Source organism: Accipiter gentilis, unplaced genomic scaffold (assembly GCF_929443795.1).
Source record: "Accipiter gentilis unplaced genomic scaffold, bAccGen1.1, whole genome shotgun sequence".
Lineage (NCBI taxonomy): Eukaryota > Metazoa > Chordata > Aves > Accipitriformes > Accipitridae > Astur > Astur gentilis.
In genome coordinates, this window is record NW_026060852.1 from 58,107 (window position 1) to 121,801 (window position 63,695).

The 63,695-nt window shown below is 47.7% G+C and overlaps 2 protein-coding genes and 1 long non-coding RNA gene across 3 annotated transcripts; all 3 read right to left on the bottom strand.

Annotated features, from left to right (window-relative positions):
- Positions 1-35,536: 35,536 nt before the first annotated feature.
- On the bottom strand, positions 35,537-36,041 carry LOC126036989 (uncharacterized). Its single transcript, XR_007505414.1, has 3 exons — positions 35,929-36,041; positions 35,714-35,786; positions 35,537-35,628 (listed from the first exon to the last, which is right to left on the bottom strand). It is a non-coding gene; the product is annotated as an uncharacterized LOC126036989 (long non-coding RNA).
- A 15,755-nt stretch (positions 36,042-51,796) lies between these two features.
- LOC126036987 (fibrous sheath-interacting protein 2-like) lies at positions 51,797-56,559 on the bottom strand. Its single transcript, XM_049797196.1, has 5 exons — positions 56,439-56,559; positions 55,932-56,071; positions 55,490-55,652; positions 53,297-54,254; positions 51,797-51,804 (listed from the first exon to the last, which is right to left on the bottom strand). Exons 1-5 carry the CDS (start codon positions 56,448-56,450, stop codon positions 51,797-51,799), a joined length of 1,281 nt encoding a protein of 426 aa, XP_049653153.1. The 5' UTR covers positions 56,451-56,559.
- A 268-nt stretch (positions 56,560-56,827) lies between these two features.
- On the bottom strand, positions 56,828-58,393 carry LOC126036988 (fibrous sheath-interacting protein 2-like). The gene is made up of 3 exons (XM_049797197.1): positions 58,033-58,393; positions 57,549-57,674; positions 56,828-57,118 (listed from the first exon to the last, which is right to left on the bottom strand). The coding sequence occupies exons 1-3, from the start codon at positions 58,102-58,104 to the stop codon at positions 56,828-56,830; spliced, it is 489 nt and encodes a 162-aa protein (XP_049653154.1). The 5' UTR covers positions 58,105-58,393.
- Positions 58,394-63,695: the final 5,302 nt, after the last annotated feature.

The following is a 63,695-nucleotide window of genomic DNA, read 5'->3' on the forward strand; positions in this document are numbered from 1 at the left end:
CAAGGATTTAAGAATAGGCCTACCGTTTTTGGCAATCGGTTTGCGAAAGACTTGGAATCCTGGGAAACCCCGTCTGAGGAGGGGAAGCTGTTGCAGTATGTGGATGATATCCCGATCGCCACCAAAACAGAGAAAGATTGTACGACGTGGGCGGCGAGTCTGTTGAATTTCCTGGGACTTCAGGGGTACCGGGTATCCAAGAAAAAGGCACAGGTAATGCAAGGCAAAGTGAATTATTTGGGCTATGAAATTAGTGCGGGACAAAGACCTTTGGGACAGGCCTGTAAAGAGGCAATATGTCAAACTGGGAGACCTCAGACAGTAGAAGAGTTATGGACTTTTCTGGGAATGACAGGGTGGTGCCGATTGTGGATCTATAATTACGGATTGCTTGTTAAACCACTGTATGCGTTGACAGCCACTAAGCAGAAACACCTTGAGTGGAATAAGGAGACCGAACGAGCCTTTGAGCTACCGAAAAAGGCTTTGATGTCGGCCCTGGCCTTAGGACTCCCAGATGCGAGTAAGCTGTTTCTTCTTTACTCCCATGAGAAGCAGGGCATTGCTCTGGGAATATTAGCACAAAACCTGGGCCCGTATCGATGGGCAGTTGCCTACCTCTCTAAGCAGTTAGACACGACTGCAAAAGGTTGGCCTGGATGCCTGTGGGCGGTTGCAGCTGTGATACTAAATACACAGGAAGCCCGAAAGTTTACTCTGGGCCAGAAGATGACTGTTCTGGTGTCTCACGCAGTATCAGCAAAAGGCGGACACTGGCTCTCTCCACAAAGATTCCTGAGATATCAAGCTATATTGGTAGCGCGGGATGACGTGGAGATTGTAGTCGCTAACATTGTCAACCCAGCTTCTTTTCTCAGCAGGAACACAGGAGAACCGGTACATCGTGACCGTTTGGAAACCATCGAAGCAACGTACGCCAGTTGCCCAGACGTGAAAGACGGCCCCATGGAAAACGGGGAAACTCGCTTCACGGACGGAAGCAGTTACGTCCTAAACAGTAATCAACACGCGGGATACGCCGTCACTGCCAGCCAAGAGGTAATAGAATCGGGGGCTTTGCCCAGGAACACCTCCGCGCAGAAGGCAGAAATAATTGCTCTAACCCGCGCCCTGGAATTGGCCCAGGGCAAAGTTGTGAACATTTATACAGACTCAAAATATGCCTTTGGAGTTGTACACGCACGTGGAGCAATTTGGAAGGAGAGAGGACTAGTGAGTTCTCAAGGGAAAAATATCAAACACGCAGAAGAAATTCTGAAGTTACTGGAAGCTGTCCAGCTCCCTAAGAAAGTAGCAATTATGCATATTAAGGCACACCAGAAAGCGAGCTCAGATTTGGAAAAAGGGAACGAGCTGGCGGACAGAGAGGCAAAACAAGTGGCCAAAACACAGGTAAAAACAGAAGGGGCCTTAATTCCTGATAGGTGGATTTCCCTAGAAGGTAAGCCAGAATACACTAAGGAAGATCAAAAGCTCATTACAGGTTTAGAAGGGTCATATAATGAAGAGGGGTGGGCTCATACCCCACAGGAAAAGCTAATCGTTCCCTCTTGCTTATTATGGCATTTGATAGGGGAGGAACATAGGAAAAGACATTGGGGAACAGAAGCCCTGTATAATCATCTGATAGGAGAAATTGTGGCTAGGAATTTATACGCCACGGTGAGGCAGTGTGATCGCACAACAGTGTGATCTTTGCCTCCAGACTAATCCTAAGAGCACCCCCAAGCTGGAAATGGGCCAGACTGGAAAAGGCAATGGGCCTGGACAACAATGGCAAATTGCTAATGTTTATTCATTACTAAAACACACCCACTTGTGATTTGCAGCTATGCATGTTCCGTAGCTTTCTCATGGGAACTTCTTCAAAAGTTACTTATGAAGTTATGCCAAGGTCACACTGTCCCTGTTTTTCTCCTGATATCAGCAAAGCCAGCTATTTTCGGCCAAGGCCTAGTCTTGCTGCTCAAACTGACATTCTTTCACACAGAACTCTGCTCGCACAGCTTTTCTATAGACCCATGTCCTTTTTCATGAAGCCAATTCCCAACAATTCCCCCTTTTTCTTTTTGTGCGAGTAGAGCTTGGTGTGTCAGCTTTGAGACTCCTTTTATCATGCACCCATACGGAATTCTAACTATTACACAGATTAATATCAATATACCCAACCATCATAAGGCTTCCTTAATCAATGACATTACCCATAGTGTTATCCCGCCGAATATTGATTGTAACACTCCATCAAACCAACTAGTTTCTTGCTGGATCTTTGTGTATGTTTCTTCAGCCAATCTATTTGTTTGTATATAGATTGAGGTAAAATTTTAACACCTGCTGTATTGCCCTTTGCAAAGATCTGTGAACACAATTAATTAAACACAGTAAAAACAACATTATACCTAATAAAATACATAAGCACACAAAAAGAGGTTTGATTAATAGCTTTAGCTAGTGACACCCAAACATTCTTACTGTCCCATGGTGTTAACCGATGTGGATCAATCACCGGTGTCACTGTCATGCTGCTTACTACAGTCAGTGTGTTCCATATCAATCTCAGCATAAGGTTTCAAATTTATGGGTAAATCAGGAACGTATCTGCCAGACATGGATGATGTGATGGGGTTTTTTTTGTTGTGTTTTTTTGTTTTTTGTTTTTGGTTTTTTTTTTTTGTCCAATTGCTGCCAAGGCTTGCCATCCCGGTGCACTTAGTTGTCTTGTAGAAGTTAAGGTACCGCTGCCCCACAATAAATCCAGCAGCGGCTGTAAGTCTGTATTTGTAATACCACAACAAGGTTGAATCCACTGTAGGTCTCCGTTTAAATCTTTCTCCCTCTTTTTGTTTTTGAGCAATCCAGGCTTGCTTAATAACTTGGGATGCCATTTTCCTTAACAAGGTAAAACTATTACAGTAGCTAAAATCACAGTAACTACAATAATGCCCATAATTCTTTGAGCCAACCCGTTACCCCTAATGACCCAGACCATGAGGAAAATGAACCATCTATACATTCTTGTGCCATCTTGCTCCACGAACTCAGCCCAGCAATCGGTAGGTGCCAGCTTTCCGTGGGCGTCCCCACAGAGGCAATGATGGCCTCACTGTACACCAGCCCGATGCTCTTCGGAAAATCCCAGTATTTATACATTTGCAGAGGAACGGGTTTTAGCACACGTGGCCAGCGGGTGCCAAAAGTCCGCCTCGGTTGCAATCTATGACGCATGCGCTCGCTGGCCAGGCGCGCTGCACGAGTCATAGCCATCTTGTCTATTGGTTCATGGGCTTTACGATACAGTTGCGATGCACAGAGAATCTTGACCTGTTATGTTAGCCAAGGTGACCTATACATTAGTTTTTGGCTGAGGTAGTATTCATATTGCCACATCATCTATGATGCTCCAGATGATGATGGTCATGCAAATCGAACAGGAGTCCATCGTGGGCCTGTATCTGTGGAAACACAATCAACCTCGTTCCCAGGTTATTAATGGAAATAGACCTTACCCCTAATTTTGGCTTTAACTAACTTTTACCCCACACTGTCTTCCCGTAATCACACTATGTTTAATCAAATTATGCTTTACACACTTTTTACCTAAAGCAGGTTCTATATACAATAAGGCACGCTGTTCTGAAAACCTCTCTGAAGGACTCCGTGTCCACTAGTAATACTCTATTAGTTAGAATCTGTCAGATCAGTGGCTCCAGCACCCGCCGGTGCCGTGCCAGTCGCCATTGGAACAATTCCGGGTCCAGCATCAGTGCGAAGCCATGGCTTGTCCCACTTAGCCAGGATCTCCCAGTAAGTTTTACTTCTGCTGATCTGCACCATTTCCTGGATTCTGGGTCCTTATACATTACCATGATTCCTGTACTTTGTTGCGTCCTTTCTGCCTGTAAAAGAACATGATGCACTACCATTGGTGGGTCTTTGTGATCACCTGTCAATCTAAGATAATTTAGCACAAATAAGGCTTTGGCCAATCGTTCCTCTGGGAGTAAGCCCTGGGTTCCCCCCTTTTGTTTTTGCAGCATGTTCTTTTAGGGTTTGGTTGGCCCATTCGACAATAGCCTGTCCTGTGGGAAGATGTGGAATACCGGTACCGTGGTGAATTCCCCACAAATTACAAAATCGAGCAAATCGTGTAGAACCATAGGCTGGGCCGTTGTCCATCTTAATTTCTTGAGGCACACCCAGTACTGCAAAAGAAGCGTGAAGATGTCATTCAATATGTAAGGCCTTTTCTCCAGTTCGTGCCGTGGCCCACATGGCAGCAGGATAGGTATCAATACACACATGCACAGAACGCTTTGCACCAAACCACATGACATGGGTGAAATCCATTTGCCACAACTGCAATGGCAAAAGACCTCGTCGGTTAACCCCACAGCCCAAGCCGAGCCCTTCCTTTTGACAATCAGGGCATGCTTTAACGATACCTTGGGCATCAGCAAGTGGTAAGTCAAATTGCTTTGCTAACATCCTAGCGGGTTGGTGCAAGAACGCATGCGATTGCCGTGCTTTGTTGAAAACGATTCCCTGGAGGAGGCTCCCATGGCGCTGCAACCAATTGGTCAACTCTGTCATTTCCCGTTTCTCATCTGCACAGTGTTCTCATACCCAAGAGTTCTGCCAGAGGGGTCATATTGCCATTAGTGATACCGCAAAGATTCCGCACCCACTGGATATCTCCCACAAGCTTCTGGACATCATGTAACATTGAAATTTCTCATGTTATTTGAACCTTCTGAGGTTTAACATTGCTAGCATTTATGTGCCACCCCAAATACTTCCAAGGTGCTGCCTTTTGCACCTTTTCAGGAGTGATTATTACTCCGCGATGGCTTAAGATGTCCTGCAATTGAGTTAAAATCTCATCCTGTGGCAAGTTACTGAGGTAACTGCTTTCTTACAGGCTCTGATGCCCAGGCCACATACACCTGACGCATCGTGGCGGAATTGCGCATTCATTGCGGTAACACGACCCAATGGTATCTCTTATAGGGTTCTGCCTTGTTAATCGATGGTACCGAAAAGGTGAACCGTTCAGCGCCATCTGGGTGCAATCTTTTAGATTTATAATTAACAAATCCCATTCTTCTGGAAGCATAACTGGAGATGGCAAACCTGGCTGCAGGGCTCCCATACTGTGCATCACCACATTCACAGCTCTGAGATCATGTAACAGTCTCCGCTTCCCACTTTTCTTGGGAATGGTAAATATTGATGTATTCCATGGACTAGTAGAAGGAACAACTTGTCCCGCTCTCAACTGGTCCTCAACTAACCCTTGTATTTTTAGTAGCCTTTCAGAATTTAGCAGCTACTGATCAATCCAAACAGGTTCATCTGTTTTCCAGTTAATTTTCAGAATCGGCTACCCATCAGTGACCGCTCCTAAAAAGGATGCGTCACTAACATTGCCTTCATTTGGCTCAATAAATCATGGCCTACGAGGCCAAACAATTCAGTTGGGGTAGTCATGACATACGGACACGTCGTAATGTGTTCACCATCGGGGAACACAAATGTAATTGGTAGCTGACTTACTAAGGTGGCTTGTGTGCCCCCTATCCCTGCAATACCAAAGTTTGGATTGATCGATGGCCATGATGGAGGCCAAATGCATTGTGAAATAATCATAACATCAGCACCTGTATTGATTGTCATCGGTTTCTTGACAACAACTCCATCGGGCCCTTCCAATTGCACTACCTTTTCTGGTTTACCTCTTGTTGCGTCCATGGCAAAGTATACCTGCGGTTTCCCTGGGGAGCCGAATCCACCATCTCCACGTTGTACTTCACCTGGGTTCGGAACACACGACCTGAATGGAACTAATTGTGCTATTCTGGTACCTTTAGGAATAGAAACAGGAGGGATTAAAACATGAATCATAATTTTCACAGTCCCACAATAATCTGCATCAATAAGCCCTGGGAGCACCAGAATTCCTTCTAGAGCTGTTGAAGATTGCCCCATTAAAAATGCACTAAGTCCAAACCCCAATGGTCCCTTTATGTTGACTGCGGTTTCCACATCCACTCTGGAGCTTCCTGCGGTGGCGGATCTGGTGGTTGCGAGGCTGCCAGAGGGCTGGCAGCTCAAGCCCCTTGCATTCGTGTCGTCGCGCGAGGGGCCTTCGCAGTCGGTGTAAAGTTTCCCTTCTTCCTGTATTCTTGGTGGTATGGTTATCTTTCTTACACTTGTTGCAGCACTTACTGTTAACAGTACCTGTACATTTGCTCCTAATGTGTCCACGTTTGCCACAGTTAGAACACTTGACCAAGGGTGTCTCACTGGCCTTGTGTTTCTTTGTAGCTCCTTGGAGAGCTGTGGCAGCATAGGCTACTTTCTGTGAGTCCACTGATCGATCCGTGTATTCTATCATATCAACGATGTCTGCATTTTTCGGCAAATTACACAATGCTTTGCGTGTCTTTTCAGTAGCATTTTCAAAAGCGAGTATTTTGAACATGTTTTCTTTCATGCCCTCGTTCATGTCAGGGTGGTCATAAATTGTATTCTCCTGTTTCACCTGGGTAAAAGCATGGCTGTACATATTGTCTGGTACGGTAAGAAAAGCTTGATACGCCAAGATCTGTGATAGATGATGAACCTCAGTGACACATTGTAACTGAGCGTTCCCTGATGCGAAGGGTCCAGCACCCATCGGCATCTGCATGGTTACTCCCCATAGGGGATCTGTTTGTTGTCGTGATGTTGCTTGTTCCCTATCACAGAGCTTCTCCCACTGCCAGAAAAACACTAACATTCGGGCGGGTGTCAAAATCAACTGTGCTAGCTGTTTAATATCTTGAGGTATCAGCGTATCAGCAGAAAAAATGAATTGCAGTATTTGGTGAGTTAACGCAGATTTGATTCCGTACTGACTCACAGCATTCCTTAATTTCTCAATGACCTTCCAGTCAAACACCTCCCATTTTTTCTGTCCATTTGATGCAATAACTGGGAATGCTTAGAGCATAGTCCCTTCTATAATGGCATCTGTTATTACACCCCTCCAATGTCTCTGCCTTTCTTCTGCAGCGGCTATTACAGGCGGCTCCGCGTCTGTCATGGGTGCGGTTGGTTTCCCCGTCTCTTTTCCCCATTTCCTTTAACAATTCTAACATTGTCTCTTTTTGTTCTATTATTAGAGTAGCCAAGTCCTTGTTTGCATTATTTGAATCAGGGTGTATGCTAGGTATAATTTGTTCATGTTGAACGGTGGTATCTGAGGGCTGGTTTTTCGTAGGCAGATTTTTACTCACTCCCTGATTCTGTAGGGTTTCCTTTAATCGTACGGTTAGGGAGGCTTGGGAACTGTCGGATGGCTGATTAATATCGGCAGTCCCAGGGAGTGGAGCAGAAGTCAAGGGCACGAGAGTAGGCGAACAAGCTCCAAAAAGTCTCTCTCGCTGCATTATGTTTTTCTCCCCGCTTTTCCCTTTCGCTTGCGGTTGGAGAGAGAGAGCAGCAAAAGCAGACGCAGACGCTTTACGATCTGCTTTCATTTCTTACAGAGTTGTCTTAATCAATTTCCATAAAGTTACAAGATCTTTAACTTCTTTAGACCTGTCACTAATTTCATCCCATAGGGAGGTTCCGATAGCATTCCAGGTACTAAGCTCAAAAGCTGTACCCACACTAATTGAAAGGTTTCTGTCCTTGCTTCATTAGTTTTTTAGCTGATTTATCATCATCAGTTACCATATCCCATAATACGTCTCCTAATCTACGCCATTCACTCTCCTTAAATAATAAATCCGGATTCTTAAAGCATCCCTTAACGCGACCCAGCGCGACTAACCCCGAAATTTGCTTAATGCAGTTTACTCCCCGCTTTTCTAAAAAGCACTGTAATAATTTTAGGGCTACCTCTTGATCCATTGCCGGCCGGCTTCTTGATACTCCTGGGTGCTACCTTGATTAAGGCACCTCGGTTAAAAAGTCTTTGCAGCCTTTTTCCAGTAGCCCTCACTGATGGTGAACCCCTTTTGGACGGTCCAGGCACGAGAGTTAACACACCAAACAAGACGATCAGCGTTCGGTTAATCTTTTGCCCCCCGGTCGCTGCTACCGGTGCTTCTCAGTGTCCGTCGCTCCAATTCCCCTTTCTTCGGTCCCCGTTCGGGCGCCATTTGTTGGAGCGGCGGAGGAATGCACATAAGTCGACCCAATATGAGTGATAGAAGTGATTCAACTTTATTTGCACGGATAGCTCATATTTATACAGTTTGCGATAATTATGCCTACTAGTCCTAATATGATTGGTACATTGCTAATGTTTATTCATTACTAAAACACACCCACTTGTGGTTGGCAGCTACGCGTGTTCAGTAACTTTCTCATGAGAACTTCTTCAAAAGTTACTTGTGAAGTTATGCCAAGGTCACACCGTCCCTGTCTTTCTCCTGATAACAGCGAGACCAGCTGTTGTTTTTCTCCCAATATCAGTGAAGCCAGCTATTTTCAGCCAAGGCCTAGTCTTGTTGCTCAAACTGACATTCTTTCACACAGAACTCTGCTCGCACAACTTTTCCACAGGCCCACGTCCTTTTTCAGCAAGCCACTTCCCAACAAAAGGTATTCCTAGAAAAAGTTTCCCGTTTATAAAGCAGGAGTTTGTTGGGGCTGAATTACAGTTCCTTGGTAATTGAATTGGGTCAATATTCCGAAAAAGGGGAATATGTTTATTTTTGAAACAGGTCAATACTTGCATGTGTTGTGCTGGCAAGGAGGAGGCTTCTTAAATGTAGAACTTGTTAAATTTAAAAGCACACCTCCACTCTCCATAGTATTGCTTCTATGTTAATTCAGGGTTAAGATATTCGTTCACTTCAGTTTCTGTGAATCTGTTAGGGCAGCGTGCTCTAAGGTGATGGGAGGGAGCAGGGGGAAGAAGGGGAGGAGGAAAAGCAAAATATCTGGAACCTGCTCTTCCATGACTCCTGCAAACTGTAATGTTATTTTTTTTTCCCAAGCCTGAAAACTGTACTTGGCAGTGGGATTGTGGCTATCTTGTTAATATTCTTCCTTCCTTTCTTGTTTTGGCCTCTCCAGGAAGCGATTCGAGTAATCCTTGGAAATCTTGATGATTTACATGCATTTTCTACAGACCACTATCTTTCTGTGTACCCTTTCTTTCCTACTTGTAAAAGAAAAGGTCCAATGACTTGTATCTGTTGGGCATTGCTTAATTTGACATTCCTGCCTAGTAGTGCGCAGATCTTTAGCTGGAGTACGACTCCTCTGAGCTTCGCAGTTTTACATTAGCTGAAGATCCTCCTCAGTTGTTGCCTTCACCAGAGAACTGATGTATGTAAAAAGAATGTTTTGCAGTGTTTTCAGATGGCCACCCCTGCGTTCCAAATCTGATTTAGCCAGAGAAAACGAACGTGCATATATAAAGTCCCAGGAAGCCCACGTATTGCGATTGCAAGGAAAGCTAGTGCGTTGTTTCAAAAGGTTAATAAAACGTAAAGCGCTCCTTACAGGCGCAGCAGCGTTGGCCCTCTAGTAGAGAAGACCGCAGTAGTTTTCTTGTAAGGTACATTAGGATTAAGTATTGTAGTTGCTGTAGTGTAAAGGGTTATGGAGAAGTTACTCTCCTGAGGCTGTTGTTGCAGAGAAAAGTAAGTTAGTGGAAGGAGAAGCGTTTTCAGTCCTAAGGTGCGTCAGTTTGTGAATCGGATCAGGCCCTTCGGCATCATCTCCTCCCGTGATTCCGAGTGCCCAGGAGTAATGAACACCCGCGTGTTTCCGCCTCCAAGGCATCCCCTTCCAGTCTCGGCAGACTGCGTTATTGCCACCCCTGGTCCTAGCAGGCAAGAACGAGATCATCCTCTTTCTCTGTCAGAAGCTGGTAGGTATGAGAGCAACTTATTCCTGTTGCTGCCAGGAAGAGAAAGTAGCCCAGAGCATCGTCAGACAGGAGGCACCCAAACAAAGGAAGCCTCGTTGTTGGTTTGCTTTGCTAAAGCGCAGCCAGTTTTGCCTGCGTGCTTGAGGAGGGTTTGATTCACGACCTTGTATTTCTGGAACTGGGAAGTCCATCCACCTGCTCAGGCAGCACCGGGCCCTGCGGAGAACTGCAAGCTCAGAGGCCTGGCGTGATGAGTTGTCCTGCAGTCTGTGTGTCGGGCTCCTCGCTGTAGCATACCTCTTAGTTAATCGCCAGCTGTGGGAGTCCTTGAAGCCAAACTCAAACGAACAATTTCATCCCTTAAAGGAACTGACTGTGTCATCTAGGCAAATCTTGGGCTTCATCTCTGGTGCTCAGGATACAAATGGAGTAAAAGTATTCATGTTATCTGTTTCTTCCTGAGGTCAGAGGCACGTAAGAAGGCTGCTGCCTGGCGTCACCCATTCGTGCATGCATGAGCTCCTAGGTGTGCGAACTGCACCCCCAGGAAGGAACGTCTGTAACTGTGGCGTTTGTCATGTCAATTATCTTTTGTTCTCCCATTTTGAGGAGGACTGTGAAGTGAATGTAATGATGCTAGTCCTGTGAATCCTAGTCCTTTTCAGGTTTAAAAATAATTTTTAAAAGAATTACTTTTTAGTTAGGAAAGCTGATGAGGTTTTCTTCACAGGGTTGGGAGAGCCTGGCATGTTGTTTTTTGCGGGAAGATGTGAGGACTGAAGCCAGATGCAGTTAAGGAAACACAGTGCTATGAATGCAAGCAACTGATGGAAGAGTGTCACCTGGATGAGTGTTTCTTGTAATGTGTTACTAGCGTATGGTGTCTCCTCACATCTCATTTCTCCGCTGTGTAGTTCGATGTGTCACTTGTTCAGCTGCTGCTGCTCATTAAATATAAATCTCCATTGGCAGGAGCAGTTACAGGGTCGTGGATCTTGGACCAAGATCCTCAAAACCCCCTAGCTATGCGAGGTTTCCCTGCCGCACGTGCACTGCCTTTGTGTCCTGACGCTCTGTTTCTCCAGGAATGTCAGTATTTGCGTGGGGAGTTTCAAGGACCTGCCTGTGGACGCGACGGCCCCTACACCCCTGATGTATTCTTCTGGTGCTGCATCCTCTTCTTCGCCACCTTTGCCCTGTCAAGCTTCTTGAAGAAGTTTAAAACCAGCCGCTACTTTCCAACCAGAGTAAGTAGAAGGAGGTGGCCAGTGTCCATCTCCGCACTCGTTTCCCAAAATGGCTTTCCTGGAGCACTAAGCAGTATTTGCCCTGCCTTGGTCAAGCTGGGAAACGTTGGCCTTGCAGGCCAAGCTCTCCAAGAGCTTGGATGTCCCACACTCATTTCCATGAGTGCAAAATCATCGTAGCGTTTCCCACCTGCCTCGTGACCTGCCCCAGATTGAAGATTTTGGGGGTTTGATTTTTTTTTTTTTTTTTTCTTCTCCTCAGGTAGTAGGAAGTCAGGTTTCCCAAAGTTTTGGGGGTTGGGGTTTTCGGTTTGTTTTTTTTCCCCTACCTTCTGCGCATTATGTGCTCGAGTGGAAAGTAGATTCGAATGAGGAGCTTCTTTTTGAGGACTAAAGGATGCCTCAGTGCCTTGTTGCCATTGTAGCTGTGAGTGTAGCTGTAGTGGCAGACATGTGTTTTCTTATTTTTAATATTATTATTATTATTTTTAGATTTTGACTTAAACCAACCCTTGTTGGCCTAGTTAAGCTTTTTTTTATTGTCTGACCCCAGATCTCACAGGGACAAACACAGCAGCAGTATCTAAGCAAGGGATCAGGCTGCATGTGCTCAGAGGGGTGGTGGGATTTGGTTAAGCAGCCTTAATGTTGTGGATGTCTGCAACTCTTGCATCTCACCTTAGGGCCCTGTTTGCCATGCCCCTCTCACCTCTGGTTTCTCGCCCCAGGTACGGTCCACAGTGAGCGACTTTGCTGTTTTCCTCACCATCGTCATCATGGTGCTCCTTGACTTTGTGGTTGGGATCCCATTGCCGAAGCTCCAGGTCCCCCATGCGTTCAAGGTAACGGGGTGTTTTGGCACGTGGGGGTGCCACAAGGTGATGCCGGGGCAGGGCAGGGCTGAGTCTGGAGGAGATGCTGGTGGTGTGACCATCTCCTCTTCCACCTCCAAGTGCCTTGCTTCCTCCTGGAAACGAGAAGATGGCCCCAAAACTAGATACCTACAGGGGAAGTATCTAGAGCTGCTTGCAAGGAGGAGACTGGCACTGCTGAAGCCCCCGGGAGAGGGGGACATGAAGCCAGGGCTGGGAGGTGCTCTGACGCAAGGAGGGAGGGGAAAATGAAAGCCAGTGGAGTGCCTGGGCTGGGAGACAATGCTGATGTGTGGGCTTTGTTGCAGCCTACCAGAGACGACCGCGGGTGGTTCATCAACCCCATAGGACCCAACCCTTGGTGGACGGTGTTGGCTGCGCTCGTCCCAGCTCTGCTCTGCACCATCTTGATATTCATGGACCAGCAGATCAGTGCCGTTATTGTGAACAGGAAGGAGCACAAGCTGAAGGTAAGGGCCTGCGAGAGATGACTCCAGCCCCTTCTGGGCTGCAGGTCTGGGGGGAAGCTCTTATTCCCGATGCTTTCTGAAGGCATTGGTTTGGGACAAGGTCAGGCTGCGTGGCAGGATGCTCTCCTGGATTAACGATGATGCAGGGAGCAAGTGACAGGGCAGTTCAGATGAGCAACCTTTTGGAGGAGCAAATTAATCTTGGAGCAATAGAGAACTGCGTTTTTGTTTTAAAATGGCAGCAGCAACAGGTGTGGGGAATGAATTGTTTTGATGCGCTGCCAGGGATAACTCAGAGTCACACCTTCCTTGCAAGTGGTACAGTTTTCTTTGTGAGTGGAAAAAATGGTTTGGTGCTTTTGGGTTGTGGCTTGTTGTTTTTTGGAGAAGTATTTAATGCACAAGCTCTGCATATCCATTGTGTCTGAACTCCTGCCAGATTTTCATGCCAGGTGCTTGTGCAAAGCCTGCATACACCCTTGCTTGTTTCCATTTCTTGTTTTGAATTCTGAAGAAGTTGACTTGTGCTCGAGCAGGGTTTGAGTCTGACTTGCGACATTATCCTTGCTCTTGTGCTATGGGATGCTCTGTTTCTTGTTTTCCTGCCTGCAGAAAGGATGCGGGTACCACCTGGACCTTTTTGTGGTGGCCGTGATGCTCGGGGTGTGCTCTGTGATGGGGCTGCCCTGGTTTGTGGCTGCGACCGTCCTGTCCATCACCCACGTGAATAGCCTCAAAGTAGAGTCTGACTGCTCAGCTCCAGGAGAACAACCCAAGTTGCTGGGGATACGAGAGCAGAGAGTCACTGGCTTGCTGATCTTTGTGCTTATGGGCTGCTCCGTCTTCCTCACTTCTGTGTTAAAGGTGAGAGGAAAATGCAAACCACCCAACAACCATGAGCTTGTTGGAGGTTACAGAAAAACAGTCCCCTCTCTGCAGGCCTGAGTAGTTAGTTGTGGAGCGGAGGAGAAGGAGGTGGTCCCAACCCTTGGGGCTTGACCAACGGTGGGAACCAGCCTCGGTTAGGTTTTGCAGCCCTTCAGGCCCCCGTTTGGTGTGCTCGAGGCGAGCAAGCAACGCAACTGCTTGAATTTTTGGGTGTCTTTCAGGCCCACCCATGTTTATGGGTTACAGTTGAGCATATTCAGACGAGCACATCTGCTCTGTTTCAAACAGGCAGCCCTTTAGTGGCTGCAATTTGCTCCCCAAATGCCGCGGAGCAGCCGTTCCCAGGAGCTAAACACACTGAGGTCATCCCTGTGGGCTTCCTTGCACATTCCTCCCACAAAGTAATCTCGTCTCTAGGCTAAAAGGAGGCCTGTGGCCTTTGCCTGTTGCCCCAAGAATAGGCAGAAGTGTTTCTTCTACCGCCAGAGAATGCGGCATAGGGTAGCACGGGTGAAATCGCCTATTTTCCTCCAACCTTTCTGGAAAATAGGATTATTCTGAGGAGAGATAACTCCCAAGTTCAGCCTAAAGCAGAGCCTTAGCTCACTCGTGCGCACAAAATGGCAAAAAAATGGTTAATATCTGACCCATCTCTAAGCCTGAATGGAAGCTGGAAAGCTTCAAGCAATTTTAGGCAGTGCCTGTGGAAGAGGGTGGTAATACTGAAAATGCAATACAGAAAAAGAAACGATTGCATTCTTTCTTTTTTTTTTCTCCCCCCCCCCCCCCCCCAGTTTATACCAATGCCTGTGCTTTATGGCGTCTTTCTCTACATGGGTGTGTCGTCACTCAGAGGAATTCAGGTACGGACTCTTTTACAGCGTGCAGCATGTCGGCTCCCTGGTATTTTGTCTCTGTAGCAGCAGGGAAAAAAGCAGTGGCATGGGAAAAACTTCTCGCAGAGCAAGCAATGAAACTCTTTTGCGTAAGAAAGAGATTGGTGGAGGCACAGGAGGTATATAGGGCTGGGAGGACCAGGCAAGTTCAGCGCTCTCTGTTGCAGGGTTTAGGGCAGGTCAGTGTTTGGTTACGTGAAAAGCGGGGGAATTTGGTGCAAAGGGAAGGCAGTTTCTACCACTGGTGGAAATCCTCATGGGGGGATTCAGTGGGCCGAGAAATGCTAATAATGGAATGGCATGGAATAGTTGCCGTTTGGTGGGCAGCTCTCAGGGGCAAGCCGGTTGCTAGATGGAGCGAAGGGAAAATGGGTGCTGCTCCCAGGAGGAATGCGGTGGGATCCAGGATTTCTGACGGCAAGCGAGATGCTGCAAAGTGCCTCCACGTCTCGAGAGGGCCAGAAACTTGCCGCAATCCCAAGGTGGCAACCTTTCCCTTTTATTTCGCAGTTCTTTGATCGCTTGAAGCTGTTTTGGATGCCAGCGAAGCACCAGCCGGATTTCATCTACCTGCGGCACGTGCCCTTGCGAAAGGTGCATTTCTTCACGGCGATCCAGCTGACCTGCCTCGTCCTGCTCTGGACCATCAAGGTGTCCCGTGTCGCCATCATCTTTCCCATGATGGTAAGAGCTGCCACCGCTCGGCAGCGGGGTGTTTGCAGCGTTGGAGTGAGAGGTGGCATCGTCTCTGAGCTCACCGCATCTTCCCTCTTATTCATGAAGGTTTTGGCTCTCGTATTTGTCTGGAAAGCGATGGATTTTTGCTTCTCAAAGCGAGAGCTCAGCTTTCTGGATGACCTTATGCCAGAAAGGAAGAAGAAGTTGGACGATGCCAGAAATGAAGCTGGAGAAGAAGAAGAGGTAAGGCTTGCTGTGTCCTCGGGGCTGGACATCTCCGTGTGTCTGTGAGATTGCCTGTTTCTCTTACAGCTTGTCTGGAAATGTTGGGGGAAGATCAGCACTCAATCGAAATAGATCCCAATAGCCTGTAACTTTTGTAACCTTTGTTTCCTCAAGTAGCAGTGAGCTGAACGCTTGAATACAGGTGTAATTTTTAAAACGAGTCGTTTTTCACAAAGGTCATTATCATTATGATGATTATTATTAGATGCTGCTGCGGCTGCTGCTGCTGGCAAGAGTTGCTCATAATCGTGTTTTGAACACACAGTCCCCCTGCCCCGAAATCTTTGGAGTGAACGGTTTCTCCCCTGCTGCACTAATACCTATAGCTGCCAAGGGGCAGAAGCGGAGGGCAGACTGCTAAGTTTGTGCTGGGCATTCAGCTTATCTCCACTTTGATCAAAGACAGAGAACGTGATTTGTCCCTTTTTTACATCAGGAGTCCAGGAGGGCCATGGAAGCTGCTGCTACTGCAAGTTCAGTTCAGCTGAACGTGGGGAAGACCAGTGACGTGGATATCCCAAAGCAAAGCAGTGACAGGTGAAGCTCCACCAAGCGCCAGGAACCCCGGCAAGATTAGCGTGAAGGTGTTTGGCAGAGTTTTCTCCACTTGCCTCTTTGTGGGGCATCCCACAGAAACCAGCAGGCAGCTTGGTGGGAAAATCAAATTTGGGGGCAGGGCTGCAGGAAGTGATTGCAAGGCTCTGACCGCAAGCAGAGTGGCTGCAGCACTCGCGTTTGACCCCCAAACCTTGCCTCATCAGTGCTTTTACGGTAGCTGGAGATCCTCATACTTAACACATGAGGAGTTGCAGGCATGATCTGTACCAGCAGTGGCTTAGGAACCCGGACCGGGGCTAAGCCCCAGCAAGAGCCTTTGCACAGAGCTGTTGCTCTGCAGCTCCCGGGCTTGCCTCCCAAAACTCCTCATCCAGCAAAACCTCCCACACTTATGCAGAGCTTTGATTCTCGGGGCTCCGCTGTTCCTCTTGCTGATGCTAATGCCCTTGGTGGCATCAGTTCCCATAATCACGGATTGCTATGTAAAATATTTATTGCAGGACTGATCCTTCTGAGATTGTTATCCTGGATGAAATGTCACAAATGACCGTATGGAAGGCTCTCACTTTGAAGACAGAAACCCTTTGAATCCAGGGAGGAAAAAGGTAAAGGATTGCACGTGAACGTGACCGTGCTCCTCTGCAAGCGATGGCGCACACCTACGCTTTTCCCACGCTTTGGCCGGCAAGGCTGAGCAAATGGCCTGTCCCTGGGAACAGGCAGGGAGGTCTGTGGCATGCAAACCAGCTCCTCTCTGCTGGGGTGGTCCCCCGAACAGGGCTGAATCAGCAGCAGCTGGCAGGTCTTCCACTGATGATGCTCTCCCTCTTTTTCTCTTCCCTTCGCCTTTCCCCACTCCCGCTTTTCACGTTTAGGAATCTTGACTTTGAAGGAGAGGAGTGAGAGCGTGACTCGGGGATGTGCCAACGCAGACAGAGGGAGAAGGCGCTTTGTTTCAGTTGGAGGATTCCCATTAAAGCCATGCAGATGTTTTCAGTTATCCTTGGTGTGCTTCAGGCATTCAGTATCTCTAGACCAGCAAGCTGAGGGGAACGTCACAGTCAAGGGGAGTTTGGTGGTGTTAAGTCTGTGTGCGTACGTGCGTGTGGGGGTGTGGGTTTGTAGTGGTAGAGGGACTGCTACTGCTTTATCATTCAGTGCTCTTCTTTTAATACCTAATTCCTCCTCTTTGTTTTCCTTCTCTTTTTTCCAAATGTAAACTGGGAATGTCCAAAATAATTTTCTGTTATATTTGATGCATTCTCCACTTTCTTCTTGATCACGACTGGGTTTTTGGTCTGGTTTGGAGTTCTGGCTTTAATTCACTCTTATGTCTCTTACTGGTACAAGAGGGATGCCCTCTGCAGCAGGGCAGCATAGAGAGCATCCGAGCAGTTGGCCTAAGGTGAAAGAAAAGCATTTGCTCCCTGCGCTCCAGTTTTACCTTTCTTGGTTGGTTTGGCAAGTATCACAATAATGTGTGATGAACTGACCGTAAACCCCATTCACCGTCTCCCTGTGCCACTGGGGGGGGGGTGGTAGGGAATCTGGGAGTGAAGTTGTGCCTGGGAAGAAGGGAGGGGTGGAGGGAAGGTGCTCTGAGATTTGGTTGTATTTCTCATTACCCTGCTCTGGTTGATTTGTAATAAATTGAGTTAATTTTCCTCAAGCGGAGTCTCTTTTGCCAGTGACGGTAATTGGTGAGTGATCTCTCCTGTCCTTATCTCGACCCACAAGCTCTTTGTTATATTTTCTCTCCCCTGTCCAGCTGAGGAGGGGGAGTGATAGAACGGCTTTGGTGGGCACCTGGCATCCAGCCAGGGTCAACCCACCACAGGGGGAAATGATGTACTTAAGAAATTGTGGCCTTTTTCGTGTGGCTTAAGTACATAAAGCTCTTGTGAAACAAGATCCCCTTTGTATGATCAACGCATGCCTTGCTAACAACTGTGCCCCTGAAGAAGAACTAAAAAACTGAGAAGAAGGCAACATCTTACTCCAGGAGGCACCAAAAAGTTGAATAATTGCTAATAGGCATGAAGTCAGAAGCATCTTCGCGAACTGGAGGAAAGGTAAAGAAAGGTGGCAGGGGGAGATCATGACCACCAACTCAATTCCACACCAAAAAGACTTACCCCCCCACTCTCCTTGAGCATGCGCTGTAGAAGAAAAGAACACTGGACCTTTAATTCCAAGCAGGGAAACTGTAGCCCAATAGAAACTGTGCGAGATAAGCTACTCCCGGCAATAGTTTTGGGAAGAACTTTGGAAATCGAATATGTATAACTGAACTGTATAAATTGCTTGCCCCTTTAGGCATGAGGGGTGCTAGCGTTGCGGATTACCACCTAGCCCCCATCTTTGCGTAAACATGAACTGGAATAAAATACCTCTGCTCTGTATTTATATTGGCATTTTGCACCCTGGGTAAACGACCCCACTTTTGGGACAATAGTGGGGCAGGCAAAGCACCGCATCCCGCAGGCCGAGGGGCTCAGGCACCCACGCCGCTGCCGGAGGACTGCCGGCAAGAGGTTTGGCATCTGGCGAGGGGCTGCTGGGCCAGGGTGCCCAGGCACCCACCCCACTCCCCCAGCCGCAGCCACGAGTGCTCTCAGTGCTGGGGCAGAGGCCGTAGCAGCTGCCTGTGCCCAAGCCTGTCCCGAGCGGAGGGAAGACTTTGCCGGCGAGGAGCAATCCAGTGAAGGCATTGCTGAAATTGCTGGGCTTGAAGTTGCTGCCGGGCCAGGAGGGGGCCGAGGGGTCCTTGTGCAGCACGTCCTGCTCCAGGGGCAGCAGCTCTCAGGCCAGCAGCAGTCTGCTGGGGGGGACGCTCAGCAGGGACTCGGGGACGGGGACCCATGATACTGAAAAGCTGGTCAAAGAAACTCTCTAAGACTCATTTTGGAGTTTTATAAAGTAGGCATTCCTACCCCTACTTCCCACCCCGGCTGGCCAACGCAACGCGCTGCCTACCTTCTTGAAGGACAGCAGTGGTTTGATGCTGACGAAGCCCATCTTGTTCTTCTGGACATGTTTCAGGAGGAAAGCATCCTTGGCCAGGTTCTCGTCAGAGAGGTGGAATTCCACCTGGGACACAACCCTCCTGGCCAGCTGCCGGTCAGGGACGAAGTAGCTGCAGTCCAAGAGATCAGCCCCCAGAACATCGCTCGCATCGCAGAAGCTCCCGGCAAATCAGCAGGGACACGGGTGTGACTCGGTGGCCTTTGGGATGTGCAGCACTGCCCAGTCCCAGCCACAGCGGTGCAGATGGCAGAGTCTTGAGGAGCAGGGTGGCTCAGCTGCGCTCTGAAATGAAACGAAGTTTTACGCTTTTAGAAGCGCGCTTGCCTTCACGCCCCCAGCATCGGTCCCTGCCACAAGTTACACAGCAGATGGCCTTGCACAATCTTGCAGCCAGAGGTGCCTCACAAACAGAGAGCAATCTCTTTGATTACCAGGATACAGGCCAGGAGAGATCTTTGGCCTCCGGTTCACGGCAGTTGTCCCGACTCCCCCAGGCCACACACTGTTCACACAGCGGGAGCGAGAGGCCTGTGTCCTTGGTACCCTTGGGGTGTCCTTGCTAGCGCCGAATCCTCCAAGCACGAGGAGGGGATGTACTAACCCCATCCCTGGGATCCCGTAGAGCGCAAACAGCCCCAGCGCCCTGACACCGGACGTTGGGCAGAATCCAGTCCTTTTCTGGGAGCACGCGGTGCGTCTCCTCCGGGGTGTCATGCACCCAGGGAAAGGGCTGCCCCCTCCCAGGGGGATCCAGAGCTGCTGCTTTTCCCAGCAGGAGACTGAAAGACCTGACAGCACTACTGGAGCGAGGGCTGTGGGAAAGCGTGCCACCGAGCGACACCGCGTGACCTTCCTTCGCGCCTTCGAGGTCCTTTTTCCTATTTCTGCCTCGCTCCGGTCAACGCAGCGAACAGAAGCGCGGGCAACGGTCACAAACGCATTTGCCATCTGGTGCAAGGAGGCTGCGGCTGCAGCTTGGTCCCCGCTTCGCTCAGCTGAATCAACTTGTTGTTCTTCCCCCACCGGAAAAATACTGTTGAAAGCCAAGAGCATTTGTACCCGCAGACCCCAAGAGCCGCCTGTAGGCCCCGGGGCCACCCCAGCCTCCCTTAACCCTTTCCCTCCCCAAGAGGAGCTGGGGAGGCTCTTGGGGGTGGGGCGGAACACAGGGAGCCCCCGCATTCCTTCCGGGGAGATGCCAAAGAGTCCTTGGCAGCCAACAGCCAGAAGGGACCATGGCGCGGCCACCAATGCAGCTCCCACTGCCTGGGCCCTGGGGCCCCCCGGCGCCCCAGCTTTTCCAGCCATTCATGCTCCCCAAAACCTTCTACCCTTGAGGTAGGGACCGACCCCAACCCCTGCAGCCCAGGGACGCTCTTGGGGGGCAAGAGCAGAGGAGACCGCCGGCCATCGCTCCTGTCTCATTCTCTTAGGCTCAGCCAACCCGTGCCGCCTGCCCACGCGGGAGCAGCCCTTCCCTGCAGCCCGGGCCCCCCAGGCACCACCAGCAGGTATGGCACCCCAGTCTGCTCTGGCACCTTCGCCATCCCCATCACACCCGTTCCCCCGGCACTTTTCGCATGGGGGTTCAGCAAGCCCCGGTGAGCATCCTTGCCCTCGCCCGGGCGGCGCGTGCCCAGTAAAGCCCATCTGCAGAGAATTCCCCAAATATTTGGGGCCACCTCTCCCCTTTCACCTCCTAGATGCGAGTCTCCTCCCCGATTTGCAACCCCGTCCCACCAGCACAGCAGCTCACCCTGTGGGGATCGCCCCGGCCACAAGCTCCCCACGCCCCTGGCCCAGAGCTGGGGGATGTCGGCCATCGGGGCCGGCTTGGCGGGTGCCCCCAGAGAGTCCCCCCGGCCCAGCACAGCTCCCCCTCACCCACACAGGTCTGCAGAGGGCTCCATGTGGCTGCCTCTTCGACCCCCGGGTCTTCTGCATCCAGTGGACAACCACCGACCTGCCTCCACCGGCCACCGCCACGCTCGGCCAAGGCGCCACTTCTCTGTCGGGTGCTGCCCTGTGGGGTCCCACGGGCTGCGGGGCCCCCGTGGCCTGGGCAGCCACAGGGACCCCCCAGGGCCAACCATGATACCTCACACCCTACAAAAATCAGAGGAGTGGGGTGGCCCCAGACCCTCTGGAGCTGCCAGTGTCCATCCCTGGCTACCAGCACAGCGAGGGGCAGCTGGCACAGATCAACATCCCCAGCACGGCCACCTCTGTGGGGGCAACCCCGGGCGGCGATGTCCACACCAGCCCCTGCGCTGCCACCAACAACAAAGCCCTTGGGGACACTGCAGGCGACCTTGCAGTGTCCGAGGAAATGGTCCTGGAAGAGGCCCTAAGGCTCTTCGGTTGCTCCCTGGATGGAGTGGGGGTCAGCCAGGATGCTCCCAGCAGGAGCTCCGTGCCCGAGGACGCTGGTGGCACCAGCGCAGACACCCCAGACCGCGACTTCAGCTCGCTCTCGCTGCCTGAGGAGATGCTCACCCCCGACTACTGCATCCCTGAGCTCAGCGACACCATGCTGAGCCTCAAAATAGTCAACGGTGGCGGGATGGAGCCCCAGGAGCCGTGGCAGGATGCGGGGATGGACCTGCCACCATCCCCACCTGCCACGGCCGGCAAGTGGAGGAAGAGGCAGGCGCAGAGCTCCTTGCCAATGGCACCCAGCAAGCGCAGGGCTCTGGCAGCCAACGTGAGGGTGTGTGTGTGTGGGGGGCATTAGACAGGGGTGAGAGGGATGGAGATGGGGGGAATGGGGGGTGGGAGTGGAGGGGGGGGGTATTTGTCGAAGGGGGGGCCGGGGAGGGTGGTAGGGAGGGGTTAGACCAGCTTGGATGGGACCTTTTCTTTTGTGTTTCCCATTAAAAGCTCTTTCTCCAGAACCGCTCCGTGCCTGTGTGGGACGGGGAGGGAGTGCGGGGGGCACCAGGAAACAGCCCCCAAGAGGTGCAAAAGCCCCGCCGAGCCCCAGATCCAAGCCAGCAAGCCCCGAGGGGAACCCAGCCACCCCCAGGCCTGAGTCACCACCAGCGCGGCAGGCGATGGTGGGGGGGGGGGGACGGGAACGGGAACAACTCCCCGTTCCCCTTCCCCAGGGGAAGCAGCCCTTTGGTGGGGAAGCCAGGACAGACAGGTCCCTGCAGGACTCACGGACACGGCCCCACGCAGAAAGCAGCACAGAGCCCCTGCGACAACGACAGACCTTGGGGGCCGGGGGGGACACGGGCACACACGACAACAAGGGCTGCAAGGCCTTCGTCTTGAACACCACCAGCGTCCCCTCCAGCGGGGACAGGGCTCGGTGCACAGCCCTTCAAAGCCTCAAGACCATCACGGCCTTCCTCGGGTCCCACTGACCTCAGCCCCCAAGAGCCCAGCTTTGCCTCACTGACACAGCAAAATAACCCCAAATCACCCTAAGAATGGCGAGGGAGGGAGCTGCAGGCCAGGCAGGGACCCTCCTCCACTTCTCTGGCTGCGCCTTGGGCAGCTGCAAGACCAGGAAGGGGGGAGAAAAAGTCAGAAGGAAAAAAAAAATAAAAATCACTGCACCGGCCAGAAAGTGCCTGAAAACTTCATCCCTCTTCATTGCCCATTTGCCATGCGAGCTCCACAACCTGGGAGCAACGCAGCCAATAGAACCTTCGAGAAGCAGACTCACAGCCTGCTGCAGCTGGCCCTGCTCGAGCAGCCGAGGTGGGCTGGATGATCTCTAGAGGTCTCTTTCAGCATCCATTCTGTGCTGCTGTGACTCTGTCTCTATCATGGTTTAAGCTATAAAAATGAGAGCTATAAAAATGGAACGCTGTGTTAAGAGCACAAGGCTCTACTAGCAACGACCTTGCTGTGGCTCCTTGCTGTGCTGAGCCCAACCGAGTTTTAATTTAAGAGTAGATTTTTAGTGTGAGCAAAAGTGTGATTATTTTATTTTGTAATTTATGTAAATAAAGTGGGTTTGGTTTGTTTTTTTTTTAAAAAGGATAAGTCCTGCAATAAATATTTTACATAGCAATCCGTGATTATGGGAACTGATGCCAAGGGCATTAGCATCAGCAAGAGGAACAGCGGAGCCCCAAGAATCAAAGCTCCGCATAAGTGTGGGAGGTTTTGCTGGATGAGGAGTTTTGGGAGGCAAGCCGGGGAGCTGCAGAGCAACAGCTCTGTGCAAAGGCTCTTGCTGGGGCTTAGCCCCGGTCCGGGTTCCTAAGCCACTGCTGGTACAGATCACGCCTGCAACTCCTCATGTGTTAAGTATGAGGATCTCCAGCTACCGTAAAGGCACTGATGAGGCAAGGTTTGGGGGTCAAACGCGAGTGCTGCAGCCACTCTGCTTGGGGTCAGAGCCCTGCAATCACCTCCTGCAGCCCTGCCCCTGCCCAGCTCCCTCCACACAGCCCCTGGCATGGGTCCCTGCAGCCCTAGAGACTGGACTACGGCTCCGCAGCAGCCTGGGGCCACCAAAGCTGAAACGCTGAAGCCCCGACAGGCTTCCAGCCAGAGAGGGTGGCTGCCCTCCTCTTCCCCTGGGGTGCTGAACCTGCTGGCAGCATCAGTCCCCAGCTGGTGCGTCTTGCGTACATCTTTCTCAATTAAATGTACAGTGGATGTCTTCTCGTTCAGCTAGTCTGGAGCTTAAAAAGCAGCTTAAAAATACGGGACAGGGTAATTTTTGGTGGACATGGCCAGAGCCTGCATGTTCTTGAGAGAAACTTTGGAAGAAGACCTAAGCCTTAAGGCACTGCCCTGAGGGGGTCTCCTTCCATGACGCAAATGCTGCTCTGGAGCATGGCGAGCTCTGTCCCAGCAGTGCCCAGTGCCTTCCCCTGCCTGCTGTCACAGGATGGCCACACGGGAGAACTGTGGCCAAGCTGCTGGAGCACTCCGGCCTTACAACACCAGAAGGGCTCAGGAGGAGAGTGTGGCGGTGGAAAGAGCAGCTCTGGACACAGCAGGCGCTGGGGCTCCCTGGCAGTGCTGCTGTTCCGGGACTCTGCACACAAGCACTGCCCCTGCAGTTCCAGAAGTGGACTCGGAGAAAGGATTGTGGACAAACAGGTCGCTGCAGGATCCTTTGGGGCGGCTCCTCCTTCACACAGGCTCTGGGTCACGCTAGATCGGTAGATACTGAATTAGAAATGGGATGGATAATGACATTTCTTTGTGGACAACATGATTCCAAGGAAGAAAACCTGGAAACACAAAACAAACCGACTACCAACCACAGGTAGTCATACTCGGGCCACGCTCGGAGCTGGGCACCCCAGGGGTAGATGGTGGCTGAAGAAACCCTCAGGCACAGGGAAGGGGAGGCAGTCCATGCTGACCAGCATGCTAGGAGGCAGCAGGCAGTGCTCAACAGCCCACCCCTCGCCTCCTTCTCGGAAAACACCCCACTGGACTCTGCTTAGTCCAACCTGGCCCCGCAGCACTCGACGAAAGGCAGAGCAACAGCAGAGCTGGCCAGGAAGCAGGGGGCTGCGGCTGGACCCCCCAACCCCTCTATTACTTGCTCTCTCTAGTTTCTGCAGTTGTAGAAGCAGTAGCAAGAAGTTACACCAACCCACTGCAGTAGCAGAAGCGGAGGCGACTTCACATGAACCACTTCTTTGCTTAGACCTAACAAGTAAAACCACAGGAGACGTTAATTCCTGCAATGGAACGTCTTGCTCAAAGTTACTAACCGTACACAATTTCAACGCAGAGCTGCTCCTCTTTAAGGAGACTGATCATGCATCCCTCACCCCCTCCAGCTGGACCTCCAAGCCACACACACAGCAACCAGCTAAGAAAGCAGACAGAAAACAGCAAAGTTTGCAGGAAGTCTGGCATCAAGGAGCCTCCCTCACCTTCAAGTCCAAGGTATTTTCTGGCTCTGGTCATCTTGTGTTCAGCACAATCACAATTAAATACATTCAGTATTGGGTTTAGGGTCTTAGGGGGATGCATTGTGGCAGAAGCAAGAGAAAACAATGCATTTGTTACTGGGGTTTGTTTTAGTTTAGGCATTTACTTACCTGGGGTTTGTCGATAACCCTGAGGATCTTGCAAAGCTAGCACCGATTGCTTTGCTTTTCAGTAAAAACAAAAATGAGAAAGAAGGCCACATACAGCTTTTCTCTCCTTCAGGTATTCCAGAAAGAACTTGCCCTACTACCAGCTCCATCTGGCAAACGAATAAAAACCTCTGTCCCCAGATGATCAGCGATAAGACACTATGCCAGGAAGCGATGTGATGATGCAATTGCTAACAGCTAAGAAGCGCTGCTTCTAGCACTGACTCTTGGTGACCTGCGCTGGACCAGATTCAGACAGGACTGCTAGAGCCAACAGCAGCTGCAAAGTTATAACCGCAGATGTTTCCCAGAGCATAGAAAAGCCTGCTGGAGGGATTCACCCTAAAGGACAGGAACCACGCTTGGCAATACTGTCTCTAGCTTGGGCTGCTTCCTTCTGAGTATTGTAGGGAGAGGAGTCTTTATGCATGAGGAACTTGCCTTTCAATCACTTTGACAGAAGACTTGCTCCATAAACAAAGGAAAACACTTCAGTTGAACTGGTGCAGTTTGAACTTTATTTAAAACAGCTGTAATCTAATCTGCATAGTGCTGGGGCAGCATCCAACCTCTGCAATAGCAGGGAAACTCCAGAACAGCAACATCTCTCTGCACGCGGCCAAGCGCTGAGTCAGGGTACATTAAAATAAAGCGTGTAATCTGACCCATGCTGGATCAAGTCCAGGAAACTAGTAACCTGACTTCTTCCTAAACTTCTTCTTAACACCCTAAGAGTGAGGGGGGGGGGAAACAACAACAACAACAACAAAGCACAATTAGAAGATAATTCTGCAAAGCAAGAGCTAAAAAAAATAAATCCATGTACAGGCATATACTTTGATATCAATTAGCTAGGTTAGTTTGAGACCAGCTGCAGAAATGCATGTGCTGACTAGAGGTTAAGGGCACAACAGCCTTTAACAGGTCAAGTGGAAGAATTTGTTTAAAAGCATGGTAATATTACAGGCTTGTAGACCATTACAAAACACTTTTCATAGTTGCTTTGCCGTTTATCTCATCACCTACTTCAGCTTTAATTCCTTCAAATTAACGATGGAGTTTTATTTACACAAGTGCTGAAGTTGTATACCTACTGTAACTAGTACACAGACTTGACAGTATTGAAAGACCATGGTTTTAACCCAGGTCACAAAACCAAGGTAACCATTTTATAAACTCAGGGTGTAGCTCTGCTAAAAGCCACTGAAGTAACATAGGTTCTCTCTCTTAATTTTAACCTGTGAGTAAACCTAAGCCTTGCACTCTTAAGTTTTGGGGTTTTTTTCGAGGGGAGAAGGAGGAGTAAGACCTCTCAAACCCACTAAGGCACATTTTCTAAGAGATGAATTGCACTTGAAGCAAGCTGGAAACCAGAGGTAATAAGGAAAAAAGGTAAGTATACGGTCATGGTCATGCTTTCTCCACAAGTTTGGAATACCAGCAGTAGGGGGAATGCTGGAGAATGAAGACCGTGCAAGGTAGCTACATGCCCCTTCGGTCTTGTCACTAGGGTTTGAGGTGGATGCTTAAAATGATCAGAGCTCAGAATTGCGGTTTAAGCCAAGCAACTAATTTTAAAAGAAGTCAGGAGTATCTGTTGTCCGCACAGCAAAATGGGACTTCAGCTGTCAGCGCAGTTTGCAAGCTGCACTATTCAGAGGGTGTTAATTCAAAACCTGGAAATACTAGAAGCAGGAAAGCAGTGTTCCTAGTCTCCTCAAATTTACTCTACCATGACATCATCATTTTGTAGAACATACTTTTTCTGGCACTGCCCTGCCCGCCTTACATTTGGTTTACTTGTTTGGGGTTTTTAAGCAGATCCCACGTGCATTAAAAAAATTTAATAATAATTAAAAAAAAATCTTTTTGGAAGACAGTATTTTACAGTACATACGAAAATTCTCTGGAAAAACATACAACTTCATTTACAAAAACACCAAGTTATAAAGAAGTTACAATAGAGAGAGAGCACAACATTTGTTTCACGGGATCAGAATTTCTCCCCACCCCTCAAAAAACCCTCATGCACTTAACTGGGTAAGCAGTGTTACCAGTTACCAGAACCGGAACTTCAGACTATTACAAGTTTTCATGTAACCACGTAGAACAGCTTTCAGGGTTTATCTGAAAACACTCTCTGCATGCCAATTCCTTTCAAGACTCTCCCTTGCAGGTGGGTAGCAGTGCCACAACAGCCTTGGCTATTGCAATGTTTAAGTACATCTTCAAGCTGTGTGTTCCGAGTTTAGCTTTCCTACCCAGCGACAACAAAAAAAGCCCTCAAGTCTCATGCTGGAGCAGTCTCAAGACAAAAATCAGATACAACGGCATGGGACACGTCTATCATCTCCATACCTTGGTAGCATCCTCTGCTGCGTTGTCTTCAATACCACAATTATTTATGGGCCTCCATGGGAGGCAATACTTGTGTAGCGCGTGGCCGTGTTAGGCAGGGGACAGCTGCTAGCTGAGGAAGCTGAGCACCATTCTGATAGATGCCCAGGAGTGTATGTGCCAACCGGGAAAATAGTTTAGGAGAAGAACAATATATGCACATGCACTAGGAAAGCACAAATGAATACAAGCACGTTCAGACACACTTGACACCACAACGTGGTTGCAGTAACTAGTTAACCTGTTTACCTACATTCTGAATCCAAGTCACAGGGCAGCTTGGTTTTTGTGGCTTTTCCAAAGCTGTTTCAGCTAGTGACAGTCAAGACTTCTAAAAAGACTAATAGGGATAACTCTTACAAGAACATATTTGGGAAATGAAGGCTGAAAGAAGTTAAACTAAAAAGCATATTTTTGTTTACATCAATAAACGCGTAGAGTACTGATGTGAGGTAGTCTAGGCACTAGCAGAGTCCATTCAGCTTTTCAGTTAGCCCACTGAGTAAAACGCCTTCCTAATTACATTGTCTGTAGATCTGCTGCTGACATCTTCTGGACTGCCGCCGCCTTTGAATGCTGAATCCTGGCCAGTTAACTAGAAGAACAGAATACACAGACTCAAAATAATTGCTATACTGAAGTTACCTTCATATTTGAGTACAGCTTCCAGTCAACACATTAACTGTATTAGTGGCCATTCTTAAAACAACATTTAGACAACACTCCCCTTACCGCACAGGAATCTCAAGCCTCGCAAGAAGTCGTACTACCCAAACCTTGAAATCTGTACCTGAAGTATTCAATAGTAGGTAACAGTTCTGCAAGCTGATTCTTTACAAGTGTCAAAATTGAGTTTTTTCCTAGTTGTTCTTTGCCTCAAATCAGAGGTCAAGCCACGCAAACAGCTGTTTAAGGAGAGTTATGTATAGCAAGAAAACAAATCAAGCATTAATCAAAAGCTCCCACAAAACCCAGATTTAACAAGCAACTCCACACGGTCGTTTCAGCAGTGGACAACCTGTTGAGTAGGCTGCTGATTTCTAAAGCAGCAAAACTATCAAGAGGCATTCGAAAATCATCTGCCAGAACAAGATTAGCTCATACGTCTACATTTATAACATTCATGTCCTCTTCCTTTTGAGATTTGGGTTTTTTCTGAATGAAGAACTGCTTCCAGTTCATTGAGCAATGGGTCAGTGCAGTAATATACAAGTACAGTAGTATTTAGAGAGCCTGCCACCAGACCAAAACCAGTCACTAGTGCCAGATCTCGGGGGAAAAAAATTGTTTAATAGCTATACAGTCCGTTCAAGACAATTTCTCACACCTACATCCTAGTAAAACTAGCATTATGCTTAAATTTAGATTCCTGAATCCATTGGGGATGTATATATGCATTTCTTCTCGGTTATGTCATGCATTGTACATCAAGAATTAATTCTACTTCAAACCCTCCCTGGCCTAGCCCCCCTTCCTTACCTTTTCTCCGTCTGCTAGTGTTTTGGGGCGTTCTTCTGATGGAGGTGAATGAGGTCCTTCAGTGGTCACTGAATAAGGTCGTTTAGGTGCACTGTTCTTAGGATCTGTAATTCCAGTCCCACTTAATTCATGCTGTCCTTGGACAAAACGTCCTCCTGGTTGAGAAACTGTGTTACGTCCTGGAATGGTGCTACCAACTGGAGGTCCCAATGTTCTTATTGCAACTGTAGCCTCCACTTCTGTAAGAGACACCGCGCTTCTAGAGTTCAGCCGTGAAATTAAAGACTGCATTCCACCCACCACGTCAATACATACTTGAATCAGTAACAGGAATGGAGAGTCCCTTAGACACTGATGGCTCAGCTACACGAGGTAGCTTCTCTCTCTTGTTAGCACCGTTAGATTTCTGGTACGCAGCATTTCTGTAAGAGTCAGATGCTAGAGTTATAAAAAGCTCGTTTGTAAAATACTATACATTTCCTTTCCAGAAAGCCCATGCAAGACAAATGTCTGTCTTCTTAGCTCATTGTCACAGCTCTACCAAACAACAAACTCCCAGGCAATCTAGCACGAGATCTTCATTTTGACCGCTGAACTTCAGACCGCAAATTTAAACTTCAGTGTTGTCTTTAGTCAGTCTCTATGTACTTGCACTGTCTTCCAGCTTAGTACCTCCAGCACTCTGTACTGCTTTCCATGAATGGATCTGCTCTACCCATACAGGCATCCCATTTTATTTTAGTTTTAATGCCACTCCTCCAGTACCAAATGGTCTGAACACAGCAGGCATTACACATTTGGTACTCTTGGGCTATTACTCTCAAGATTACATATTCCTCCTGGGCTGAAGTAGCTTATGAACAAGCAGACCTCCCAGGAAGTGACACACACTTTTACTGCCCGAGTTCTCATACTGCTGCACCAAGGCAGCAGCAGCTCTAGTGTTGCTGTGATCAAGATCAGCACTTCGTTAGAACATCATACTGCTTGGCATTAACCATACTTTTTGTTAGAAAGAACAAAATTACCTACATGGAAAACACTCCGGCTTCAAGTTACACACTAACCCAAGGAGATCTACATTCAAGACCAAATAATTCCTCCGTTATCCACTTCTCCTTTCTTCCGACATGTCTTCATGGATATTAAATTCATTTTTTCAAGGATTTCTTTAACTTGCCTCCCCCCACGTGCCCAAAGGAGATGACAGCTTTCTTCCTGAAGCCATTAGAGCCCTCCACGTGCTTATGAACAACACAGATTCAAACAAGAAATCCCAGACCTCATTCCCATCGCGAGTCAGTTAAAAAGCAGCTTCTTCACAGCTTTAAGGTTATGGTGCTAACCTTTCTCTCTCGGCTGGAGAGGTGTCCACTTTAGCAATCTTATGTGATGAAGAGGAATTTTCCGGTGTTCTGGAGCCCGTGTCTCTGGAACTGTCCAAACAGCTTCCATCTGAAGAAGTCCTTTTGCGCTGAAGCCCACCAGCATTTTGACTAGTACCTGGCATGCTTTGCTGAAACAACAACATCAAAATAATGAAGTCTTCAAGTAATTATTAAAGGAAAAAAAAAATATTGCCAGAAGAGCCCAATTTTTAATATACCTTCTTTCTTTTCGGTAAGGTTTCTGCAGGCAAAAAATGGTGGAGGTGCTTTCTCTTCACATGAGCTGCCTCAATCTTCATACCTTCCTTTAGCACATTGAGGTGGTTAGCCTGGCTGTAAACTAACAGGAAATTTAGTGTTGTAGCTCAGTGGGAATGTTTGCATTGGGTATTTGTCAAAGTTGTTGACATGATTTACATTTGCCACAACATTCAAACACAGTGCCACTGGATGTAACGTACAGGACAAGCATCGGTTCGGGTAACAGTGCAAGTCTGAGGAAGTCACCCCACCTGGCCTGAAACTCAGACAAGCGTTTTGATGCCTTTTTTCTGTGCTTGTCTCATATCCCAAAGCATGAGCTAAAAAGAAGGTCCGCTTTTACTGCATTTACTCATGTTGTCTGAGCAACACAACACACAGCTCATGCTGGTACCATGGAGAAATGTTTGTTTGCACTGATGAAGAGTTTAAAGGAGTCCACTGCTTAGAACTTTTTGTCCAAACACACTCGTCACTTCCGAAGAGTAACCCTATTTCCTTAGTTTGTCGTTACGATAGCAAGGCATAAGCCTCACAGCACACGTGCACTTCTGAAAGGCACAAGAGCAGTCAGCTTGGGAAGAAGTAAACAGACTTTGGAACCAAAGACCTGTACTTTCAAATGACTGCTCACCCCCAAGCCCCTTTATTTTAGCATTATCTAACAACGCTTGCGATATGACTTTATTTCTGCATCTATCAAAAGGAATAAAAGAAGATGAACACGGAGCTTGACGTGCAAGACTGCATGTCATTACAATGTGACCACTCACTGCCTTTCAAAGTTCTGGGATGGTATCGTACAGAAACTGTTATTTTGGAAACAATACTGTCAGCAGGCATTCACAACTTCTTTTAGAGCCTGATACAGTTAATTCCCACTTCCAAAGTTCAGTAACTGACAACTGCTTTTGACAAGTGTAGCTACACCCAGTAAACGGGCATCTCTCTCCTGGCTTCACATCTGACTGTCCACTTCAGGAATCGCAGTTCCTTTCTGATCATTCACTATGATCTGCAGAACTGTTATTTCACATATGGGATATGGTACATAGGGCTGTAGTACACACTTCTGTTTCAAGGTGGACTTACATTGCCAAAGTGTCAAAATAGTATGTTTCTAAGGCTAATCTTCTACGTGTCACGCTCTACAGAAATAGCTAATAGCTAATACCAGAAGGAAGCACAATTCACTTTGTGAAGCAACTTGCACTAGAATTAAAAATTGAAACCCTACGAGACTAGAGCAAAATAGAGGCTTACCTGTATCCTTGAATGACTGTATAACACACGTTAAATCAACGTTAACACTTTCTGCATTCTCCGCTTTCCTAAACACGATTCCAAGAAACCACATTGACACATATCCACTCCTAAAAAGACAGAGTCACAAATCTATCATTTATGCACAGATGCCAGTTATTCAGGTGCTAGTATCTACTCTCAAGAAGGGATTAAGCAAAACAGTTTAGTTGTACGCAGCAGCTAAAGATTGGAGTCAGCCCATACTCAAGTTCTCCGAGAACTCCTCCCTCAAGTTCTCCCTTCTTTAAAAAGATCCTACATGCTCAGAACCTTGCCCGCCAGACCTCGTACCTACAAAACAGTAACTACGTAACTGAACATCTCTCACAGGTAAGCTGAGGTGAAGGAATATAAACGAGGTACAATACATGGGCCAAACTCTAGTTCAGAAAAGTAATGAAACTCACTGTTTACAAAGTTCTCGGCTGCCAGGGAAAGACTGTGGCTTTACATGTGCAATAGATATAAATTCATTCCTCTCCAAGTTTCCAACCAGCACACGAATTTTAGATTCCACAAGGCCAATCCTGATAAGAACAAGAGACATTTACTCGTTTTTGACTGTATCCAGCACAGTAGTTATCTGCCTTCTTATAATACAATGCTAATACCAAAAATGCTAACCAGTCAGTAAGTAAGTAGTAAGTTTCATTCAGCTCAGCAGATACTAGATATTTATATCACACACACTGGAGTTGGAGATGTTTTCAGGGACATTGGAGCTTCAAAGTTTCCAAAGACAGAGGCAGTAAGTAAGTTTAACTTGTACTCTTAACAGGTCAGACACAACACTTCAACATATAACCTATGATGAAAATGTCAACAAGAAGCAGATTCCCAGCACCTCTGGCTGCATTTTGAAGTGCAGCAAAGCTCCTTTTTACCCCAAAGATCAAGGAGAACAACCGTTTAGAAAAGGCTCAAGCACAACTCTTCCATTACACCTGAGTAAAGATGCTATTCTTCTTGCAGACTGATCTGTGAAAAGAGTTTACCCTCTTCCAGCCAAACTGAAAAATATCGTTCCTTTAATAAACAAACGATCCAGTCAACACAGTCTCATCAGAGACTTACCCAAGAAATGTATCATGACCACCAAGGCTATTCTTTTAAATGAAGTACTGGCATTTTACCCTTCTACCTAAAACACTGCTACCCTTGAAAGCAGTCAGAACTCTGTACGTTCTTCACAAGTATCTTATGTTGATGAACAACAGAGATGTGCCATCTATTCCCAAATCCATTCAAGAGTTGGTGAACTAAACTTGTTCTTATAGCAAACGGAAGCAAGTTTGTCTTCTGCTTTTCATTTTCCCAGATGCAAAACTAAGCCCCGTTTGCTGCCATTTCTGTCACTGCAAAAACGTCAGCTTTTACTGCAGCCAGAACTTTCCTCATCTTTATTGTGAGATACAATAAGCCTTCTCCACTTAAAACATCTCACATTAAAAACTATTTGGCTCTAAGCCCTCTGCCCAGAACTCCTTGTTGTATACCTAACTGCGACTGACATCAAGCTGTAGCTGACACGATTTTTAAGTGAACACATTAACAAGTTCAGGTAAGAGGTACTACCTACTAGAGCTGTTTTTAAACAGGAAATAAGGTGTCTTTCAGAGGTAGCTCAAGAATTCAATCATTTGCCTTAGACCACAAGCCGAACCCTGAAGTATAACCAAGGTGCCCTCAGAACAGGGGTCTGGTACACACAGCTATTTTCCTTGCTTACTTGAGCAAGGCAGGCAAAGCACTCGTTTCTTCAGAAAAAGAACACCACACACATTACAGTACCTTAATTCCTCACCGTTTCCCCTTATTTCAAGACTCACAGTTAGTCACCCCATTCATACAGGTTCAACAAGTTATTACTGGCATGTCTCCCTTGAGACAGTGACAAATACCACGTCAGCAGCAGTCATTTTCTCTAACCACAGTTGAAGGGGTTCTCACATTACCTTTCACAAAGTAGATCAGCACTCCTGCAATTTACCTATCCACTACCAAGCATGCCGAGATGATCATTTCCAGCACTAAACACAAGATGCCTGAGCACACTACTAGATTAAAACGTAGTAAACACTATTTATCAGCATTCAGGTACTCTGTGCAGACGGTCAGGTTTCACCCCGATTAAACAGCCTTGTTTCACTTCACTGGAGAAAAGTAGGCTCTGGAACAGGCGGACTACATTACCAGAGCAACTTAGCGTTGAGTGCAATCTAGTCCTAAATTAAATATTGCATCCAGTAAAAAAGCTATGAAACCAAGCCTTCTAAGGCTCTACAACAGTCGTCTTCAAAGTGTCGGAGGGGGATGTACCCCAGGGGGTGCACAAGACAATCCACTGGGTCCGGGAAGAAAAGATTAGAACTTCAGTAATGTGTACGTAACTTGTAAAGAAGTAGACATAGACCGCAACTATGTGTTCAAAAATTACTTTTTTTTTTTTTTGTTTTGCTCACAGGAGTGCACAAAAGTTTGGAGACCACTGCTCTATAAGTCAGTAAAAGATCAAGCTCTCCAGTGTCCACTACACATCTGATGACATCAAGTAATCCCCATTTACTTCAGTCTCTGCAACAAGGAACATCTTCCTAACTGAAGTAGCCTTGGGTAAGTAGTCTCCTTAGACTCCTAAGGAGTCTGCTTCTCCAGATGGCACAGAGCATACGCACGCTAACCCTCTTTGTTCCTTCTCATCATGACTTAGGTCTTTAGCTTAACTTCTTAAACAGCAAGATAACTTACGCTAACTGCCCTTCACAAGAAAGCTTTTAATTTTGCTGAGGAACTGTCTACTTACCTCCCTACTGTATTCCATGCCGAGCTGCACAGTCAAATACTTTAGTTTTGTGAACTGTATTAACCAAATGAAGCGCAACACTGAATTGAGCGTCAATGATGTATTGAACCCACACTCAAAGCAAGACTTACCACTCTAAGTGATGCTCTTTAGTAGAGGCACTAGCAGTCAGCACAATATAATGTCTAGAAGAAAAGAAAAAGTAACATTCTAGCTCAGGACTTGATATTCCTTCAAATGAAACCAAAACTGCCTTAAATGTATAGAAAATGACTTCCAGACAAGACACATTATATCCTGCAGGCAGCACAATATTAACTGAAGAAAAACTGATTACATCCTTCAGAATCGTGTTCTGCTGCATTCTAAGTATCAGAGCTGGTATTTTTGTTAATAAAAACAGTGTCAGTGGCAAAACACAAACAGTTTTTCTATCTTCCCTATACTTATCCTTACCAAAATTCCTATGACTACCTCCAGCTTCTGAAAAACAAACATATCAATGCCATCTTGTATTTCGACTGCAAGCTAAAAGTCACTATGCTAACCAGTACGGCAATCATTTCAAGTTCAGGTAACAGATTTCATACATACTTGTATTTCTGAAAAAAGTCCAGTGGTTCAAAGAGCTTTGACCAGTCTGATTTTCCTTGGAGAATCTCATTCGTAACTGCAAGACCTACAATTAAGGTTGAAAACCTTACTACCATTTTGTTTTTAAGACTAGCAGAGCGTGATAGAAACTGTACAAGAGAAAGGTTTTGAACAGTAATTGACAGATCAAAAAGCAGGAATTCCCTTGACACAATACACGCCTACTACAACAGTTCATTGTAAAACTGCTCCCTTGTTGCCTGCAACAGGTAGACTTCCCAGAGAACTCTTCTGCCTAAAAGGGCACAACACCGCACGGAATATAACCAAGTCAGGTAATGTGGTTTCATATTGCAAGAATGACACCTTTTAAGCAGTTAATAAGCATGGAAAGAACTTTACCATGTCTGAACTCCTCCACCATTACCGCTCGCGTTGATGTAGATACGTTGTATGTAGAGTTCTGCTGCGGATAGGCTGGGGTGATGATAGGCATTACGTGGTATCGGTCTGATGGGTTCACCTGTGATGTTAAAACAATTGTGCTCAGCACCAGCAGCTTAGCTTAGAAGAAAGGTTCAAGGCTTCCAAATTCCATGTCTACATACCCTGGGGTCCCATACTGCTAAGTTAAGATTGCTCTCTTCCTGTTGTTTCAGCAATACAGGTCTTGGCCACTCCCTAAACAAGAAAAGCCAGGCACTGACTCTGCCATGTAATTCAGGGTAGGACTGAATGGTGTTGGTCTAAATCTTATATAAAGAACCACCTCAGAAAGTGTTACTGCTTTACGCAAATCAAAATAGTCATCAATAGCTCTTACCATTCTGAAAAAAACCAAGAAGAACTTGTTCACCAGAGTAGAAGCCAAAGCGTTTGGATAGAGTTGACACGTTCTCGCTACTAGCACAGCACAGGAAACCCCACCAAGAAATCCCAGCACGTTGGAGTAAATGCCACGTCCTACAATGCAGACATTGTCGTTGCCCTGTAGTCTTCCCAAGCCCAAGTATAGTCCTTCAAATTTACAGCACCACCTTCACAATCTATAGAATACCTATCACCCTTCAGCCTCCAAGTCAGTTATTTTTGCAGTGCAACGAGGCCAAAACTGTTGGTCCTTACAGCGATGCGAAAAAGAATCGTTACCACACCACTTCCCAAAATACCGCTACTCTGAAATTTGCCTGCACTGCTACAGCTACTGCTTCGCTCCAACTTCCCTTGAGAAGAAGGTTCTGCCATTCTTCTAGCACTTGCTCTAGTCACATGCGCAAACGCTATTTTCTTATTCCTTATCTATCAAGCTTTTATACTTCACTGGGCATTTTTTATCCTTTCTAGTCAGGTTCCTGGTAAGCAATGCAGCACCTTGTCTTGTAGGCACTCCCCTCATCTCCCCGCTCCACCCCCATTAAAAAAACACACAGAATCTACCCCACAGACAGTCCTTGAATCTAAACTAAAACACAGGTTTTGAACTAAAACCTGATATTTAAACAGCTATCCAAAGATGAAGGACTTCTAGTGCCATTGTTTTTTCAGCACGAGGTGCCTCTGGAAAGTTTAAAGATCACAAACAATCACATTACTCACGTTTTGCCCATAGTTTAATTGCACGGAGCGTGAGCCGGAAGTTCTCTTTATTTGGCACTAGGTGCAGGATTTCGTCAGTAACTCTGCAGCCTGTAAGAAAAAACAGTTGAAGTACAGCACTTCCTGGTAACAGGTACGAGTCAGTTCTGTGCTGTACTGGATCAATAGCTTACAGTTTCTCCTGCAAGTCTATGAAAACAAGTTTGCATTACTTGCTTTGTATTACCTTAAAAATCAGAGGTTACACATAACCTTACAGGCACATAACATAACAAATTAGAGGTTACACATTCCGTATCACCTCAGGTAACTGGTACCCTCAACAGCTTTTTCATACTTTAGACTACAGCCAACAATTGTCAATAAGGCCCTTCGACAGGATTCCGAAAGCTAGGTTTCTTTCGACAGCCAGGAACAATTAAACCAGTCAGTGTTAAACAGTGAGCAACTTCGGCTTCAGGTATTTTAAATATCCTTTTTTTTTTAATGAACTACCACACAATCTTCTCTATCAAGTGCTCTACCTATTCACCTGAAGCAGTTTCTGTAGCAAACTGGAACACCACACCCCCCCCAATCGAAGAAACATGAAACACAGGTCTATCTAAACACACAACTTGAAACAGCTGAATTTAAGCCCACTCGCCACCTCCTCAGATCTCAAGTATACAGGGGATCAGTTTCTGCATCCTGTACAGAAACTTGGGGTGTGTAACGTGCATTCCATACCAACTTTAGTAACATTTTCTTGTTAAAGATGTGCAAATATGCTTACCATTTAAGCTCCGTATACATCTTATATCCAGGCTTCTGAGACACGAGTTGTCTCTGAGATCAAGATTATCAGCAACAATTGGCACAGACAGTCTTGCAAACACGAGATCAATCTTAAGAGGGAAAAAGTGCCAACCGTTAGAATGCCCCGCAGTTTGCAAAGAGCACACTGGTGGGGGACAGTTACTCAAGTCTAAAAAGAGTGGTTAACATCTGTATTTAGAATTATGTGACTATAGATACATCTCCCAAGAGATTCATTTGCCAGAAGATTCAATACAATTTCTAGAAGTTCCCAATTTTATTTACAAAGCCTTCACTGCATCACCCCTTTCTTTTTAAGCTAGGGAAAGGAAGAGGGCATTTTAAGTTGGAAAAGATTACTCTAGACTTAGAGTTTCAATTAAAAGGGAACTTAAAATTATTCACAGAATTAAGACTTAAGTTCAGTCACCTCAACTATACTTCAGCAAAGGAGAGAGCATTTCCTTTATGCAGTAAGCCCTTTTGATCCTGAAGTATCTGCTTTTTAGTACAGTCTGAGGCAAGAAGATTATCCTGTGAAAGTCTGTACCAGATGAAGGCCACAAAAAGGTCACTGAATAAATCTCTTTGTGATAGTGATACCAAGCAGTAACTTGCTTAGGGACTACAGCAGGCAGGTCTTGATTCATTGTATAGGATGTATTCAAGATAGCTGGATTCCTGCAGCTGACAGACCCAGGCGGGAGTCAAATGAGTACTTTCACTTTCCATTTTCCAGATTGTTTGTCCCATGACCACTTCATTTTGGATGTGCAGCAAAACATTTAGTCTGCTCACACGATTCGTACAGTGAATTACACTGTACACATCCCTCTGTAGATACCTAGCTTGGCAGAGCTAAGAAGACTGAGCAAGGACACCGCCTCTGCTCCCACTCTGCATGATCCTAGGGATAAATGCTATTCAAGCAGGCTACCCTGGTCTACAGCACAGGCCTAGAAAAAGATGTCCCTGATGCTCCCATGCCTGCTAGGCTCCCTAGGGGCTTATTTTCCTATAAGCTCCCATTCTACTGCAATGTCTTCTCCTGGGATACTTTGCGGTCCAAAATAGCACAGTCACAGCTCCCTGGAAAAGTTATCCTATTCCAAAGCAAGAAAAAATTTACTCACTTAAAAAAAACCCAAAAAATGCTTACCTCAACGCCATCAAACTCAAACTTGACAACTGGTACATATGCATCTTCAACTGCCTGGAAAGGAGAGGATAACTGTGTAAGAAAACATGGTTTGCTACTTTAATGTTTCTCCTGAACTACGATCAAATGCAGAATTTACACTGCTAACTACTCAGTATAAAGACTGAGTTGCTTCCAAACCAGAAGAATTGTTCATAAGCTGCAAGCGGTATAGCACTAAGACGGTATAATACTAGCTTTAACAAGTTATTTAGCCAAGAGATCCGGAGGCTGATCACGTATTGTAATGAACAAACAGTGCACAATGAGCCAGCAGTATCAGAGGTTGTAAGGTACTTACCTTGGTGGTGAGGAAGAAAAGCAAGAGATTTCTGTAGCTATCTTACTCCTGGTTAACATCCAGAGAAATCGAGAACATTCTGTCCGCGTTTGCAGCGCGCACTAGCCTCCTGTATTTTTATTTTCTACCATGCCTGAGATGCTATCAGCTACCTTATGGGACAGTTTTCAATTTTGTAGCCCACTCGTCAGAACTGTGCCACAGCCCACTGACCCTGTCTTCGGTCACCTAAACAAAGGCTCATTAGCTATGCACGTGAAGCCTTTCAAAATGTCTGCACAAGGAAGACCAGCCTGAGAGAAACACTTCTCAGGAGTTCGGTTCTATATGCAAAGTACACAGCATATGCACCGGAGGGTCATTTTACAAGGCAGTTTTGTACATTCACAGCACAGCTCCTATTGACTTTATGCAAAGCTGACTGTGCATCTCTTCTACAAAGTCTCGGGCTGAGTAGCCAGAGAAGAACAGGACCAGAGAAGAATGAATTCGAGGTCCTAAAGTACACCCAAGGAACACCATGGCAAAGGTACTGACAGAAACCTTTCCACATCACATTCAACTCCCTTAGCTCTCAGGCTGCCCCTTCCTCTACCTGCATGCAGTTACTTTCTTGCCAAGCCCCTTACTACAGCTAGGATGAACGCAAGGCTCCTAGGCACAACCTTGCTTTTTGATACTATAGCCCACTCATTCCCAAACCATGGGTAGGGGAGAAGTGAACCACAGAGATTCGGATCGGACATACAGTCACTGGGGAAGGGAACCAAAAGCTTGACTTCCACGCTTTCATGCTGCGTAGACAGCATTTTAGAAGGGGCTCAGAAACAAGGCCCTTTTTCATTTTGGTTTGTAAGACAATCACTACCAATAGGAGTCTTTAACAGGAATATTCTTATTGTCGGAGTTGCACAATCTATCAAGGAGAGAGCTTGCTTACTCTTAGGTTTTTTATTTCCTCCTGACGTTTCAGTTTTTCAAAGAACGACTGAAAGAAATCCGATCTTTCTACATGTCTAGGAGCAACACAAGCCACGTCTATGTCAGCACCTGCAAAGAGATGCCATTTGTTCTGTTACTGTTGGAAGACACTTTCAAACATTACAACTATGACCAGACACCAAAAGTTTACCTTTAGTGTGTACTCCAAGCCTGTAAGAACCAAACGTAAATATTTTGCCACCAACATTTGCTACTACTGAAGGGGGAAGATTCTGTGGGTAGAAGAGAAAGAGTTTTCTGGAGAACAGAAGATACACGTTGACCTACGTGCAAGTTTAACTAGCATAGAAGTTACTTAGAAAGACTACAGCAGCCTCCATAAACAATGTCTTCTCCCTCCCATACTGAGCTGTTAGTCTAATAGACTGATTCTGTTTTTCTGAAGGGAGTGCTGGCAACTCACAAACAACAACAACAACAAAAAAGGTGAGTACTGTAGCAGTCGCTTCATCAGTTTAAACAAAGACCTATTATCAGTCTTCCCTGCAGCAGACCCACATAAATGAACACCATCTAAGAGCCATACCAAAGGCAAGTCTAGAGTAATAATTTCAAACTAGATTGAGTGCTGTAGGCTGTCTGGGGCAAGTTTACTGCCCTGTTACCATCTGTCTCCCCCCACAATGTCTTGTTTCAGCTTTGTTAACCGCTACAAGTCAACTGACAGAGCCACTTCGCAAACTTATTCAGTGCCCCAAGGACTTGAAGGTCTTCGTCTAAAGGATCTTTTATACATTATTTCAATGGCTTTTACTACAGATCTCCTTGATACTTAAGAAGGAAGTTAAACGTTGAACTTTAGCATAAATCCTAGTAGTATCGCCTTTGAAAGAAACAAAAAGGCTTCAGCTGTTTTGATAAGAACCTATCAAAAAACCTTACCTGGCTCTCACCAAGTTCTGAAATCCATTCTTTGACCAAGTTATTCAGTCTGCCAAGAACGACCAGCCTGTAAAGAAAACTCATGTTAAGTTTGCCCTAAAAAAACCCCAGGACATTAACAAATTTTACAGTCTTGTTATACCTGTGATTCAGTTCTTCCTCCTCTTCAAATACCCCCAATGCTTTCATCGCTTCAAGCAGCTTCTGAGTATGAATGGAATCTCTATCCGTAGGAGGAGCCAAGCTAATTGCAGAAGTCATTCCATAGTGCCTTGGAGGCTGGTTCTGCAGCCTAGGAGTACTGGGGGAGAAAATAAAATACCGAAGACTCCACAAAAGAGAAAAACAAAACCCAACAAAACAACAACCACCACCTTACTGCAAAACACCCTTCCACTTACAGGTTTCCAAATCAGCTTCTGCCCTTTTGCCCAGCATTAATATAAATGAGGGAAGAAAGATCCTGCTTATGGTTTTTAGATAACTTGACCTAACTTAGAAGCAACTTCTTTAAAAAACACTTGTGGATATAAGAAAAGATCCAAGTTGCTACTATCTGAAGACAGCTTATTTGCATTGCGCTAGACAGTTGGAACTGATCGCCAGGAAATGAAAAGGTTTGAAATCCACTAAGGGTGACACTATGTACAGCACAAGTTTTTTTGGACCCATTTCAGTTTCACAGCACTTTTGACTTAAGGTTATTCCCATCAGCTTTCCGATCACCTTAAACAAGACAATTTAACACTGGCTTCTTTTAGTTCAATGTATTGGCTGTGCTTCTACTGATTCTGAAAGGACATTAGAGTTGATTGCAGAGCAGGGACAAAGTGGTCTGTTAAACAGAGTTGTTGCAGTAAATGCAGCATTACCTTGGTTTTGTCTATGGAAGAGGATGAAGGAAAACATCAACCAATCTGCAGCTAATGTTGCTAGCAGAGCCTTGTGCTCTTAACACAGCGTTCCACTTTTATAGCTCAGAGGCTTAGCTCTACATACATCTGGTTTAATCTAAATCCATGAGATGTACATCAGCACGCAGAGCAGCACAAGTTAAGCTCTGCTTGTAGAAGGTGCTCAAATCTGCTTTCGCTAGCTCACTGCCCAGTCAGGCAGAGCATTACCAGCTGAAACCAGGAGAGAGAAAGGAGGGGCACCGGAGGTAAGAACTGTACTTAATGGATCAAGGGTCTCTACAGAAACACTAGTAGCAAAAGGGGGACACCCATTAAAAAGGTCTCTACAACTCATCATGCTTGTCAAAGAGTCCATATCCAGACCCTAAGGCTACAGGGATTAATGATGGCATTATTCAAACCGGCTATTTTCCTACTTCACAAATGGACAGCTTCAAATCTTAGCTGCGTTAGTCAAGAGACGCTTAGAACTAATTAAGGTATCTGACCCACTTTGGCTGGAATGGGATGAGGAAATGCTCAAAGGAAAGCCTCAACACTTGATTTTAAAAAGATAGCTTATTACAACTCCTGATTTCTAATTGTTGCCTTTACTCTGCCACTGAGGGAAGATGGATTTCTCTCTCGCAGAGTAGCTTTGTCCAACTACAGACGTAGCTTTTAGTCACCTAGTGGGCTCCCCCACCCCCCTTCTCTATGAGCTCATTTTTCAAACTTTTTTTTCTAGGCGTTTTCCAAAAAGCTGGTGGGGGTGGGGGGGTGGTATTAGGACTGTAGTCCTATGAACTACTCTCCCCAGTCAGAATGGCTGTTTACTTTCAAGTGTAACTAGGCCCTGACCTAATTTGCCTTGTCTTCTTTACGGGTATGTCAACTTCCACTTCATAAGTCAAAATATTCCTAATGAGTATTTTCCTTCTTATGATACCATTTTCATAACAAATACAGAAGGAAAGCCAATGAAGCGGGAGTGTGGTGGCAAGCACTTCTTGTTCTCAACTGAAGCCTTTTTCTCCCTGCTCTCTGTTCATTTGAGACTACACTCATTTCTTGACCCTCCTACTTGCCTTCCACATCCTCACCCCCAACACTTCCCTCAGTCTGCTCTCCTCAGACTCAGCTTTGCGACTGTGGATGGAGGCTGCCCAGGCTTAAAAGAGACTCCCATCTCGCATGTGCCCACACTTCTTCACACTTCTGATCTGCAAAGTACTGCACAGATAGTAACTCATCTTCTCCCAAACTTCTTTCATCTTCTTCCACGTACACTTCCTACGTCGTTGCCTCACCATGATGTATTTGGCCTGCTCTTGTCCCCGACTTGTTATTCTCCTGCTTACTCGATTGGAGATTTTAGACAATCTGTGGGATGGATCCTGGGGTTTGTTTTGATTTATCTTAAGATTTTATAAACACAGGGCACCCTTACAATCTACCTATCTAGAACACATATATACTAAAAGGAAGGACTGACCTGACCCTGCAGTCACAGATAAAACAGACTCCTCTCTCGCCAACTGAGAGAAAGCAGCTTGGCTATTTGGGCTGACTACATTGAAGACATTCAAAATGGTCATAACAGAGCAGTGTTGATTTTTCCAAGAATTTGCTCAATCAGCATCAACTAAGTTGTTAGAAAAAAAGAATGTGGAGGCTGACTCCTACTGGGAAATCAATTTCTACAGTCCTGTTCAGCCAGGAACCAAAAGGGTGCCTTTCCACTTGATCCTTTAACTGTATTTAATTTTGATAGGTAATTCTGGTTTCCTCAAAAAGACTTCCTTTGTCAGAGTCCTCTTCTCAATCAGGTACTGGAGGTTTATTTTAAATAATTTCACTGCAAGCACAGATCCCCTTTGTTAAAGCCAGTTCAAATTAGGCCATTGAAAAATTAACGACCACTCGTATTCTCCACAACTATCTGTGCATACGTACTTCACTATGAATCAGCCGTTGCAGAAGTCAAGTGCTACGGCCTCGTTTAACAGCTTACAAGTAGTAATACATTGAATTTCTATATAATACTTACAGTTCCCAGCCTGGTCTGCCACCTGCTGAGCCAATTGTACTGCCTCTCCCCGGATGACCTTTTGGAGTGGAGAGAGGAAAAAGCAAAAAATCCCATGCAGTTTATCTGAAGATAATGTTTTGAAAGGAATTCTAAAGTTACAGTTCCTTACCAGTGGTGGGTATTGACTGTCCTTGGGGGCCCAGACGACTTGCTAATGCTGCTTGTCTTCGCACAGGAAGCCGACAGCCCTTGTGAATAAACGCAGACAGTTGGAAAAGAAGCTCTACTACAATATAAGAATCACTGCATATGTTGAAATAAAGCTTACCTTCTCTTCCAACAAACTGCTGACTGACAGAGAGGAAGATGTAGATGGTTCAGCGGCACTCACCAGAACAGCGGGAGGTCTAACAGTCTTGGGTGCTGGTGGAGGCGGTGGCGGCTGCTGCTGCTGCTGCTGTTGCTGCTGATGGAGCTTTTTTGTGTAGCTAGTTCCATTTTTGAAGTTGTTCACAGCCTAGAGGCAGAAAAGCATTTACAAGAAGCTACGATGAAACTTCAGCAGATATACGAACAGAAGCCTTCACAGAGGAAAATTACTCGTGTATTCCTGTAAATGCCATCAATCCTCAAAGAAACCAACATACAGATGTATGAACACGTCACATTGAACACTGATACTAATGACTGGTAGCTCAGAGGACCTGTATTTCAAGTACTTCAGCGTTAACGCCAAATGTGAAAGCGAGGCAATCGTGTTCAGTAAGAGCGGGACCCGAATTTGCCAGATCATCTCTAAAGAGTCGTAAGCTTCTGTGACAGCAGCAAACAGTGCATTTGAAAAGTCAATTTAGCCTTATTCAATTACGCCTTGCTTAAGGAGATGTAAATTAATATTTTCTTCCCTTTCTGCTTTTTACAAAGAGCCTTTTCTTACAAGCACTTTATGTAAAAGTCATCATGTTACCTGGCATATGCACTTGTTGGGAATTAAAGCATCAGGTGAAACATCTGTCTCCTGACACGTTGGGCATATATGTTCCTCCGATTCCAGTAATGCTGTTCTAATACCTGCATAGAATTAGAATAATCAAAACAGTATTTAGCCAAACTAAGGAAGTTTTGGGGGTTCTCACCAATCATAAAGACATGTCTATGATTAATAGGTGAATATAGTCTTGAACTGAGAGCATGAAGCTATAAATGTTCAGTAGTGTAAAAAATTTCTAGTATGCAGCAAATAACTATACAGTTTTGTATTTCACCATTGGAACATCTGCAGATGTAGCATAGGCTGTGTCTTGATGTTGCAGCTAGTCTTTTGCCCCACTATCTAGTACAGCGAGAAGTCCCCAACCTCAAGGTTAATGAACAAAACATGTGTCAAAAAAACCTCATTAATAGGTTCAAAAAACCATTAGGAGGTTCGAGTTCTGAAGGTTTTAACCAACTCTCCCGTGGAGAAGAATGTGGATTAAATGCCTAACTATCCGTTTGTTGCAGACCACTGTAAGTCACCAGAGTCGGCTATATAATTTTGTATGAGACAAAGGGCTGTGGACCAACTAAAAGCATTCAGTGTCTAATACTGTAATCCCCTGCACAATTAGACACTCTCCTCATACTCGTCCTTCCGCTTGTAAAGAAGACTTAACTAGATACCTAAAAAGGGGAAAAGGCTTCCTGGCTTTTTTCGCCCTTGATACCAGAAGAGCCCTTTCCTGTCCAGGGTATACTTCAGCATAAAATAGAACTGGTAGCAAAGTAATTTTGTTCCCTCCTCTTTCTGCTTTCAGAAAATCAGATGTGATGTTTAGAATTAACAAACACGGGCGTAACACTTACATTTGTCACAATAACTGTTGCCACAGCAGGGAATAACAGCTGCATCAGTCATTATGTCCTGACAGATGAGACATGACAACTCATCTGGAACAGGAGCATCTGAGGTGGAGGAAGAGGAGGAGGAGGAGGAGGAGGAGGAAGAAGAAGACGGCTCCTCTGGTAAAAAGGGAGGCTTCTCCATCCTTCCTCTAGCATAAGCTTCCCTGGAGGAGGGGTGGGGAAGGAAAAAGAAACGAGTTAAAGATGGGTAGAGGAAAACTTTTCCAAGCTTTGCATTTTCTCAAAGCAAGAGAAGAGATGGAATTCTTCTCGCTCCACATGAGCCTCCTAAAAGGTAGGCGCTTAGTTTAAACTACTTTTCTATAGCCACAACACTAGAAGAGGGAGGGAGGAACAATCTTCCTTCTGCAGAACTCTCCCATTCATTGGAGCAACTAAGAAAGAAGCTCAGACTAGAAAATTAACCTTTTCACAGCTAGAAAGCAGGTGAAATGAATCCCACCTCTCCTTTGCCAGAGGATACATGTAAATTGCAGGCTCAGCATAACGTTAGTCTCCGAGCAATTACATTTTATAAAAGCAAGAAGTCGATGTTACAGCTTCTACAAAAGGAGATCCAGGACGGAAAACCAGAAGTGCTACCACGGTCATTTTAAAAGAGCCACTCCTGTCAGCACACGGCAGTATTTTCTCACTGTATAGCAACAGGAAAACTTCAGCCTGTTTCACACATGGGATTTCAGAAAAGTCAGAGGGGGAGGAAATCTCAGTCCAACAGCCATCTGTTAGACTTGGCAAGAAGCCTTTGAAACATAAAACAGAAGCAAAATGAGCTTTCAGTGACTACGGTTAAATGGCATCAATACTCAACCAGGGACTTAGTGCAATTAAAACACGCAAATATTCAATAGATGGGGCAGAGAGAAATGTCTTGGTTTTGTACAAAATAATAAAAACTGTGAACTGCCATTAAGAAGAGTGGAAAACAGAAACATTTCCACTAATACTGAAAGATATAAAAACATGCACGAGTGTTCACCCAGAAAGACCTATGGATATATTGAATGTCTACGACCTAGGAAAAAGAAAATTTCACACTTCTAATTCCAGCTTCCCCTGGAATTTTGAAGGCCTTTGCAACATTGCCATACAACCTCTGCATTTCACCCCAACAGAAACAATTCTTAATATGAGGATTCATGTATTTGTTACGTAACTGCCAAGGCAAAACAATTAAAAACTAAGTAACACCACAAGTCCCCCACAATCTTACCCCATTTGTCGGGCAGTTCTTTATGTAGTGGCCACGTTTTCCGCAGTGAAAGCAAGTAGATGAAGGCGGAGCGGACCCAAGGGTTTCTTCAGGTAACTAAATGGTTTGGGGGAGAAAACCAAAGAGGTAGGCATGTGTCTCTCTCGTTAAAACAAACATCTCTGCAATTTTTCCACGATCTGCAAAGATCAGATGGGACACAATCAACACTTACTTGACTGGATCGTATTCGCAGCAGGACCCTATCTTCAAAGCTTTTATTTCACCTTCTTCGGAAGCACTGGCTTCAGCCACACTGGCACTCTGTTTAACAGGCAATTATTTGACACGCACATTAGAAACACATTTAAGCCCACACAGCCAAAGACAACACCGCTCACCCGACCCTGCAAAGAGCAGCACAACGCTAGCTGAGGTTGCATGAAAACAGGGGCTTGCATAAAATATAGCTGCCCTGAAGATGTTCTGGGGAGTCCTTACGTCATTACAGGGTGTATATGTGCCTGTTAACCTACTTGAAAAGAGCATTCTAGGGCACTCAAAACCTTAGGCTCTCTTTGGGCCTCACATAAAGACTGGTGTAACCAATCCAATTTTCTTCCAAGCAGGCTCTGGCCATGTCCACCAAAAATTACCCTGTCCAGTATTTTTAAGCTGCTTTTTAAGCTCCAGACTAGCTGAACGAGAAGACATCCACTGTACATTTAATTGAGAAAGATGTACGCAAGGATCATTATTTACATTTTTGCAGCATTAAAAGGACACACAGCTTAAAGAGTCGGGGAAGCTGTTTTTTTGCTTGTGGAAATTCAGCTTCTAACACAGAAGCATCATTCAACCTTCAGGCGCACAATCTCTCTTAGATCCTTCACAGAGCTGATGGGGATAGGCACACCTTGCATCCCTGAATACCTGGGTCTGGGAAAAGGCCTTGTCAGAGCATGCCTTCACAGCCTTAAAAAGGATGAGACATCCAGCAACCATCCTTACCATGTGTATTCTAAGATAAAAAGAAATACTGGCAACACTCTTTATCATGGGGACGAGGAATACAGCTGGAAAACTACTGTAAAAAAACCCATGGAACAGCAACACAGCATTCTGGCTGCAATGTGTGTTACTTCATGACAAATGACATGAAATAAAAACTGATGGTTCGTGGGACTTGTGCATTGTAACATGTAGCTGGGGTAGGTTCAGAATACTTTAACCAGGGAATCCAAAAGCTATTTGAAATGTTGGCATAAATAATTCAGATCGTAACTCAAGAGCAGAGCACAAAAAAATATCTCCTAAGGGAAGACGCATAACGGGCTCTTTCATACGCACGGTATCTCTTTCTGTGGAGGTGAAGCAGGCTGAAAACCACAGAAGACGGCCAGGAAGAGCAGAAAATTTGCTGCAGTAAATACACCAATTGCAAAGCACGTTCTAGCTTGACCTCACACCTATTTTAAAACAAATACTTAAGTGTGTCCAGCGTGTACAGCGTCGGTTTCTCTTTATTGGCTCATATTCCACACTGGATTAGCAGAGGAGAGAAAAAAACCTGCTTGAATATACAAAAATAATTTTTTTGCACTAATGATCACAGCTATTGCCATCTTCCATACCTGCCTCAGCTCTGACCTCTAAACCCCAGTGCCCTTCTTACACCAGGAACTCAGCCATCTTTTCCAGATGCAGGAGCACGTCCCCACAATCCCCAGGAGACCTGCATCTCTATCAAAAGGCACTTGGAGCTAAAAGATGAATTGGCTGGCACAGGTCTCACCCTGCCCAGCAGCCTGGAGATTTGGGTTCACAATTACAAAACACTTTAAAGCCAAAACACTCTCTCTAGCTGCTACTTTGCTTATTCTTGTTTGAAAGAAATACTTGTCAATTTGAACATCTTTTCCACATCAATTCAACCAGATTTGTTTACATTCAAACTTTAAATCAAAAATGTATAAAAACCCAAACTAAAAAAATTGCACCGTGCTCTTCATTTTTACCTAACTTTTTAAGCATCTTTTGCTCAAAATACTTCTATTTTCATTATAATCCAGTATTATTTCTCGGGAGTTATAGAGCACTTTTTTCACTTGAGTGCAATTTAGTTAGCTTATCTCCTAAAAGTACTTCATTCCTGATGACTTAACAAGACTCACAGTGCAAAATGAGATGCAGCATCTCCCTGTGCAATGCTACGCGCCTTGGGCAGTGGTCCTCCGAAACAGGACAAACAGAGAGTGCCTAAGCTTATCAGGGATGAAGCAAAGAGGAAAAGGCATCTAATTAGACCTACTCAAAGATCCAAGCACGATCTTCAAACACAAACTTTCTTCCGCAACCAAATGTCTAAGACTGACTTTCCTTTCTGTTAAAATCAATCTATCAATCAATGAGAGACTGTACTTGGCTTCAGTAAGGGCTAACAGCAGAGTTGCCAGAGACCTGATGAGGAACACAGGAGACTGGGGTGTGATTCATCTGACTAAACGTGGATGTCTCTAATGTAGACGCCCACGGCCGAGCCAAACTTGGTCCCATTTTTAGGCAACACAGAGTTAAGTCCGTGTAACCAGTGCTTCAAGGGACCGTTTATCTTATCCTAAATAAACATTTATATATTTGGTCAGAAAGACCGCCCATTAGATTCACTGATTTTATTCACTACATCTCCTTTAAAATAAAACAGGACCTCATGCCAGTTGTGCAGGCAGAGACGATTGCAACTGCGTTACAGATACACTGTTGAGGTCAGACAAATCACAGTCCACCTCTGCTCCATCCAGGTTGGCTCAAGACCGGGAATTCACATCTCCCTCACCTCCAAAACGGCTCCCGTAACCCCCAGAAGAAGGGAAACGGCAGAGTCGCCTGGTAAAGCTCTTCCTATGAGCAATGACACCAGTCGCTGGACCAGAGACAGAGAGCCAGTCCCCACCCACAGCCCACAGCTCCTGAAGGTCACCTAAGGAGATCTGCAGATTCCAACTTTACCTATTCTCAAGCCCAAACGCCGAGGGATTTATGCCAGAGAGAGGAGCTCCAACGGGATCTTCTGGCTGCGCTGGGTCCGTTGACCCAACTGGGAGGGACCATTCAAAAACTGCCACAGGGACCCCAACATTCTGAAGCATGCGGGGGGGGCTGGGCTATGCAAATGACGGAACCCCCAACAGCTGCTTCCACCCCACTGCCACCCACCCACCAGACCTCACAGCACCGACTGCTACAACACACCAAACCTTCGTGGGGTGATGCCCCTCCACGCTCAACTCCAGGACGCAAGCTTTGAGGGTGGCATGGGCTTGAACTCGGACATGGCATCCTTGCTCCTGGAGGGCGAGATGGGCATGTTCACCTCCCTCCGAAAGAGGGAAAAATAACATCAGAAACTCTCAACCGGACACAACAATAGCTTGAACTCATTGAAACCCGACACAGAAGATGTCTCCATGAACTTCTCCTCCTACTTTTTAACAACCAAAACACATTACTATGCTTTAGTGGTACGCTTCAGTCAACCATGATTAATTGCAAGAAATCACACGAGATCATCTGAACGCCACTGTGAAGGCTGTTTAATGTTTAAGCAAGCTGGGAAGAGATTTTGTCAGCCAGGAGTCCATCAGTTAGCACTTGCATCTTCAAGGGAACCAATTTTTGTAATACAAAACGGGTATTTTTATTCCTAAACCCATTTACTCTCAGCAGGGGAAGGTAATTCACTGTATACTAGCACTCAGCTGTTCACACACACTTCCCCAATTTTAAAAAAACAAACAACCCAACAAGTTGCACTAAGCAGTATTTCAGATGGAAGGCAAATGTAGGTAATCCTTCCTGAAATAGAGGCAGCTCAAAGCAATTGTCCTCCTGTCCCACAGGGAGCATCCCAATAGAAGACTGAACGCTTTAGGAGTGAAGGCCACTTTTTAGAGTACACAGCTTCGTTTATAAGGCCCAAGTACACATTTTTCTGTCCCAAAGCCTTGTTTCGACTGTCCAAATACTCCTTTTCGCGTCCCAACCCTTCTTTTTTGTGAACAAATCCTCATTTTGATGGTCCAAAGCTTTATTTATAAACTCCAGAGCCCCATTTCAGGCTCCACAACCTTGTTTCTAAACTCAAATTTTGAGGCTCCGAACCTCAGTTTTAGGGCCCAATGCCTCATTTTCGGGGTCCAAAGAATCGTTTCCACAATCCACCCCTTCATTTTTAGGGTCCTGAAGCCTCATTGCAGGGGCCCAAATACCCATTTGTAAGGTCCAAACCTTCCTTTTACAGCACAAACCCCACCGTTAGAGCCCCAAGCCTCATTCTTTACCTTCCAAAGCCTCCTCTTCAGGGAAGAGAGCCTCCTTTCCAGGGACCATAGGCTCATTTTTAGGATCCAGTCTGCAACTAGGGAGAGCCCAAGGCCTCATTTTGAGGGTCCAAATATTCAATTGGAGGGCCCAAAGCCTCATTTTAGAGGCCAAGCTCCTCATCTGGGGTGCAAGGCATCTCTTGTTTAACGCACAACCCCTCATTTGGAGCTTCCAAAGACCCATTTCTAGGGCGCAAAGCCCTCGTTTTTGGTACTGAAGCATCCCTTGAAGGCACAAAACCTAATGCAGGGTTCAAAGCCTCAGTTTCATTTCCAAAGCCCCACTCTTAGGGCCCAAACTCTCCATTGGAGGGTCCAAAGGCCTCTTTTAACAGCTGAGGGCCTCCCCTGGAGTGACCCAAGCCCTCTCTTTGGGACCAAAGCCTCATGTCTTGGGGCCCTATCGACACCAATAGGTTCCCCTCCTTTGCAGAGCCCAAAGGGTCACATGTAGCATCTCCCCCACCATTTTTAGTGCCCAAAGCCTCATCCGGAGGGCTAAACTCCTCATTGTTCTGGTCCAAACCATTTGGCCTTTTATGACCTATAGCTGTTCTTTAGGGCCCGCAGTTTCACTTGGAGGGTTTAAACCCTCAGCTTTAAGGCACAAAGCCACGCTTTTAGGCTCCAAAGTTACACTTACAGGGCAGAAAGCCTCGTTTTCCCTTCCCAAAGTCTTAGGTTTGGCTTCCAGAGCCCCATTTCAGGCTCCAAACCCCCATTTTGAGGGTCCACGGGCTCCCTTGCAGTTGGCAAAGTCTCCTTTTTAGAGCCCAAGGCCACTTTTTTAGTTGCCGAACTCCCATTTTCAGTCTCCAAAGCCTCATTTTTAGGATCCAGCCAGTCGTTTTCAGGGTCCAAGCCACATCCTGAGTTTCCAAACCCTCATTTTTATGCTCCAAACCCTTCTCTTAGGGCCCAAAGCCTCATTTTGAAGGCCAGTCCCTTGTTGCGACACAGACAGGACTGTTGGGGGATGCAACGGGTCTACAAAATGCCTGACAGTTCGAGAACAGCGCGACCTTGAGCAGCTTGTAGTGTATCCTTGAAAGTCTGGGAAGATCCGAGAAGAGCGGTACAAAAACAAGATAGCGATAAGAAGAACCGTTACTAACTAAACCAATCATCTACTAACACATACTCTGAAGTAGGGGATAAAAAGGTGTGTTAGAACAATAAAGGAGCCATTTTGCATGATCTGTTACTTGTCGTGTCCGTCTCTACCGCGACACAGGACCACCAACGGGCCTGGGTAGGAACCCCAAGGCCCATCAGGAGGTCGTGAGGGGACGAGAGAATAAACGCACAGAACAAGGCGCAGCCTTCAACAGCGCCCACCTATGGGACTCACAGAAGGCATGAGTACAGCTTTACAGAGCTGGACCAGCCCCTCCAATAGCCCAGCCACAAAGCTTTCTAAACAAGGCAGAAACATTGACTCCTTTTCTCGTCCCTACTTAAGATTCCCTGTAGAACTGGGTCTTGGCCTGACCGAGGCTGTAGGAGGGAGGAAGACGAGGGAAAACTTTGCAGGGAAAACACCCAGACACAGTATGGCCTGGCATCAATAAATGTAGGCACAAGCAAGCCCTTGGGAGCAAACTCTTTATTCTCTGCCTGGGGGAGCTGCCTGGGGGCTCTGTGGCCCTGGAGCCACACACCTCCTCAGGACATCCTCCACAAGGCTCCCAGCTACCGCCCTCTTCAACGACTCGGGCTGCACGGGCTCCTCCGGGAGAAGCTTTAAACGCACTGGTCTGTGCCGTGCTCCTGCCTGGGTAGGGCGCTTGGGACCCGCTGGAGGCATGGGCTCTCTTGGAAACTGGGGGCCCGTGGAGGGAAGGGTGTCTGCGGTGCTCCCTGGCCGGAGTATACGCAGAGTTTCCAGTGCAGGCACTGAAGACCTTGCTGTGGCTCCGGAGGTGGAATCCCTGGACTCCTGAAGGCCTTCTCTTGGCCGGCGAGCACCTTGCGCAGCGCCTCGGCGGAGAGGTGGGAGGAGAGTACGTGAGCTCTCCTCTTTGAGTTGTCCCGCTTCCTCTGAAGGCGTGACTATTGCAGGGAGGCTGAGAGATGGCAAGACTTCCCTTGGTTGAAGCTTCTCCGATTTTTGCTTGGACTTCCTTTCTTCCTCTAACTTCTTCCTCACCGTTTCCAGAATTTCAAGGACAATGGTTTTGGCATACCCGATCAATTCAGCATCCAGCTGCTGAACTCTGGAGATGGCGTTTTGGATGCTCTCCTTGGCAATCTCACGACTCACTCGTGAGACATCAGCAGCCTTTTGCAGTGGTTGCAACACGGGCACCTTTGCTCTCTTGCTTGCTTCTGGGATCTGCCGTTCCGATGCTCTGGCTGGTCCTTGTCCTTCTGTCACGCCTTGAATCTTCAGGATCTCAGAAAACTGACAGCGGAAGTCCTGTTCAAACTGAGAAGCTACAAAGGATGACAAGGTGGAGCTAACACTTTCAACAGCCTCTTTCGTCCTTTTGTCGATAGAAGACTGTGAAGATGCTCTGTCGGAAGATGCTAGTTCCGCCTCCCTCCATCTCTCTTCTCCAGATTTGCCTGCTCGGCTGGTTCTTCCCGCAACAAGCTCTGACAGCTTCTGCCTGCCTGCTGGCCCAGGCTCGGCTGCCTCAGACGTGCTGGGCACCAAGTGCTCCCCAAAGCTCTCCAACACGTTCGCCACAATCTCTTGAGCCACCAGTCTGATCTTGTCCCGGCGATCCGCAGAAGTGTCCAAAGGCTTTGGCCTTCTGGCACTGGCAAACACCCTTCCACGGACCTCATGGGGAGCCTTCCTTAAGACGCGGATGGACTGATCCAGCACCTTCACCCGCTCCAGCACCTCCTGGACCACGGTCTCAGCCACCTCTTTAAGCTCCTGGTCTTCTGCCAGCGTAGCCCGCAGCACCGTAGGCTGTATGCTGTTAGGCGCTTCTTCTCCGGCACACGCTGCAGACTAAAAGGAGGAGCAGTTAATGAGTGAGTGGGTTCCTTCACCTCCCTTTGCTTTCCTCTTCCTCCTCACAGGACCCCTGCCCAGATGAGTCCCTAGCAGTCAAGCTGGAAAAACTCTGGTTTCTCTGTAGGCCACCTGGCACACGGAGGTTTCTGGTCTCCTGCGGCCAGGAGCCAAGTGTTAGGGGCACCTCTCAGAATCAAGCAGGTGCCATTTTGCTTAGAGCAAAGGGCACTGTAGCCCCCCTGGACCTCAGAACCAAAAGCAGAGGGAAAGCTGTCGAAGGTACTGGACCAGGCTCTTCTGCCATGGGTCCCAGCTGCCCTCTATCAGGGTGCCCTGTTTGCCCCTTTTCAGGGCCGAATGCCAGGAACGGCTGTTCTGAGAGCAGAAAAGAAAACGATCCTTCTTCTTGAGGCACTTGGCTGTTGTCTGCCAGCCCAAGGAAATGTCCTTGGGACAGGAGGCAGCCTGAAGGTCCACCGCGGGCTGCCAGCCTCGTGCAAAGTGGGGAAGAAATTGCAAGTCAAGCACAGAGCCAGGCAGCAGCCGGAAATTGTCATTTGCTCTTTTGCAGCTTGACAGCCTGACTGCCACGGCAGAAGGAGTTTAACCCTTCACCCCAGCATGGATAGCACCCCACACTATCCAGAAATGCTTCCCAAGTGGCTGTTGCAAGGGATGGAGCCGGGCAATGTTTAACGGGACCCCCGCTAACGAGAACTGGGCAACAGCAGGCTCTCCGCTAAGCTCATCAAAGACCTCCTGGAAGAGAAAACCAACCCACGAATGGCCAAGCACCGGCACTGTCAGGTTCAGGGACGCTGCATCTTTGGATGCAGAAGTCTTTGGACGAAACCAAGACTTTTTCAACCAGGCGCGAAACCAGCACCATGGACCGTGCGGCCACTAGTGCAGCAGGTTTGTGCTAAATGTGCGAGTCCCTGCTCAGAAGTGGCCACTGAGAGCGCCCAGGCACACTTCTGTGTCAGAAAGGGCTAGTGCCTCGTGTCTGAGACACAGGAAGGCAAGCAACCGCTTCTTAGTCTCCGACAGCCACCCTCAAACAAGGACACGTCGCACACTGGCCAGGCACCACCTCCTCAGTGACCAAGCACCCTTCGCAAGCCCTGAGCAGCTCTGTGTGTGTGGCAGCGTCCTCTCCCGAGTACCAGGTACCAACGTGCTGCCGCAGAGCAGAGGCAGCCCCCAGCATCCACCCGGCTCCTACTCACCGGCCTTCCTTTGAGAGCGGACTTTTCGGAGCTGCTCTGCATGCCTGGCTGCCTCCTCTTTCCCAGCTGCTGCTGCTGCTGGCACTTGGCCTGCTGGAGGAGGCGTTGCTCTTTTTCAAGAGCCTCCAGTCTTTCCATCGGCTTCTTGGTCACAGTCAGATGCCTGTCAAAAGAAAGGAAGGCAGCTGAGAAGGAGCACCTCTGACCGTCTTGCCCAGGCCATTTTCTGCTCGGCCACTCCCATCACCCTGCTCCTGGTTACTTTGCTCCAGTAGTCCTCCTGCCTGTGCAAGGCTCCAAACACAGACTGCGCCAACGTGACTGCAGCCCGCACCAGCTCCTTCCACCACTGGCCTTTGTTTACTCCAACAGGAGGCTCCAGCACTTCTCTCAGGGACCAGAGGCCCCCTTGAAGAGCAAGCGTTACTTGGCCTTTTCTTACCTCTGCCTCCTCTTCCTCTCTCCACCTGGCAAACTCTGTCTTTGCTCCTGCGGCAGCCACTCTTGCGGGTGAGAAACGTCAGTCCCTCCCGGCAGTTTGGAGGCATCCTCTGATTGGGCCAGGTCTTGCTGAAGCTTTTTCTGAAAGGTGACATTGGGTTGTGGCTTGCTGTTGCCTGGACAAGCGCTCACGCCCCTGCACGCTGAGGCACCCCGCGGACCCAGGACAGCGATCCGCTTCAGCCACGCGACGAGGGCAGAAAAGAAATGCTTCCCTCGGGACTCCGCGTGCTTGCACATGGCTGTCCTGCCCATGCCCACCCCTGCACCCTGCGCTAGCTCAGCTCACAGCCCGGTACTCCTTTCCCTGCCACAAGACCCGGCCCAGCAGCACAGCCCTCACCTCTTCTGCACTGACCGCCTCCCCTCCCCGACATGCTGCAAGTAAAGCCCCAGCCCTCGGCACTGTGCCGCTGACCGGTGCCCACAAACACTCCGCTTTGCCTACCTCCTCTCGCATGAATGTTTTCTCTGCCTCCAGCTTGAGCGTGGTCAGATATTGCCTGTACTCATTGAACTCCTTCAGAGTGCAAACCACCTATGGAGAGACGAGGGGAGAAATCCCCCGAGAACTCTCAAGCCAGCTCCGTAGGCTGCCTTCCCCAAAACAGCCCAACCCCAGCGGCGGGAGGGGAGATGCTCCTCTGCACACCCTCCCCTCCCCTCCCCTCCGCTCCGCTCCCCTCCCCAGTGGCAGGGCCCCTGACTCCCCCCCAGCCAGGGCCGAGCGGTGCTCCTCGCCTCAGCACCGGGCCTCGCACCGGCTGCCTCGACGCTCAGGCAGCGCGGGGCAGCCGGAGAAGAGCAGCAGTGGGAATTGCCAGAGGGACGCTGGCGCTACTTCTGCTCCCAGGGAAAGCAGCCCCACAGCCCTGTGCCCTCCGCCAGCAACAGGCGGCTGCAGCAAGCGCTCTGGGAACCCCGCTTGAGGAGGACTGTTTTTATCAGCCCGATACCCAAACCTACTCTGCTGTCACTGGTGACGTAACCCTCTCTTTTCAGCCTCTGCAGGTTGTCCTTGCGTTTGTGGTAGGCCCGCAGATGCGGGTCATGCAGGCTGTTGTAGTCGGTGCTCAGCAGGCGGCAGTATGGATCTCCCAGATTGAAATAGCCAGAGGGCTGGTGAAGCTGTGAGAGAGATTTTGCACACTATGAAGGAGGAAGGAGAGAGCAGCAAAGGGGTGCCAGGCGGTACTTGTGAAAAAGTAAAGGTCCTTTGAGGACCAACACTCTCCTCCATCCTTCTGAAGCCACAGAGGACACCACAGCCGGGCTGCGGGGTCAGGCTGGGCTGAGCTAGGCTGGGCTGGGCTGGGGGAGAGAAGACAAAGCCCACCAGCAAAGTAGGCATCTTAGGCCAGCAGAAAGAACTGCAGACCTTGCCAGTCCTCCTCTTTGTCTCTGCACCAGGGAGCCAGGAGCTTCCCTCTACTCCCCAGCGCTGCCAGATTGAAGGGCTGTGGCGCCCACTGTAGAACAGGCAGCCACAAGGACTTCTCTGAATGACGGGGACCCCGTAAAAGAGGAGAGCTCTTCTACCCCTTTCTACTTCCTTTACCTTTTCCCCCAGCTTTGTCCTGCAGAAGACAGGCTTGGAGCCCGCGTGCACAGGGATCTTGACCCCAAGGGGGAGGTCCAGCAGCCCAGGACCTCCTTCTGCCAGTGGCTGTCTCCTGTTCCCGAGCTAGAAAGAGGGAGACACTCATGGGCACTCAGGCACTATCTCCATATAAGCCTCCTGCACGGCAGCTGCAAGAAAGGCTCTCGGAAGACTCCAACCAAGGGGAGCGCCCAGAGCGGCCCAGGCAAAAGCTGCTCTCTCCTTCCTCGCCCCCGTCCCCGCAACTCCCGACCCTCCCTCAACCCACGTCTGCGTCCTTTCGCAGCAAGCCCTCCCACCTGCTTAGCCGTAAGCCAGGCTGGGCAGAGAGGCAGGACTCCCTGCAAACTCTCCCCAGCCCGACCACCTTGGGATCCCTCCCAGCTACCCAGCCATGTCCCAGGCTCCCGGCCTGAGCACTCTCCATCGGCACACTGCTCACCTTTCCCCCCTTCCCCACTACGCTCAGCAGTGCGTCCACGTTTCGGACGCCAGCAGTGAGACGGTGCTCCATGGCTCCTTCCAAGAGCTCTCCTGGAGCTGCGACCCTGCGCTGGCACCTCTCGCTCCAGAGGCACCCAGCTGTGGCCACCACAGCCGGTCTTCCAGCAAGCGCTTATATAGAGCAGTTGCACATTGTTGCATCATTGCATTGCTGCATCATCACGTTGCTGCACCACCGCATTGTTGCATCATCGTCTTGCCACGCCGCCGCCCAGCCGCCCCAGGGCCCACCTGCAGGCCCGTCTGGACACGCATGAGGGCCACCCGCTCTCGCTGACCCTGCTTTGAGCAGGGGGCCTCCACTCAGTGCTGACCTGCTGCCCCTTCTTCCTCCTTCTACCTCTTTTTCCCAGCTTTGGCCTTCAGATGGCAGGGCTGGAGCTGGGCCACCCGCGGGCGGCTGCTGCTGCACTGGATTTGGTAGACCATTTTTAGACCATTTTCCTGTCACGGGCAAAGCAGCCTCAACTTGGGGAATTGCACCGAATTACATTTTTGGCCCACTGCCCTCAACATCTCCTTCCCGATTTGCGTCTTGAGAAACACAGAGGACAAACGAAGGATGCACAAAGCCCCTCTCCTCCCCTTGCTTCAGCCCAGACACCTCTCTGTCCCCTCCTCAGTCTCCCCTGCCCTCGTTTCTGCTGCGCGTCACCCTCTGCGACACCCTCCCAGTGCCTCCCGGGAGGTGATGGGCGGCGCAGGACGTTCTGCAGCGGTGCAGGGAGCACCTCAGTGCCGCCTGCTGCTTCTGACCCATCAGCTTCCTCCCACACCAGTGACCTCACCACACCCCAGCAATGTCACCTGCCACCGCACCACCCTCTTGCTTGCCTCTGTCCTCTGCCTCTGGTTCTCACAGTCCCTGCCCTCCTCCTGCTTCCCCAAGGGGCTGAGGAGCTCAGAGCTGGGGCAAAGTGGGCACAGCGCTGCTACAGAAACCTGCTGCTGGTGATTCGCGGGTTGAGGCCCCCATGGAAAGGAGGCACTGTCACCTCTGTCAGGAAGAAAATACCCTCCTGATCACCGCAACACGCTCACTCACAGCCCACGCTGCACTTAGTGGAGAGGGACCAGAACGATCCATGCATTGCCTCTGACACTCAAACGGTTTTAACACGGACCTGACTCGTGTTTTCCTGACCCTCTTGCAGAAGGGGAGAAGGAGCCGCCAGCAACCGCAGCCTCTGCATCTCCAGACCTCGCTGGAGAACGCACTCGGCACTTGCTTTCTGCAGAGACACCGCTTCCTCAGCAGCGGGGGGACGAGTGTGAGCCTGGCAATATATAAAACAGTAAAAGCAGGGGCAAGCCAGTGTTACTGGTCAGCGGGTCCTGCTGCCCCAGGCTCTAGGCAACAGAGCAGCCAGAGCACTCGGGTGTATCGGACTGTAAAAGTGAAAAGGAAGAAACCTCGGGCAATCTGAAGTTCTAGTCAAAATGACACCTCCTCTCTGAATCCACAAAGACCCTATCCATGGCTTTTTTGTCCTGGCCAGGCAGCATAAAAAAAGAAAAATAATTAATTAAAAGAAGCCAAGAATATTAGGCAGAACAGCTTATCTTCCAGGATTTTCTAACTTGTAACCTGCAGACCCACGCAGATGCCACTGCAAATGCAGACACCATTGCAACTACCAGCTCAGATGCAGGTACCGTTACCGATTAAGATACCACGGCAGAGGCAAAGGCCACTGCACATGCAGATACCACTGCAGAGGCAGGTACCACTGCAGATGAAGATACTGTTGCAGCTAGCGTTGCACACATACCGTTATGCCAAACTTTTTCTATTCCAAGATTTTGTAACTTGCATCCAAGCTCTGTGCCCCCCAGAACCATCATCTCCATCTTCTCCACCATCTCCTCCTGCCCTCAGCCACAGAAGGAAGTCTGTCTCGATAGCTTCAGTAATTTGACCAGAAGAAAGCACGAAAACGTGTTCCTGTACTAAGGACGAAGGGCAGGAACTTGGGAGTCATTTGCCTTTTGTTACAATCATTAGGGATGCCCGTCCTTGCTATAAGAGAGATTCCCTTTGCAAGAACCAGATGGCATCTCTCAGGAGAGGTTAGCTTCTAGTTCTAACTCTTGACTATTTTCTGACCTTCCTCACCTTTTGGAGCTGGGCCAGAGCCCTCTCAACATCAGACATCGCTTTTTGGAGTTAAGCAACAGTAACCCTGAGTTTCTCATGTCTACTCATTTCTGCCTTGCTCTCCTAATCCTCGAGAAGGATGCAGAAAGACTCTCAGAACTGTGACCTCTTTGTCTGGCCAGCCCAAATACATTGATTACAATACAGATTCCTCCTACATGGTCTATTTGTGCTAACCAGACACTTAATTCACAGGAATATGAAAGCAGCTCTTCTCAGGAAAAAAAAAAACAACAACCATAACCAAACCCAAAACCCACTACAGATGACCAGAAGCGTTAGCTTTCAAACTGGCATTGTTTGAAAACAGAAACACTCTGCCCAGCCACAAACGCAAAGGAATAAATAAATTCGGTGTGCTTTTAGTACATAACATCAAGAAACAAGATGTTCAGTTGTGTGTCACGGTTATTGGGCCCGTTACATTGCCATGTTCACATGCAAACAGAGGAAGAAAAACCCTTATAAACCTCTCTAAAGTGGATCAGAGGAACAGCCACTCTCACAAAGATTGCTCCAGACGGAGTCAACAAGATCAACCAGGAAATGCTGAGCAAACGCCCCAGCTGCAGTTTTCTCGGAGGGGTCCTCCTGTTTCTGCAGCGTTTGCATCGGCTGGCACTCGCAAGGTGCCTTTCGAGACAATGCTGCATGTCAAAATTCAGCCTCTTGTTGGTACGTCTTTGACCTGGATTTGGAAGAGTGACCACAATGTACAACTCATCAATCCACACAAAATCAAGGACACCAGTATTTGCATTCTCCAGCCCCTCCAGTCCCTGTGTAAGAAAAACAAACAACCTCCCCACCATGTTCCTGTGAAGAAGCGATGGGCCAAACTAATCCTCTCCTGCTGCCCTAGCATGCACTAGTCTAATTAGACATTGTTTTATTGGGCTTGCAGAGAAAGAGAGCCTTGGGACAAGCTGAAGGCTGTCCAGGATTTTCTGCACTTTTCAGCGTTTACGTTTTATATCCAGTTTGGTGTAAGTAAAGACTGAAAAAAGAAATGGAGAAGGCTGATGAATGGTGAGTAAGTATTACTGTAAAGGTGGATAATTATTATTAGAATGGTGACAGTTTTGTATTAGAAATAAAATTATATTATGATAAATAAACACCTTTATGAAGAGGAAGTCTTGCCTTTCCTGTTGACTGCTAATTGGGTATAGCTCTTATCGTTGCCTGACTACTTGGAAACCATGAATGCACGCGCACCACAAGTCATGTCTCGTTATTTTGGGAACGTGTTATTTCCCACTGAGTACCAAGATGACAGCTCTTAATTGTACGTCCCGAGAGCAGCCTCCACTGACTGTCCCCTGCTGCGCACCAACACCAACAGCACTGTGCTCTCCCCTGCCCATCTCCACGCTCCGGCGGAGCTCTTCACACACCCCTGCCCGGGCCATGCTGCCTCAAAATTCCTGCTGTGCTGCTCAAGGCCATGAACACCGTCACGCTACAGCTGTACCCAGATCACTGTTCCTCATTCTGAGCGAGTCTGCCTGTTCCTGTGTATTCCCACCTGTCTACAGCAGCTGTTGCCTTCTGTCTTGTAAGCGTTTTGGAAAAGTACCCTTTTTTTCCTGAATACCCTCTTTGACCTCACTACAGGACAGGTCCCCAGTCCATCACCACGGCTGGTAAAGGCTGTAGCGATACAGAATTGCGCAGGGATGACAAATACCCAGCTGTCCAGCTCACTTCAGTTGTTTAAGACAAGGCTTTTGGCTAGAACACAGTCAAGAAAATTTAAAACCTAACACTCCCATCTGGATCGGCAGCTCTTTCTTCATCAGTTCCTTGCATTTCTCTCATTCCTTGGGAGTACACAGCAAGACTTTCCTCATCAAAAGAAGCAACAAAGATCAGTCACAAACATGCACAAGACCGGACATCCACATACTTGCTGCCTACCCAGTAACAGTAGCAAGGCCCTGCCTATACACAAAGATTAAATTAACGTACAGTTTTCCTACGCAGGAAGCAACTAAGGATCAACCGAATACAACCATCTGTTGTTACCTATTTGCACAACAGGCACATGCTGCTTCAGCTTCTATCTTTCAGGCTGTTACCCACGAGAAAACGGAAGCACATTTTATTGCAAGAGGAAACCTTCAATTGGAAAGCCAGGTCATGGCCTGGTTTGCCTCTCCGTGCACGTATCTAGTGAACAGCCGAGGAAACGTTACACGAGCAATGAGCAAAGCAAACCCAGGACACCTCAAGAGGTCCCGTAACTACACGAGTCTGCCTTTCCCTTTCACCCCAGTTCCCAAAGCACCAAGGCAGGGGCAGGCAGGGCACTCATGCGCTCAGCTCACACCAGGGAGGCTCACACTCAGCTCTGTCACCCAGGCTTAGCAACAACAATTTCTGCTCTCATCTGGGGCTTAGTCCACGTGTAGTCATACGTGTGAGTTATGGCCTAGCCATGGTGATACTGCTCAGTTTAGGGTTAAACATGAGACGTTGTCCTTTAAGGAGGACCATTAATCCATAGCTTCACTAGGCAAGCCTGATTACTTTGTATAAACTATGCATGCTTTGCTGAGGACCCTTGCAGAGGCACCACGAGACAAAGGTCACCTTTGTCTCGGCAAGAGGAGGCCGAGGAGGAGGAGGCAACACAAGGAGGCGGAGGCAACACGAGGACACAGCAGGACACAGGAGGTAAAGCAGGAGGAGGCAAAAGGAGGTAGCAGGAAAAGGAGGAGGAGGAGGAGGCAACAAGAGGCAACAGAAAGCAAAAAAGGAAGAGACCACAGGATGCCAGACGAGGCAACAGGAGGACGAGGCAACAGACAGCCACAGGAGAAGGAAAAAAAGGAGGCAAGAGGAGGACGTAGCAGGACACAAGAGACAAAAGAAGGAGGATGCAACGGGAGGCAAGACAAAGAGAGAAAGAAGGAGACAATAGGATGCAACAGGAGGCAACACTAACAAAGAGAGAAGTAGGCAACAGGATGCTCTAGGTGGCAACAGGAGAAGGAGGCAACAGGAAGACACAGCGGGAAGAGAAATAGTGGAGGCAAGAGGGGGACACAGCAGCACGCAGGAGGTAGAGAAGCAGGAGGAGGAGGCAACAAGAATCAATAAGAGAAGGAGGAGGAGGCATCAGGGTGCCACAGGAAGCAACAGGAGGCAACAGGAGTAAGAAAAAGATGAGGCACCAGGGAACACGGGAGGACCCCAGACGTAAACTAGGAGGAGGCAAAAAGGAGGCAAAAGGAAGGAAAAGAGGAGGAGGCAACAGCATGCCATAAGATGCATGAAGAAGATGCAGGATAAAACAGGTCATGGAGGAGGAGTTGGAGGAGGACGAGGAGGATGTAGGAAACGGTGGAGGTAACAGGAGAAATGGGAAGCAACGTGATGAGGGAGAAGGCAAAGGAGGCAGAAGGAAAAGGTGTCTTTGTCCTTCTCGGACCTCCTCT

Coding starts and splice junctions, on each gene's coding strand:
- LOC126036988 (XM_049797197.1), bottom strand. CDS start 58,104: ATGGAGCACCGTCTCACTGCTGGCGTCCGAAACGTGGACGCACTGCTG. Junction 57,675..58,032: donor TAGTGGGGAAGGGGGGAAAG/GTGAGCAGTGTG, acceptor CCCTCTTTCTAG/CTCGGGAACAGGAGACAGCC. Junction 57,119..57,548: donor GGACAAAGCTGGGGGAAAAG/GTAAAGGAAGTA, acceptor TCTCTCTCACAG/CTTCACCAGCCCTCTGGCTA.
- LOC126036987 (XM_049797196.1), bottom strand. Junction 55,653..55,931: donor GAGAGGAAGAGGAGGCAGAG/GTAAGAAAAGGC, acceptor TTCTTTTGACAG/GCATCTGACTGTGACCAAGA. Junction 54,255..55,489: donor CCGCTCTCAAAGGAAGGCCG/GTGAGTAGGAGC, acceptor TCCTCCTTTTAG/TCTGCAGCGTGTGCCGGAGA.